We start from the raw sequence: 72,089 nt of genomic DNA, 5'->3' as shown, positions 1-72,089 counted from the left end.
AAGGTAAATTCATCCAGTGGCTTGGTAAAGATATCTGCAAGCTGCTTCTCACTTGGAAAAAATGTAGTTCTACAATACCATTCATTACATGTTCCCTTATGAAGTGGTACTTGATATCATGTGCTTTGTCCTTGAATGTGGTACCGGATTTTCAGTGATGGTAATTGCACTTGTGTTATCACAGAAAATAGGAATCCTCTCAACTTGCAAACCATAGTCTAGCAATTGATTTTTCATCCATAAAATCTGTGCACAGCAACTGCCAGCAGCAATATATTCAGCTTCAGCTGTAGAAGTAGAAACTGAATTTTGCTTTTTACTGAACCAGGACACAAGCTTGTTTCCTAGAAATTGACAAGTTCCTGTTGTACTTTTTCTATCAATTCTACAACCTGCATAATCTGCATCTTAATAACCAGTTAGATTAAAACCAGAATCTCTAGGGTACCAAATGCCAAGTTTTAGTGTTCCCTTGAGATATATGAAAATTCTCTTAATAGCTATTAGGTGAGATTCTCTAGGATCAGCCTGAAATCTAGCACATAAACATGTAGCAAACATTATATCTGGCCTACTAGCTGTTAAGTACAAAAGTGAGCCAATCATGCCCCTATAACTTGAAATATCCACAGACTTTTCAATAGTGTTTAATTCAAGCTTAGTTGCAGTAGCCATGGGAGTTTTTGTAGATGTGCAATCCATTATATCAAACTTTTTTAAAAGATCAAAAATATATTTGGTTTGACTAATGAATATTCCATCACTAACTTGCTTAACTTGCAAACCAAGAAATTAAGTTAGTTCTCCCATCATACTCATTTCATACTTACTTTGCATCAATTTGGCAAACTTTTTGCAAAGTTTCTCATCTGTAGAGTCAAAAATAATGTCATCTACATAAATTTGAACAAGTATACTAGAGCCATTTACATTTCTAAAGAATAAAGTTTTATCTACAGTACTTCTTGTGAAGTGATTTTCCAAAAGAAACTTTGATAAAGTGTCAGACCAGGCTCTAGGTGTTTGCTTCAATCCATAAAATGCTTTCAAAAGATAATAGACATGTTCTGGAAAATTTGGATCTTCAAAACCAGGAGGTTGACTGACATAGACTTCCTCCTCCAAATCTCCATTCATAAAAGCACTTTTGACATCCATTTGATAAACCTTGAAATTGGCATGGGCTGCATAGGCTAAGAAAACTCTGATAGCTTCAAGTCTAGCAACAGGAGCAAATGTTTCATCAAAATCTATTCCTTCTTGTTGACAATAGCCCTTTGCAACCAATCTAGCTTTGTTCCTGACTATTATGCCATTTTCATCCATCTTGTTTCTGAATACCCATTTGGTGTCTATTGGATTCTTTCCTTTAGGCTTGGGCACCAGCTTTCATACATTATTCCTTTCAAATTGGTTTAGTTCCTCTTGCATAGCTAAAATCCAATCAGGATCCAATAAAGCTTCTTCTACCTTCTTTGGTTCTTCTTTGGAAAGAAAGCTGTTATATAGACATTCTTCTTGATTTGCTCTCCTGGTTTGAACTCTAGAAGAAACATCACCAATTATGAGCTCAAATGGGTGATCTTTTGTCCATTTTCTTTGTTGAGGTAGATTGGATCTAGATGAAGAGGCCTCATTGATGTCTTTATGTGTGATTGAGTTTTGATTGTTAGAAACTCCCCCTGAGTTTGTGGATCTTTGATTTGAGAAAGGGGAACTTTCTACAGGTGATCTATCTTGACTTCCTACTCCTCTTGATAACCCGACGGATGGTGAATTTTGAGTACCGATGGATGAAGCAGGTTGCCTTCCGACGGATAAGGCAGATTGTCTTCCGACGGATGAAGCATTTTGAAATTCGACATATGTTGAATTTTGTGCTTCATTGGTAGTAGATTTTTCTGCATTATCCTTTGATATTGTTTCTTGATCACTGTCTTCACTAACCATCTCCATATTGTCGAATTTGAGGCTCTCATGATAATCTCCATCATGAAGTCCTTCAATCTTTTTATAATCAAACACCAAATGTATTGATTCCACAACAATGTTGGTTTTTAGATTGTAGACTCTATATGCTTTACCAACAACATATCCAACAAAAATTCCTTCATCTGCTTTAGCATCAAACTTCCCATTTTGATCAGTTTGATTTCTCAGAATATAGCATTTGCAGCCAAAGACATGAAGAAAATTTAGAGTTGGCTTCTTGTTCTTGAACAATTGATAGGGATTCATGCATCTTGATTGATTAACCAGAGAAATATTCTGAGTGCAGCATGCAATGTTTACAGCTTCAGCCCAGAAATATGTTAGTAGTTTAGATTCTTCAAGCATTGTCCTGGCAACTTCAATAAGTGATTTGTTCCACCTTTCCACTACTCCATTCTGTTGTGGAGTTCTTGCTGCTGAAAACTCATGCAGGATACCATTTTCCTCACAAAATGCTCTCATGACAGAATTCTTGAACTCAGTTCCATTGTCACTCCTGATTCTTCTAACCTTGAAATCAGGATGATTATTGACTTGCCTTATGTGATTGATGATGATTTCACTAGCCTCATCGTTAGACATTAGGAAATATATCCAAGAGAACTTTGAGAAATCATCTACAATTACTAGGCAAAATCTTTTCCTTGAGATGGACAACACATTGACTAGTCCAAACAAATCCATGTGTAGCAGTTGCAAAGGTCCTTCAATTGTTGAATCAAGTTTCTTCCTGAATGATGCTTTTATCTTCTTCCCCTTTTGGCAGGCATCACACAGTCCATCCTTAGAAAACTCCACTAGAGGAATGCCTCTAACCAGTTCTTTCTTTACCAGCTCATTCATGGTCTTGAAGTTTAAATGGGATAGCTTCTTGTGCCATAGCCAACTTTCATCCTGACTTGCTTTACTGAGAAGACAAGTAACAGATTCTGCATTAGATGAGTTAAAATCAGCTAGGTACACATTTCCTTTTCTCACACCAGTGAGAACCACTTTGTTGCTTCTTTTGTTAGTCACAACACGGGCTTCTGAGTTGAAAGTTACTGAGTTGCCTTTATCACAAAGCTGGCTGATACTCAACAAATTGTGTTTGAGACCATCCACTAAGGCAACCTCCTCAATGATGACATTTTCCTTTGAAATCAAGCCATATTCCACAGTATAACCCTTGTTGTCATCTCCAAAAGTAATACTTGGGTCAGCTCTCTCCTTGAACTCTGTGAGCAGGGTAGAATCACCAGTCATGTGTCTTGAACAACCACTATCCAAGTACCAAAGATTATTTCTGTTTCCCTGCACACATCAAAATCAAATCAAGTTGATTTTGGTACCCAAGTTTTCTTGAGTCCTGCCTTGTTAGCTTTCTTTTTCTGTTTTTTAGGCTTTATCTCATTTGACTTGGGGATATCAGATTCATCCTTAGTCATTTAAGTTGGGCCTTTGAAACCATTCATTAGAACAGAATTATCATGCATATTATAATCAACAGGGAATTGCATGTTATTAGTCAACATATTATTCCAGTAAGGCATGCTAAATGGAATTTGTGCATACTAAATGTAGCATAATAAGGATTAGGTGCAAATAGCATATTAGAAAACTATGCATTCATATTCTGTGTAGACATAGCATTCATAGGCATGGGAGGCATGGCATTCATGTTGGGAAAGTGAGGTGGCACAGACATGGAAGTAGACATGGCAGATTTGCAATTAACAGACAAATGATTTACACTACCACACTTGACACAGATTTTTCTAGGAGCATATTTATCAGGTGTGTAGTTATTGTGTTTGTTAATCCCTACTTTACCATTTCTATTATTTTTCTTTTTAGCATCTGTTTTTACCTCAATCTTTTCAAGTCTGTCACTTGACTGTTTGACAGTCATGTGACCAACATTAGCCTTTTTCCCTTTCTTAACTTGACTCGATTCTCCTGGAACAAAGTTTTTGGAAACAGATCCATACTTTTCATTCAGCTTAACAAGTTTGGCATTACCGATAGACTTTCTTACAGTCTACGGATGAGGATTTGCATCAGTCGATGGATAACCCTTTTTGTTATCCGATAGATGACCCTCATCATCTGTCGAGTCTACATCTGTTAGCAGTCCATCCACCAAATTTGGTTCTAGTTTCTCCTTGTTCCTTTTCCAGGCTTCATCACAGAAGGACTCGATTCCTTGAACTTTGGTGATTTGAGCATGGACATCTCTAGATGTTTTCCATGCCTTAATCACCTCATGTTCACGCTCGAGCTGCTTCTTCAAAATTTCTTCTTTCTTCAAGGACTGAGTTAATTCTTCCTTGGCAATCTTACACTCAATTCTTAATTTTTTAAAATCAATGAACTGAGACTCTAGCACATTATTTCTCTCACTCAAAAACAAATTGTTTTCTTTAATTTTAGCATTTTCTTTAGTAAGAGACTTAAGTGTAACACGCAAATGATATAACCTGTAGACATATCATTTATAGCATCATTACACTCAGCTTTAGATAAATGTGCAAGGTTTGTAGTAATTACCTGATTACTTGAAGAACTTGTTTCTGTTTCATCAGACTTGGCCATTAGGGCTAGATTGACATAGCTGATATCTTCATCTTCATCCAGACCATCTGCTACCCAGTCATTTTCTTGTGTAATAAAAGCCCTTTCCTTTTGTTTGAGCAGCTCAAAGTATTTTTGCTTATAATCCACAGGCTCAAACTTTTTCTTACTGGAATCTGGCTTCCTACACTCACTAGCAAAGTGCCCTGCCAAGCCACATTTGAAACATTTGAATTTTGATTTATCCTCCCTATTTCTATTTGGCTTGGCTGCTCCAAAGTTCTTTTTGAACTTGAGCTTGGAAAATCTTCTGGAAAGAAATGCTAAATGTTCATCAATGTCTTCCATGTCATCTTGGCTCAAAGAATCTTCACTTTCTACTGCAAGACCCTTGCCCTTGCTTTCACATACTCTTAAAGTTGACTCAACAGCTTCCATCTTCATCTCCTTCTCCTTCTCTAACTCAGCAACTAGTGCAATGGACCCTCCTTTCTTCTTTCCTCTCTCCATCCTCTCATCTTGCTCTATTTCAAGCTCATATGTTTTCAGGATGCCATACAGTCTTTCCAAAGTAAACTCCTTATAATCTTGTGAGTTTCTCAATGAGACTGTCATTGGTTTCCATTCCTTTGGAAGAGATCAAAGGAATTTCAGATTGGAGTCTTTTATCTGATAGACCCTTCCATGCAACTTTAGAGCATTTCGCAGTTTTTGAAACCTACTAAAAATGTCAATGAGTGACTCACTTTCTTCATTATGAAAATGCTCATATTGCTGAATCAGTAGCTGCATCTTGTTTTCTCTAACTTGCTAAGTGCCATCACAGATGATCTGTATTGTATCCCAAACATCCTTGGCAGCTTTTGCAGTTGATAATTTTGTCAAACATATCACCATCAACTCCATTAAACAGGATATTCATGGCCTTTTTATCCTTTCTGACTTGTTCAATGTCAGGATCAGACCATTCATGCCTTGGCTTGGGGACAGATGGCTCATTACCAGTTGCAGCTCTCATTGGTACATGAGGGCCTCTTTCTATGCAGTCCACATAGGCCTCATCTTGAGAAAGCAAATGAAGATGCATCTTTACCTTCCAATGATGGTAATTATCTTTATCCAAAAAAGGAATCTTGACTCCAACATCCTTCTTGTTCATCTTGCTGTGTTATTTTTGTAACACCCCCAAATCCGGGGTCGGGGATCCGGGTTGTCACGAGTTCCATTTCCCTTAAAAACACCCAATCTTAATAATTAATCAACTACTCTGTACTGTGACCCCACAATAAACACACACACCACACGTTATAGTCTCAGAGATGAACATCCAAAAAAAATAATCACAAGTCATTTTATTCCACAATTATCTGCCAATACACCTTATAAGGTTTTCTGAATACATTTACATTTTCTTTGCCATTATTACAATTCATAAATATACATAAATCTGGTACATCAAAAGTTGAAAGCCTAGCCTATTGGTAGTCCCTACCTCACCTACAGCAGCATCAACGCTTCCAGAAGATTGCCGAACATTTTCTAACCTCTTGCGAATCGGGAGCTTGTTCCCGTTCATCTTGTCTATCTGATGTTGTGTGATGAAAGAAGAAAGCAAGGGTGAGCAGCAAGCCCACCAAAATAATATGTATAATGATTTACAATATATATGAGCATTCTTATAGTACTCATGAAAGTCTTGGCCAAAATAAATGAACCAAGTTGATATCTTAATGCGATGAAGTCGCAAAATATTCAGTATATATACATATATACTTTTCAAAATCTTGGAAGTCCTCTTTCATGCATAATATACACAGAGTTCCAGTTTATAACTGTATAAAACTATCGTTACAAGGTGATCTCATAAATCTAACCTTGTCTCAACGTTTTTCTGAAAATCTTTGACATGCATAAGATAATCATTTACTAGATATAAGTTTAAAAGATGAAGTTACAAGATACTCCAATATACTTATATCTTTTCCAAATACTACTTGAACTACCACCGTTCAAGTTATAATTAGTTTCAAAAGTTCATCACATAGATGAGACTACAAGACAAGATTTGAATAGATTAAATCTTTGAAATATTATTAAAGGAAATGAAGTTATGATATACTTCATTAAGTTCTAATATATATATATCCACATATACATCTTCTTTATACATTTCCTGAAAACCTCTGTCATGTAAAGTATGAACAGAGTTTGAAACATCCAATGAATTTTGGAAAGGAAAAGAATTTTGGCATAAACCAGATATCTTGCTGATCAGGCAAAGATACCAATAAGTAACCTTTTCTACTAGTAGATGGACGAATTCCCCACTGGTCATCACCCTGGTCGCAATAGAACCTTATGCTGGACTGCCACTCAGCCACTTATGCATTTAATGGACTCCCACTGAGCCACTTACACTATCATGGACGCCCACTGAGCCCATGTTGCTTATGCCGACTCGATAGATGGACTTACTTCCCGAATGTTGGGTAAGTAATCAATTCATTTACCAAAACTGCAACCTTGTTGCGAATATAAAATACACCATAGAGCCGGATCCCTCAGGTTTTGAGCGAGTATTTAAATCCCCTTTTTAAAAGGAAGATCTTAAATATAAAAATGAGTTTTGGGATCCGCTCTAACTTTTAAAAATCATTTTGAAGACTCGAAAACACTTTAAAGAGTGTTTGGAGTCAAGCTTATTTAATGAAGTAAATCAGTCCCAATATTTTAGAAAATATCTGAATATTATTATTTAAATAATATTCTCATAAGATAATCCTTATAAAAATAATCGAAGTAGAAGTATTAAAACTTATACTTGAAATGGATATTAAATAACCAAAGACATACTTATTCGAAAGTACTATCTTTATTTGAATAATCGAAAATAAGTTTGATTATTGACACCTTATTCTTTAATAAAATAAAGAATATATTTCAGTAATAAGCGGAGTCATAATACCTCGAATGAATATTATAAATAATATTCATGAAATAAAGGAGTCATACATCCTCAAATGAATATCCAAGTAATATTCAATAATAATATAAAGGAGTCATAAGCCCTCGAATAAATATTCGAAATAATATTCAATAAATAATATAAAGTTATCGAATAACCCTTATTCGATTAATAGTTTTAAAAACTATAACCATATATATATATATATATATACAAAATCTACTCGGGATCCTCGACTCCCGGTTTTAGAAAGTGTTTTCATCTTTTGGGTCCCTATAATAAGGGTATATGCAAATTACCGCTATCCTCTAGCATAGGTATTATCAACTGAACCAACAGATATATATATGGCAAGAATACGAAACAGGAATGCATATGTACCATATAACATGCTACAATATATCGCAACATTTGCTAATTAACCAACATGCATCTACTGCAAGATAATGCATATACATATATACATCACAACAACAGTATAACGGATAGAAAACTTGCCTGAGCGACTGGGGGTAACGAATAGCTCGGGACGAGTCTGGTAACCTATAAACAACAAGTAAGTTGGAATTAAACCAAAGTCACTTGTAAATCTATACTCTAACCAACTCAGACTCTAACGCTCGTTTTGCGCTTACTGATTCTCTTAAGTCACTCGAGTACCCTTGGCTCCACCATTTTTAATAAATTAACCATTACGAGTTTTAAAGCGATTCCTTCGCGAGTGTCTTACCAACTGCCTAACACTCTTACCATAATTGTTTCATACATTAATTAACCCTTTTTGGTCTTTAACCTATGTTTCAAATTAAGGCGAGGGGAAAAGTTTCGTTCGCGAAACGCCGTTACTTGAAACGGTCGTTTCTCCTAAACCGTGCATCAGAATCGAACGAACTATATATCAAAACGAAGCTCGTAACACGAGCTATCTAGACATGGCAATGGTCATAATCTAGCAGGGGGTTCTCGGGTCCTAATGTTATGCACAAAAACAGTCTAAAGAAAATCGGACGTTACGACGGCTATGTTTACGTGATTTCCCAAATTTAAATCATTCAAAACCAACCACAATTCAACCCCAAATCAATCATACAACCAACATCCATCCAAACCATATCATAACAGCCCCAACAAATCCACATTAACCATTTATACTTATTCCCCACATGAACTAAAAGCTTTACTTAGGTTCTTTAACTAATCATCAAGATTTACAACTCCACCAATACCACAAAACCAACTAATCTCTACAAACTCAACCAAACTTCAAACAATCAAGCATCATGCTTCACATATACTATATCAATCATATTCAATCCTAATTACTCAAAACTAAAGCTAGGGTTTGTAGTTTATACCTTCCTTGGAGAGTGGAGAATCAAGAGAATGGCTTGGAATCACCCTTAAAGTCCTTATCCAAGCTTAATCTAAACAAAACTTCAAGAACACAAATTTTAGTTCTTGAAAAACACTATTCACCATCTTCTTTCATGATTTATAGAAAAAGATTGGCTTGGAATTAGAAGCTTAAACTTATAGGAAGTATGTAACTATCCATGGGGAAGCTTAGATAATTACCTTGCTAAATAGTAAGTGGTGGAGCTTGGATCTTCATTTTTTAAGAAAGAAGCCGAGAGCATGAAGAAGAAAGAGAGATTTTTTTGTGTTTTGATGAAAATGATTTGCTTGGCTTGGTTGATTTGGTTTTGTTTTTGTTTTAGTTAATTACCTAATTAACCTTGGACTTTGTGGGGTTCTCATTCAACCACACCTCCTTCCTTCCCATGTCATGCTTGTGTCATCCTCATGATGTCATCCTCCCCTCTTTGTCCTCTTCTCATTGGTTGGGTGACATCATCCTCTCTAATCCCTTTGATTAACTTCCTAATTGTTTGCCTAATGACCACTGATTTGTTATACGGTTCGCTTAACTTTCATTTTCGTTTATCGTTTGAGGGATCATACCCGGGATCTTATTACTTAGGTTCCCTTAACCTTTCTCAATACATTATATTCCTTTATATGATCCTCTATTATAATCCTTTAATTTAAATCCTTTTTATCCCGTTACCTTATACTCAATTCTTTCTGTATCTATTGGATTTCCGGGAAAAATCAAAGTGTTCGGAATTGGATTCTGACGATCTTTGCATACACTTATATACCATATAGAGTACTAATAAAATCTCAGAATATCCATATCAGAACCCCTACATAGTGTGGCATGAAAAATTTTCTCATTCAGCAAAAACACTATTCATAAGGGTTTCAAAAATTTCCAAAAATTTGGGGTTATTACAGTCTCCCCTCCTTAAAAGGATTCCGTCCCGGAATCAGATAGAAAATGAATAAGGATACTCTCTTAGCATTGCGCTTTCTAACTCTCGAGTAAATTTTCCTACATTGTGGTCCTACCACCAAACTCTGCCTAGTTTGATAACCCTTCTCCTAGCACTTGTTCCTTTTCACTCTATAACCCTTCCTGGTTGCTCCATATAGGTTACGTCGGGTTGCATGTCTATGCGCTCATATGCCCCTATTTATCTGGCATCAGAATTACACTTTCTTAACATTGATACGTGGAACACGTTATGAACTTGCTACAGGTTCGGGGGTAGGGCTAGCTCGTATGCTAACTTCCCAATATGTTTTAGTATAACCAAGGGTCCGCCAAATTGTGGACTTAGCTTTCCTTTCTTTCCGAATTTCATCAATCCTTTCCAAGGGAATACCTATAACAACACTAGGTCCCCTACATCCCATTCCTTGTCCTTTCGTGTCAAATCAACATACTTCGTGTTCCCATCTTGGGCTACTACCAGCCGTCCTCTGATTAAAATCTATTATATCCTTGATCCTTTGGACTACTGCGGGTCCGAGCATCTTGCGCTCTACAACTTCATCCTAACGGAGATCGACATTATCTTCCCTCAAGGATCTCATAAGGCGATACCTCAATACTGACATATGATCTATTGTCGTAAGAAAACTCAACCCGTGTTAAGTGATCATTCCAATTTCTTTCAAGTCTATTGCACAGACTCTCATTATAGCTTTTAGCATTAGAGTTTTTGCTTCTCAATACCCATTCTTTTCCAGTTCGTAATCGCTATCACCTTCCGTTCCTAATATTATACTGGTTATACCTTTGCTCGTTAGCATTCTATAACCTTTTAATACACGCGTCAACCTTGGTATCACGAATGTGTTTCCATTCCGAATACCACCATAACTTTACTACTCCTTTTTCAGTTGTTTCTATTTTCCAAAGTTTGATCCATCATGTAGAAGTAAAAGAATTTATTGAGAGATCACTATGATCATGAACACTTGTTATATCGCATAGTTAGTACAGAAATTGGCCAGCCTTTAGTACTTGACAAGCAATTAAACAATAGATGGTAACCTACTAGGCTTCTATCACACAGATAGATAGTCATTCGGCAATACCTCCCCTTCTGGAAGGGTTGTTCTTCTCAGTTTATATGAAATGAAAAGAAGAGAAAAGAACGAACTGAAGAGAATTGTATATATGAAAAAAATATACTGCCACAAAATATCTGGCTTGGAACCTACCTCTGAACTATAGAGGTTTGTCATAGGAGAACAAAACATATATGTATTTATATCAACATCAAGTATTATAGCATCGTATTTCACATGCCCAAATATTTATTATTCCACCCATCATTCTACGGACCCATGCTCTTCCTCGAGCTTATACACAATCACCTTTGAAACTTCCTCGATATCGAAAATCGAATCTGGGATCTCATTCGAGATATCATCGTCACTAGAATTCTATGCTTGCACCGCAACCTTCCTCGTATAATAATACGACTCTCTTTTCATAAGAGGGAAATAAATATTCAATAGGTAGATACTCTACTTAATTAGTCTATCAATGATAACTTATACACTACCATGACCCGATTAGTGGTACTCAATCTCAATATCCATTCCAATACAACTCTCACGGTTGTAATCAGCTCATTACTCGCAGAATCATTGCTGCATTACTATGGTCCACCACTGACCTATTGTCATCATTCACTTTCCATGAAATCTTAATATCTAACCATACGGAGTCCATACATCTCGTATCTAATTCTCCTAAGGAGGTAACATGATCACCGTTCATGATTCATGAAGAACACTCCTGAATTTGACGTACTTTCATGACATGAAGTAGATAAAATTGCAGAAGAGCTTCAATCAAAGTAACGATAGCAGGTTAATACCATTCTTAATCGTATGCCTTAAATAGAAGACTTAACTCAAAGGTTCGTTTAGTCCTTTTTGAAACATGGTCCTGGATTATTCTCAAGATAGTACCTTATGAGATAGATAGCCCGCTCCTGGCGATTACACGAATTAAACCTTTACCGAACTACTATTACGGTTGGGTATTGCACAGTCATCAGAAGGAATGTCAATCTTCCAAACCATAATACAACTTCTTAGCTTTAACCATCATCACTGTATTTCTTTGGCACAAGCGCCTATAATTATCCTCTTACCTTTAAAGTGTCGGCCACCTCTTTGGCCTTTCCTGATAGTAAAATTTCCTTACAGTCAATGTCATTTTAACCACCTCCAAATAAATTTTCTACCTCATTTCAATCACAGCTTATGCGAAGATGTTTTCCTTAAAATCTGATGAGTAAAAAAAACATCACTATTTTCCATAAGTTATTGCCTCAGTCTTGAGAGGTTAATCACTATCGCGACTGACTCTCGATCGTACTTAGAACATCTTTTATCTTAGGTCCTAATTGCCCTGAACAATTTCGACCATTACTGGTTCGATCCATACCTTCTCGTGGTTTAACACGTGCCTCACTTGGCATCAATATAATTACGTCATATTTCCTTTATCAACATTTCTATTCTTGAAAATTTTGAATTTTACCTTTCTCCTTGTAAAACCTCTAAGGTTATCCTTGAATCGTTCCTCATGTATTCCCTAAATACAGGGCATATCAAAATACCATTTACTAATACTAAAACCATTGTCTATATACTTCTGAAAAATTTCTCCACTGATTCTTAAAGGTTGTTGTTACTTTAACCCTTTCCAAATCATACTGTCAAAACTCATACTGTCCCTATTAAGGGTGGAATGCCAACCTTTATGCATTCCCCTAGGATTCATTTTAAGTTACCGATGTTCTATCCTTAATTCCACCTTTAAAAGGTACCTGCATCCATCCATGGATAAATCAAGTCATATATCCTTGACAGATTATCTTATTCATCATTCCCACCTCGATAGTCTATACCTAATTTCATAATAGCATCCTTATTCAAATTGAGGTCAATCCATATGGCCTCCAAAAGATAACAATGGTCATCCGCTTTTCTTGCCTAATTTGGTAATGATAACAAGGATGACCTGGAAGATATTGGTCATGTTCAACGTGAACTTCTTCTTAATAATTCCTTATTTACTTTTTTTGTTTATCTCAACAGTCATCTCAATGTTGGGATATCTTTCATACCTGGCGTCTCCCTTTCTGGGTAACAAGCCACCGGTCTTACACTTCACATTCTTGAAGGTCACTTCCTTCATTCAATTTTCCTAATTTCTTACTTCCTTGTCTCCTCAGTCTATCCGTGTCTCATTATTTATCCTTCGAACTATCTCAAGGTTTTCCTCGAATCCTCCCAACTTAAAGGGGATAAAATATACATAACTCTTATGCCTTCAACCATCAATTTAACTCATGGTGAATCACCCTCATCCTGACGATTACATACTTTTCTATTTCTATTGCTACGAGTCTTTAGGGTTTCCTCATACCCAACTCCCTTATCATTCCTCAAACTCTATTGCCTTTATTTCATTATTTCATGAACCCACTAATCATTGACTTCAAACATCACATCATTCTGGGATTCTTGTCATCAGAACGAATCTTGACAATTTTTACAACTTAGCTTCATATTTTATCATACTCGTCCGCCTTTGTTCTGGCTCTAAAGCTTTTACACTCTCTCCATAACCTTGGGAATTACTTTCCTGAAAACAATTGACTGCACTTAAATCAGTTTATTATAATCTCTTGCTCCGTGCCTTCCTTGGCCTTTCACCAGCGGGTGGCCTCCCTCTTAAGAGGGTAAGTGACAAAAACAGTCTTTTGTGATTCGTCAATCATTTAGAATCTCAAATGATTCCTATATTTCCTTTAGCCAGGCTCTTGCCTCGACTGGGTCAGCTTGTTCCTTGGAACTCTGAGAGCTTAGCGACTTAAAGGTCCTGAAAGAATTTCATACCACATTGTTTCCTCAAGGTGGTGGTTAGGGGTAAAAGTATAAGTTCTGTTTAGACAGGTCCATGAATTTCCGTATAGGAGTACCATCTCGGGTCTCCTTTCCTTACTTGACTTTTGTTTTCTTAGTCTAAATATTTCTTCCTACTACCCATAAATGGGGGTCATCTTTTAATTTAAAATCCTCATTTTCCACTTTATTATATTCTGGGTTCCTTATATCTTAATTGCGACCTCCTTGATTATCACATTCAAGGTTTGCCCCTAATCTTATTCCTTGTGGGGGGCGTATTACTTTAGAAAATTTTGAGAATCTCTGGATATATGTCTTACTTACTTTACTTAAGTCTTTCCCTCGTTCTGTCCTTGCATGATTGCAACTTATGAATTCTTAAGTTCGATAAACTTCATGACACTCTCTTAAGTGTTAACAGAGCAATTAACAATGTGATCTTATCACAACAAAATGATCTGAACTGAAATCAACGAATATATACATAACCATTGGTTCGAGGGTATAACAACTGAACATATTAAAGAGAATTACATTATGTGATCTGATCGCTTCTATCCCAAAAGTACTACCATAGATAATCATCTAGTCATTAAAACTAATCATTCATAACTTAGGCTAACCCTTCCAAAAGCGGTGCTACATGAAATTCTTGTCAGATTGTTCAGACTCTGCACACTATTATGGATCAAGAAATGCGGGCACGCATGACATCCCTAACCTGCTCCATTAAAGCGGTGATGAGGTCTAGGATAGTTGCAAGTAGAGCTGGATCAATCTGACCCTCAAGATGGCCTCTAGCTATAACACGGGTGGTAGCCTCAATCCTTTCCATGCTATGAGCTAATCCCGCCGGAAGTATCCCGCCCTCAATCCTTGGTGCAGTAAGTCGATCCAACAGATCACTCCTAACATTACGGGCCTCGGACAGGCCACCCAGGGTCATCTGATAATCAGCGATAAGAGAAGCCTGAGTGGTAGCATCTAGCAGTCCATGGGGTGCAGGTGGCGCAGACCCAGGAGATCCAAATGGATAACCAAGAACGGTATCAGGGGACAATGGTGCAGGAGATAAAGGTGGCATTTCCTCAGTAGGTGCTGGGCTCTGTACCGGGGATGGGACAGGAATTGGTGGGACCTCATGGATGTCTACAGGAACCTCTGGAAGAGGGTCTGATACTGGTATAATTGGTGTCGTGGAAGGCCCCACTCCTTCTGCCCTCATTAACCTTTGTGCCCTTGGTAACTCTTCATCCTCTAGTGCCACCCTCGCGGCCATTCTTGCTCTGGTAGTCGCCCTGACTACGGTCATCAATTCCTCAGCGGTCTTCTCTTCATTCTTATCAGGATCCTCCATGAGATCCTCCTCAACCACAATCCTTTCCGGAATGACCTCCTTAACCACAATATTCTCAATCTGAACCTCATCCGGTCCCTCATTGGGGTACTCTATCAGATTCACAATTTGATCACCAACTTGTAATAAAACATCCTCATGTTGATGCTCCTGAACCTCAGGGTTCGGTGCCTCGCTGCCCTATACGAGAACGAACTATGTTACTATCACGATACTTATAAGGGTTCCCGTAAGGGTTTTAACTGTCAGTACTACGTTAGGTAGCCCGACTATGAACTTGGCAAGAGTTCTTATTATCTTAGTGAACTTATTATCTTAACGTCGCATCATCTCTGAGGTTTATAACGCTTGGCTCTGATACCACTTCTGTAACACCCCCAAATCCGGGGTCGGGGATCCGGGTTGTCACGAGTTCCATTTCCCTTAAAAATACCCAATCTTAATAATTAATCAACTACTCTGTACTATGACCCCACAATAAACACACACACCACACGTTATAGTCTCAGAGATGAACATCCAAAAAAAATAATCACAAGTCATTTTATTCCACAATTATCTACCAATACACCTTAAAAGGTTTTCTGAATAAATTTACATTTTCTTTGCCATTATTACAATTCATAAATATACATAAATCTGGTACATCAAAAGTTGAAAGCCTAGCCTATTTGTAGTCCCTACCTCACCTACAGCAGCATCAACGCTTCCAGAAGACTGCCGAACGTTTTCTAACCTCTTGCGAATCGGGAGCTTGTTCCGGTTCATCTTGTCTATCTGATGTTGTGTGATGAAAGAAGAAAGCAAGGGTGAGCAGCAAGCCCACCAAAATAATATGTATAATGATTTACAATATATATGAGCATTCTCATAGTACTCATGAAAGTCTTGGCCAAAGGAAATGAACCAAGTTGATATCTTAATGCGATGAAGTCGCAAAATATTCAGTATATATACATATATACTTTTCAAAATCTTGGAAGTCCTCTTCCATGCATAATATACACAGAGTTCCAGTTTATAACTGTATAAAACTATCGTTGCAAGGTGATCTCATATATCTAACCTTGTCTCAACATTTTTCTGAAAATCTTTGACATGCATAAGATAATCATTTACTAGATATAAGTTTAAAAGATGAAGTTACAAGATACTCCAATATACTTATATCTTTTCCAAATACTACTTGAACTACCACCGTTCAAGTTATAATTAGTTTCAAAAGTTCATCACATAGATGAGACTACAAGACAAGATTTGAATAGATTAAATCTTTGAAATATAACTTACAAACTAATCATCAAGATTTACAACTCCACCAATACCACAAAACCAACTAATCTCTACAAACTCAACCAAACTTCAAACAATCAAGCATCATGCTTCACATATACTATATCAATCATATTCAATCCTAATTACTCAAAACTAAAGCTAGGGTTTGTAGTTTATACCTTCCTTGGAGAGTGGAGAATCAAGAGAATGGCTTGAAATCACCCTTAAAGTCCTTATCCAAGCTTAATCTAAACAAAACTTCAAGAACACAAATTTTAGTTCTTGAAAAACACTATTCACCATCTTTTTTCATGATTTATAGAAAAATATTGGCTTGGAATTAGAAGATTAAACTTATAGGAAGTATGTAACTATCCATGGGGAAGCTTAGATAATTACCTTGCTAAATAGTAAGTGGTGGAGCTTGGATCTTCATTTTTTAAGAAAGAAGCCGAGATCATGAAGAAGAAAGAGAGATTTTTTTGTGTTTTGATGAAAATGATTTGCTTGGCTTGGTTGATTTGGCTTTGTTTTTGTTTTAGTTAATTACCTAATTAACCTTGGACTTTGTGTGGTTCTCATTCAACCACACCTCCTTCCTTCCCATGTCATGCTTGTGTCATCCTCATGATGTCATCCTCCCATCCTTGTCCTCTTCTCATTGGTTGGGTGACATCATCCTCTCTAATCCCTTTGATTAACTTCCTAATTGTTTGCCTAATGACCGCTGATCTGTTATACGGTTCGCTTAACTTTCGTTTTCGTTTATCGTTTGAGGGATCATACCCGGGATCTTATTACTTAGGTTCCCTTAACATTTCTCAATACATTATATTCCTTTTTATGATCCTCTATTATAATCCTTTAATTTAAATCATTTTTATCCTGTTACCTTATACTCAATTCTTTCCGTATCTATTAGATTTCTGGGAAAAATCAAAGTGTTCGGAATTGGATTCTGACGATCTTTGCATACACTTATATACCATATAGAGTACTAATAAAATCTCAGAATATCCATATCAGAACCCCTACATAGTGTGGCATGAAAAATTTTCTCATTCAGCAAAAACACTATTCATAAGGGTTTCAAAAATTTCCAAAAATTTGGGGTTATTACAATTTTGATCTTTAAACTCTTTGTTCTTCAAGAGCTTGCTCTAATACCAATTGTTAGTCCCTTAACAATATAACAAGAATTACAGAAGGGGGGTTGAATGGAATTCTTGAAACTTTTTCTTGAATAAAAATTGTTCTAACTCAATTATATATATATATATGTGAATTGATTAGCAGAATGCGGAATAGTTACTTGAAATGAATCAAAACACAAGTAATTAAAAACAAGAGTCTTTAAAAATATTCTGGTGGATTTGAATGATTCCACCAGAGATATATAATATATATCGAGAGAACTCTGTGTGCAAAAAGCTTACAGCTACTTACAAAATGATAACAACTAAGAACGAGAGAAATGCCGAGAATACTGTTGTGGATAAAAAACTAAGGTTATTACTTGCTGTATTTAATACTAAGATTCGGGAGCTCAAGGCCTTTAATGGCTGCTCTCGTGCTTCATGACTCAATCTGCCTTTACGAGATGCCTACGTATCTCTGTAAATTAGAGAATCAAGCCAAAAAACGTAGTTCTGATTTGTGGGGTGAGGCCCCTTATATAGATGTGGGAGTCCTTGAATTGGACTTGGTATAGGAGACTTGGTGGACAAGCCTCTGAATTAGGATAGACTTAGGAGTCCTAGGAAGTAGGAAGTTGATTCCTTATCCTTTTAGGTCCCCTTGAGCCTAATCTATAAGGATTTATATCCTTATCGGGACTCTTCTCAATAGCTGATTTTTCCCTTATTAATTAATTACGAAGTTAATTAATAATTAGGGCTTTTGGGCCTTTTTTATTCCATCAGGCCTGATCTGGTCCATCAGGCTTAACCTTTCTGGTCTGAGTGTCATATATCTTTTTATTGGGCCTAGCAGCCCACAGCTTGTACAATTAATGCAGTATTTAATTATACAATCATAATTTATTTATCCCTATCATTTGCCCCCCAACTTTTGGGAAACATTGATTAGGTTTCGCAGAAGTTAAGTCTGTTTATTCCCTTACAGGGTTTCATTTTTGCATAAAGTGTGGAGCGACCTACACATTTACAATGAATCTTCCTTTTATTCAGGAATTATCTTAATTCCAGGAATTTTTCCCTTATTTCCGGGATTTTCCCTAATTTTCTGGGATTTTTCCTTTAATTTCTGGATTTTTCCCTAATTTTCTGGGATTTATCCTTAATTTTATGGATTTTTCCCTAATTTCCCGGGACTTATCCTTAATTTTCTGGATTTTTCCCTAATTTCCCGGGACTTATCCTTAATTTTCTGGATTTTTCCCTAATTTCCCGGGACTTATCCTTAATTTTCTGGATTTTTCCCTAATTTCCCGGGACTTATCCTTAATTTTCTGGATTTTTCCCTAATTTCCCGGGACTTATCCTTAATTTTCTGGATTTTTCCCTAATTTCCCGGGACTTATCCTTAATTTTCTGGATTTTTCCCTAATTTCCCGGGACTTATCCTTAATTTTCTGGATTTTCCCCTAATTTCCCGGGACTTATCCTTAATTTTCTGGATTTTTCCCTAATTTCCCGGGACTTATCCTTAATTTTCTGGCTTAAAATCGATCAGAATGCTTTCAAAATCGATCAGGATGCAGCCAAAATCGATCAGGATCCTGATCGAATTAGCTCAGGATCTTACACTCTGGTCGACAGGATTCCTGATCGATTTCGATCAGGATTCTGACCGAATTGGCCTTCAAAGTGACACCCTAGTCGATTGTTACACGGGCTTAATCGACCAGGATTCCTGATCGATTTCGATCAGGACTCTGATCGAATTAAATGGCTCTCGACCATTCTGATCGAATGGAATATCGATCAGGACTCTCTTTTCTGTCGATCAGGACTCTGATCGATCTTAGGGGATTTCTTCCCTCCTGTTCGAATAAGATATCGATCAAGACTCTCTTCTGTGTCGATCAGGACTCTGATCGATCTTAGGGGATTTCTTCCCTCCTGTTCGAATAAGATATCGATCAGGACTCTCTTCTGTGTCGATCAGGACTCTGATCGATCTTAGGGGATTTCTTCCCTCCTGTTCGAATAAGATATCGATCAGGACTCTCTTCTGTGTCGATCAGGACTCTGATCGATCTTAGGGGATTTCTTCCCTCCTGTTCGAATAAGATATTGATCAGGATCCTCTTTTGCATCGATCAGGACTCTGATCGAACCATATTAAGGTTCTGGTCGATTTTTGACCTTTTAAATTCCACAGAAGCTTCTAGATTGTTCCTGATACTTCTTGTAGATGGGCCTCTAGGTTGGGCCTGGCTAAATGGGCCTAAAAATGCCTCGTATTCCGAGCTTTTCGCCTATATAAGTGTAGTGTGGAGTGAGAACCCTCACTTCACTTCCCACTTCTCATTTTCTCTCACAATTTTCTCTAGAGTTCTCCCTTTGAGAAGGCGATTTCCGGCTACCAAAGCCACCGCAGCTCCACCATTTTCAAGTATTTCTGGGTTTCAAGCCTTCAACCGAAGCATATCAATGGCGGACCGTGACCTGGCTCGTTTGCAGAAGATGAATGTCTCTAAAAGAGGTACAAAAATTCAAATTCAATCTCCATATACTTCCCTCATTGATATGATTAACTCGAGAGGTGATGAATATCGTTCTCTATCTGAGTTAGATTCGTATAATCATGGTAACACTTTTCATGAGTTAGATGGTAGGATAGAGTCTATAAACACCTTGTACAGACTTCCACCCCACCTTAGGATCACTCCAGCCGCCCCTGGGGATAGGACTTGTAATTGGGAGGGGGATACCCTGTTCATTTATCGAGGAGCCCTGACCGCAGGTCTTAGGTTCCCATTCCATGAATTTATTCCTCGTTTACTAGCCGATGTACGAATCAACCCTTGTCAACTCCCTCCTAACGCCTGGAGGAACATTATCTGTTTTATGGTCCTTTGTCTCAGGAATAGCTTCCTTCTTTCCGTAGCTGTCTTTAGGAAAGTTTTCCAATTCTATAATAGTTCCATGAGTCAGCCAGGCTGGGTTTTAATTCGCCAACGGCCCAAAATTCCCCATATCTTTGATAGTAACTCTATAGTCGAGAACAACCCTAAATGGAGGGATGAGTTTGTCAGGCTGACCTGGGCTGGGGGTGATTGGGCCACACTCTTCCGTAGGCCATTTTGCAAAGTATCAGATGGTAGTCCTGGTAGCATCAGATTAACTGATGAGGAGGAGGTGGCCTACCAAGCCTTAATTTCAGATGATGGGAAAACAGACACCTGGACCCTTTTAGAGGAGTTTTCCTTGAAAAAAGTTGGTCTCTCCCAGGCCAGTGATAAGGGTAAATTTATACCTGCGTAATTATTTTTCCTTCTATTTAATCGCACTTTTTCTTTTTTCTGGATTTTAATATTCCTTCTACTTTTCCTTTCAGCTTGTGAGGCTATTAATAATGTCAATAGGCCCAAGGAGGGGGAATCTGGCCGCCAGAAGAGGGCCAAGTTAAACAGGGACCCCAGGAGCAAACCTGACGGTCCTTCTTTCCTTAAGCCCCACGTCCCGGTGGTTGAGCTGGGGGACGATGTGGATCCTCCACTTAAGGCACATTCCTTCAGGCCTAACTGGGGCTTCAGGAGGAGCGATACGGTGGTTGGATCCACCAAACATGCCAAGGATTGGTCGTACCATTCCATCACTCCCCACGATTTCACTGACATTGTTACGGGGAGTGATATCGAGACTATTGAGCTTCTGGGTTCTCAAGCCCAAGCTGCGGTAATTTTCTTTTTTCTTCTCTTCCTTTTGTGAATTTCAACTTTTCTTGTATCCCAATGAATTTGTGCTAACTCATACATATTTCTTTGCAGAGTAATACCTATTTCCAGGCGGCCCTACATCAGGCTAGATCCTGGAAGGGTAACTCTGATGATTTTGAGAAGGAGATGAAGAAGTGGGAGGAGAGAGCCAAGGTCCTGGAGAAGAAGCTGGACACGAAGAAGGAGGAACTGGCTAAGGCTCATTCCGAGCTGGTGAAACTTAGGAGCGATAAGGATAAGCTCATTGATGACTACATGGATTCTGACAAGTTTAAGAATCTCATGGAGATTCATGATGATGGTCTTTATTCCCTACAGTTTACTCAGGGATGGGATGCGGCCGTAAAGGCGGTTTCTGAGAAGCACCCGGGCTTAGTCGACCCTAAGGACTTTATAAGTCCCGAGCAGGCTGAGTCAGAGGACAGCATAGACGCCCTCTTCAACTCCCCTCAGCCAGATGATCGCATCTTGGATCCTAACACTGCTTCTCCTCCCGCTTCTCCTGCGAAGGACGCTGAAGGCGCTGATAAGGAGAAAGAGAATGAAGGCTCCCGCATGGAGGAGTAGTTTTTCTATTCTGTAATTTTATCCTTAACTTATGTCTGGACTTTTGTTTGTATTAAAACTTATTACCCTCCGGGGCTATTTTATATGCTACTTTCCTTATTTGCATTCTCTCCTTCATTTTTCCGATACTTTAATATTCAAACTTGGCTTAATGGGCCACACAAGTATTATCACAACTCAAACATCCATAGGTTGAAATAATTTCGAACTCTTCAATTTCAAGTCTGGTTTTCCAAAACCTTACATAATATGGGTTTGACCCTGATCTATAATAGCTAAAAAATAAAAATACTATGCAAACAAAGCTTCAAGGTGCTTTTAAACCTACTTGTCATAATGACAAGTGAGAATCGTACTTCGACCATCTTACACGTAGTAAACCTTCAGGTTTTGTGCGTGCCAGGTTCTCGGGACTTCAAAACCATCCATAGTCTCCAGCTTGTAGGTTCCTCTACCCTGAACGCTCTTGACTCTATACGGCCCTTCCCAATTTGGGGCAAGCTTTCCTTTCTGTCCGACACCAGAAGCCTCTATTTTTCTCAAGACTAGGTCACCTTGTTTGAAAAACCTCTCTTTAACCCTTAGGTTGTAGTAGATTGAAGCCTTTTTCTGATATTCTACTATCTTTGCATGTGCTTTATCTCGCACTTCATCGATCAGATCCAGGGCTAACCTCTGCCCTTCCTCATTTTCTTCTGCGTTGAAAGCCTGAATCCTTGGAGAGGAATGTGATATCTCCACGGGAACTACTGCTTCTACCCCATATGCCAACATGAAAGGAGTTGCTCCTGTCGTGACTCTACAGGTAGTCCTATAGGCCCATAATATGGGAAGTATCTCATCCACCCAATTATTTCTTGACTTCTCGATCCTCTTCTTTAGTCCATCCAGGATTATCCGATTTGCTACCTCTGCTTGCCCATTGGCTTGCGGGTGAGCCACAGAGGTGAATCGTAATTCAATTTCATTTTCTTCACAATACTTCTTGAATTCCTCATTGTTGAATTGTGCTCCATTGTTAGTGACGAGGATACGGGGAATTCCATATCGGCATATAATGTTTTCCCACAGGAATTGTGCAACCTGCTTAGTTGTGATTTTGGCCAAGGGTTTGGCTTCGATCCACTTGGTGAAATAATCAATGGCTACAATCAGAAATTTCCTTTGTGCCGTGGCCATAGGAAAAGGCCCTAGAATATCCATCCCCCACATGGCAAAGGGAATAGGTGAGTTGATAGAGGTCAGCATCTCGGGGGTTGTCTAACAACTGGTGCATGCTTCTGACAGCGATCACACTTCTTCACATATTCTTTGGCATCAGCCATCATTTCTGGCCAATAGAAGCCTAAACGGGTTATCTTATGAGCCAAGGCCCTGCCCCCCAAGTGCTGCCCACAAATACCTTCATGCACTTCCTCAAGAGCCAAGCGTGCCTCGTCGGGCCTGAGACACCTCAAGTAAGGAACCACGAAAGATCTCTTATACAGAATTCCATCTATCAAGGAGTACCTTAGTGCTCGAATAGTTAACTTTCGTGCCTCAGTTGCATCACTTGGCAACCAACCGGTCTGAATGTGAGCCTTGATGGGATCAATCCATGACGTCCCCAAGCCTATGGGAGCCACAAGCTTAACATCTATGCTTCGTGTCTTCAAAACACGGAAGTACACACTTCCTGAACTTTCTTCAATCTCAGATGAAGCAAACTTTGATAGTGCATCTGCTTTAGCATTTTCTTCCCTTGGAATGTGTTCAATATGGCATTCATTAAATTGGGTCATCACAGCCCTTACTAGGTGAACATACTTAGCCATCGTATCATCCCTTGCCTCAAATTCTCCCTTTACCTGGGATATGATCAGCTTCGAGTCTCCACGGACCTTTAAGTTTTTGACTCTAAGTGTCCCAGCTAGACCAAGGCCAGCAATCAGGGCTTCATACTCTGCCTCATTGTTTGTGGTTGGGAAGTCTAGCTTCATAGCATACTCAATTAAGAATCTATCAGGGCTTTGCAAAATCAACCCTGCTCCACTGGAATTTGTTTTTGATGCTCCATCAAAATAGAGAACCCAATATTCTTTCTCATTGTCCCCATTGTTGACTCCCTTGTCTTGAGGTATGGTATCTTCCTGCCCCCCGACTTCTTGGTTGGGTATGGTATATTCCACCACGAAGTCAGCTAGTGCCTGGGCTTTTATGGCCGTACGTGGCTTATACTTGAGGTCGAACTCTTTCAACTCTATTGCCCACTTAATCAGTCTCCCACTTGCCTTGGGACTGTGAATGATGTTTCTCAGTGGCTGATTTGTTAGCACTTCAATCTAGTGAGCTTGAAAATAAGGACGCAGCTTTCTTGAAGCCATTACCAAGGCTAAAGCGAATTTCTCAATAGTTGAATAATTCAACTCAGCACCATGCAAGATTTTGCTGACATAGTATACGGGTTTCTGGACTTTCAGTTCCTCCTTAACCAACACCGCGCTCAAGGCGCTCTCTGAAACAACCAAGTACAAGAATAAAACTTCACTCAGAACTGGCTTGGCCAACAACGGGGCCTGGCCCATATACTTCTTTAACTCTTCAAATGCCTTCTGATTTTCCTCACTCCATACAAAGTCTTTGATGTTCTTTAGTGACTTGAAAAATGACAAGCACTTGTCTCCTGACTTGGAGATGAATCGTCCTAACGCAGCAACCCTTCCTGTGAGCTTCTGAACATCCTTGACAGTTTTGGGGCATTCCATGTCCAGGATTGCCTTTATTTTATCGGGATTTGCCTCAATTCCCCTCTTCGAGACCATCAATCCCAAGAATTTTCCAGATCCTACTCCGAAAGCACACTTCGTCGGATTCAACATCATCTTGTGGTACCTCAGGACCTCAAAAGCTTCCCTTAAATGGGCTATATGATCAGTCTTTACTAGACTCTTGACTAACATGTCATCAACATAGACTTCCATAGTCTTACCAATAAGATCCTTAAAAATTCTATTCACCAACCTTTGATAGGTGGCTCCTGCATTCTTGAGACCAAACGCCATAACAAGATAACAATAAACACCAAAGTCAGTGATAAATGATACCTTTGGAATGTCATCCTTATGCATTTTGATCTGGTTGTATCCGCTAAACCCATCCATGAAACTCAGCATCTCATGTCCAGCGGTGGCATCAATCAAAGTATCAATTCTAGGCAGTGGAAAACAGTCTTTGGGGCATGCATCATTTAGATCGGTGAAGTCTATACACATCCTCCACTTTCCATTAGCCTTCTTCACCATTACAGGGTTTGCTAACCACTCCGGAAATTGAATCTCCTCAATGAAACCAGCTTCTAAGAGCTTTTCCACTTCCTGCTTTATAGCCTCTTGTCTTTCCGGGGCAAAAATTCTTTTCTTTTGTTTCACTGTCTTCCGGCTTGGATCTACGTTTAGCTTGTGAGTAATTAACTCCGGGTCTATGCCTGGCATATCAGCTGCTGACCATGCAAACACATCACTATTTTCTTGCAAAAATTTCACTAACTTCCCTCTAAGGGGCTCCTCTAATGTGGCTCCAATGAAAGTCGTCCTCTCAGGATTCTCGGGGTCTAAAGGAACCGAGACCAATTCTTCTGCTGGCCTTCCTCTATTCTCATCATTTTCTCGAACATCCATATCTTCAATAGGAAGAACCTGCCCCCCGACTCCATCTGCCCTCAAAGAGGCCACATAACAGCTTCTAGCCATTTTTTGATCTCCTCTTTCTTCTCCAATCCCGTTTCGGGTGGGAAACTTCATGACTGAATGGTAGGAAGAGGGGACTGCCTTGAAGGCATGTATCCCTGTTCTCCCCATGATAGCATTATAAGTTGAACTAGCCTTTACCACCACGAAATCCAGCATCTGCGTTGCTTGCCTCGGCTCCGTACCTATGGTGGTTGGCAATTTGATTATCCCTTCCACAGGACATTCTACTCCAGCAAATCCATATATCGGCATGTCGGTTGGTGTTAACTGGGAGTCGTTATACCCCATCCTTAGAAAGGTGTCGTGGAGCAAGATATCCACAGAAGCACCATTATCCACAAGGACCCTCTTAACCGGGCTATTTCCTATTATTGGTGTTATGACCAGCGGGTCGTCATGGGGAAACTTCACACCCTCTAGGTCGGAATCATCAAAAGCCAATGTTACTTCTGTCCTGGCCCTCTTCGGGGCTTCTCCAACAATATGCATAACCTCTCTAGTATATGCCTTTCTGGAATTTTTGGACAATCCAGCAGCAGTTGGACCTCCAAAGATCGTGTTTATCACAGGCCCTCGAGGTCTCGGCCCTCCATAAATGGTGTTTATAACTGGTCCTCTAGGCTGGGGGTTTCGCCCCTGATCGTCTTGGTCCCTCCTACGATCTTCAAAGTTCTTCCTTCCATTATTATTTCTGTCCCCTCCATCTCCAGTATACTTGTTCAATCTTCCTTTTCGAATCAAAAACTCAATTTCATCTTTCAATTGCCTACACTCATCGGTGTCATGGCCAACATCTTTGTGAAACCTGCAATACTTGCCCTTATCTAGCTTGGCGGGATCAGCCTTCAAGGGCTTAGGCCAGCGAATATCTCTGTCTTTCTCAATCTCCATCAAAATCTGACTTCTGGGAGCATTCAGCTTAGCGTATTCAGTGAACTTTTGCCCAGGTCCTCCCTTCTTGGGGGTTGAATCAGGGTTTTGTTCGGTTCTAGGATATTTGTCCTTAGCGATATACTCCAAATCAGTTTTTCGTTTCTTGCCTCCAGTGGGCTCATTACTTACTACGGTCTTCCTCATACTTTCTTCAACTTTGATATACTTCCCTGCCCTCTCTTGGAGCTGCAACATGCTCTCAGGGGGTCGTTTGGCCAAAGACATCTTGAAAAACTCATCCCTAGTTCCTTGTTGCAATGCTATCATGGCTACCTTATCATCAAGGTCTGGGACTTTTAAAGCCTCCTTTGTAAAACGATTCAGGTAATCTCTTAAGGATTCCTTAGCTCCCTGCACAAGACTCATAAGAGATGCTGAACTTTTCTCATGGACTCTTCCACTGATGAATTGCTTAATAAAAGCCTGACTTAGTTCTCTGAATGATCCAATAGAATTTGGGGGTAGGCGACTGTACCATCTTTGAGCCATACCCGACAGGGTTTGAGGGAAGGCCTGACATTTTATAGCATCATTCACGGGTTGCAGCAGCAGTGCATTAGAGAATGTCCTAACATGATTAGCGGGGTCTCCCGTGCCATCATAGGCTTTGATAGTGGGCATCTTGAATTTCCTTGAGATATGGGCATTCATTATCTCTTCTGTGAAGGGTGGAGTTGGATCATCAGGATCTCCAAGGGGAAGGAGATTGCTTGGATCAGTTCTTGGGACAGCAGCCCTTCTTCTTACCGGACCATCCAGGTCTATGATAGGAGGAGGATTTCTCCCCCTAGGAGGCATGTGGGGTCTGGTGGCTTGGTGAGCCTCCAAATCACGCCTCAGCCTTTGGATTTCAGCCTCATGAGCCCTGATCTTTTCCTGCACTTCTTGGGGATTCGCCCCTGGGGTGCTTTGGGGGCGTTGCCTTCCATCGGCCATTGGCTCTTTTCCAGGACGCCTCCTTCTCGGGGCCACTTCATCATCCGAAGATTCGGAGTCTCTCTCAGTGTATGGACCAGAAAATTCCCGATCCTCAGGGATAGGATCCAAACCTCGTATATAGGGGGGCGACCGCCCTCGTGCTTCGCTTCGCCCAGCATATCTGCTTCCTCCAACCTCAGGGTGAAGGGGCATCCCATAAGGGGGGTTAGTAGTAACAATAGTTGAATATTCATACCCGACGGGTCGAGAATTCACAGGTATATGTATTTGTTGAACTTGAGGATTCGTACCTTGAATCGGGGGAGTTGTCCCTTGTAGCTGGGGTTGAGTTGCCCCTGTATGGGCTTCCTCCTGAGTAGATGCATAAGTTGAATGGGGAGGAACCTCCACGGTTGATGAAATCACCTGGGTTGTCCCTGATGGTGTTCCCTCCTTCAGAGTACTGGTTGTTCTCCGTGTTCTCGCCATGGTTGTTGTTCCGTTTCCCACAGACGGCGCCAAATGTTGTGGATAAAAAACTAAGGTTATTACTTGCTGTATTTAATACTAAGATTCGGGAGCTCAAGGCCTTTAATGGCTGCTCTCGTGCTTCATGACTCAATCTGCCTTTACGAGATGCCTACGTATCTCTGTGAATTAGAGAATCAAGCCAAAAAACGTAGTTCTGATTTGTGGGGTGAGGCCCCTTATATAGATGTGGGAGTCCTTGAATTGGACTTGGTATAGGAGACTTGGTGGACAAGCCTCTGAATTAGGATAGACTTAGGAGTCCTAGGAAGTAGGAAGCTGATTCCTTATCCTTTTAGGTCCCCTTGAGCCTAATCTATAAGGATTTATATCCTTATCGGGACTCTTCTCAATAGCTGATTTTCCCTTATTAATTAATTACGAAGTTAATTAATAATTAGGGCTTTTGGGCCTTTTTTATTCCATCAGGCCTGATCTGGTCCATCAGGCTTAACCTTTCTGGTCTGAGTGTCATATATCTTTTTATTGGGCCTAGCAGCCTACAGCTTGTACAATTAATGCAGTATTTAATTATACAATCATAATTTATTTATCCCTATCAAATACTGCTTACAAATGTTTCTCTCTTTGTTGCTTGGTCTCTTAGTTACTACTCTATTTGCTGCTTCTTGGTTTATATATCACCAAGATTACAAAGTAATAAGACAGGATAATAAAAACAAAAACTATCAAGTCTAATACAATGCTGCTTCATTACTCTATTCCAGCATCTTTGAATATCTTCATAATAGCATGGAAATAGCAATGCTTCTTTGTTCTCGAAAACCCAGTTGAATAGGCTACCACATTCCATTTGCATACACTCAACGCATGTGACTGTGTTGTCACTGTCAACAGATATTTGAATTCTTTATCCGTTGGGTTTATGATCATCCGTCGAGTTAATGATCATCCGTCGGATTGTTGATCATCCGTAGAATCCATTGTTGTTCATCCGTCGGGTAGCAATCAGGCACTTGACTCCATTTAATTTATGCAGAATTACAAGACATCATCTATGTACAATTAATCAACCTATTCTGCATATCTAGTTACAGTCAACATGACTTAATTACTACTAAAGATTCTAAACACTGTGTATGCAGAAATGTGCTATAGACTTATTGTTACATAAGCTACTCACTCGATGGATAATAAGTCATCATCCGTCGGGACTATATGGAGTCATCCGTCGGGACTATAATCCTTATCCGTCGAGTGCTACAAAATTCACAAAGTAAAATCTACCAAGGTGTTTTGTTAATGAAATCATCAAGTTCACAACATATACACAACAGTAAGGAATATCATAGTTTGTACTGTGATTATTATCAAATAAAACCTTCTTTGAAAAAGTTACATTAATTCCTTCTAGTGTAAAGTCTGATGCAGAGTCTGATATAAGTTCTAATAAACAGCATGTTAGCATAAACTTTGAAACTGAATCCGCTGCAAATGCTAACAAACTTAAAAAGGCCAAAGGATCCAAGCAATTTTGGGTCCTTAAAACTAACCATTAGTGGTCTTTGTGATTGCAGGGCAACAGGAAAGATATCCTAGTACTGGACAGTGGATGTTCAGGACATATGACTGGAAATAAAGCCCTGCTATCAGACTTTGTGGAGAAAGCTGGCCTAGGAGTTTCTTATGGAGATGGCAACATGGAAAAAACTCTGGGATATGGCAATATCAATCTTGGGAATGTCAACATTGAAACAATAGCTCTTGTCCCAGGACTTAAACACAATCTGCTAAGTGTGAGTCAAATCTGTGACAGAGGTTATCATGTGGATTTCTTTGAAGAACACTGTGAAGTTGTAAGCAATTCAACAGGCAAAGTGGTTCTGAAAGGTTACAGGCATGGTAACATTTATGAAGCCAAAATTTCAACAAGTACTGATGGTTCTGCAATTTGTTTGTTGAGTAGAGCATCAATTGAAGAAAGCTGGAATTGGCATAAAAGACTCTCTTATTTAAATTTCAATAACATAAATGAGCTTGTAAAGAAAGATCTTGTAAGAGGATTGCCAAAATCAGTATTTGCTCCTGATGGCCTTTGTGATTCATTTCAAAAGGCAAAACAAAGAAAATCTTCTTTCAAGAGCAAAACTGAATCCTCAATTCTTGAGCCTTATCACCTACTGCATATTGATCTATTTGGTCCAGTCAATGTCATGTCTATTGCAAAGAAGAAATATGCTATGGTTATAGTGGATGAGTTCACAAGGTACACTTGGGTGTATTTCCTGCACAAGAAGAATGAAACCGCATCTACTCTAACTGATCATGTCAGATAGCTGGATAAGTTGGTCAAAGATTCTGTTAAAATTATAAGAAGTAATAATGGAACTGAGTTCAAGAATTCAATCATGGAAGAGTTTTGCAAAGAGCAAGGAATCAAAGAGGAATTTTTTGTACCTAGAACTCCACAGCAAAATGGAGTTGTAGAAAGAAAGAACAGGACTCTCATTGAAGTTGCACGAACTATGCTTGATGAAGCAAAGCTACCTACCTACTTTTGGGTTGAAGCTGTGCAGACTGCTTGTTTTTCACAGAATGTTACACTCATAAATAAGCATGGAAAAATACCATATGAGATAATGAAGAAAAAGAAGCCAGATCTGAAATACTTTCATGTATTTGGATGTAAGTGTTTTGTTCTTAAGACTCATCCTGAACAACTGTCAAAATTTGATCTAAAAGCTGATGAAGGAATTTTTGTTGGATATCCACTTTCCATAAAAGCCTTCAAAGTCTACAATTTAAGAACAAGGATTGTCATGGAATCTATCAATGTATCTTTTGATGATAAGAAGATGACTAGACTTGAAGATTTCAATGATCAGGATCAGCTGAGATTTGAAAATAAAGATTTAAATACTGATTCTGCAAATTCTGATAACTTAAACTCTGATCTTGTAAGTTTTGACGGGTTAAGTTCTGATATCATTGATACTATGGTAACAACTCCAAAGGAAAATGCACCTGTCCAAGGGGAGCAAGCTGAAGATCCTACCACAACTCAATACTCTCAAGTAGCATCAGAACCTGTCACTGGCTCTTCAAGTTCTGATTCATCAGATTCTGATGAGCCAAAATTTTGATAATTCTGGAAACTCTGATTCTTCAAATCCTGAAGGAACCAACTCAAAGTCTGAAATTTCAGAGAGCACAACTACAAGGGGAGCATCAGAAAATGCTGATGGAGATAGTATGGATCATGGGGGAGGATCCAGTTCTAGAAATCAACTTCCATCTGCAAGGAAGTGGACCAAATCAGATACACCTGACTTAATTATTGGAGATCCTGAAGCAGGTGTCAGAACTAGAACTGCAACATCAAATGAATGTCTCTATCATTCTTTTCTATCTCAGACTGAACCAAAAAAAGTGGAAGAAGCTCTTCAAGATGCTGACTGGGTACAAGCAATGCAGGAAGAGTTAAATGAATTTGAAAGAACTAAAGTCTGGACCCTAGTGCCAAGACCAAAGGCCAGATCATTTGTTGGCATAAAATGGGTGTTCAGAAACAAAACTGACAGTGATGGCATAATTATAAGGAACAAAGCAAGGCTGGTTGCTAAAGGCTACTCTCAATAGGAGGGTATTGATTATGATGAAACATTTGCACCGGTTGCTAGATTGGAAGCCATAAGAATCTTTTTGGATTATGCTACTCACAAAAAGTTTAAAGTCTTTCAAATGGATGTGAAAAGTGCTTTTCTCAATGGAGAATTGGAATAAGAGGTATATGTTGAACAACCTCCAGGCTTTGTAGATTTAAAATTTCGAAATCATGTCTACAGGCTTGACAAAGCACTTTATGGCCTTAAGCAAGCTCCAAGAGCATGGTATGAGACTCTAGCTCAATTTCTTCTGGAAAGTGGATTTCACAGAGACATAATTGATAAAACACTGTTCTACCTCAACCATGGAAAGGACTTACTTTTGGTACAGATATATGTTGATGATATCATATTTGGTTCTACAAATGTCAAACTCTGTGAAAGGTTTGCAAAACTAATGCAGTCAAGATATCAAATGAGTATGATGGGAGAACTTAGTTATTTTCCGGGACTTTAAGTCAAGAAAAATGAAGAAGGTACTTTCATCTGTTAATCCAAGTACACCAGAAATTTACTCAAGAAATTTGAAATGCAAGACTGTTCAACTGCATCCACTCCCATGGCCACTGCAACCAAGTTAGATAAAGATACTGGTTCATCAGTAGATATTACTAACTACAGAGGTATGATTGGCTCTTTACTCTATTTAACTGCAAGTAGACCTGATATCATGTATGTTCCCTGTCTTTGTGCAAGATTTCAGGCTAATCCAAGAGAACCACATCTAATAGTTATGAAAAGAATTTTTAAGTACCTCAATGGTACAGCTGATCTAGGATTGTGGTATCCTAGGGAATCAGACTTTAAGCTAATAGGTTACTCGGATGCAGATTTTGCAGGGTGCAAAATAGACAGGAAAAGCACTAGTGGAAGCTGCCAATTTCTTGGAGGCAGATTAGTTTCTTGGTTTAGCAAGAAACAGAAATCAATTTCCACATCAACTGTAGAAGCAGAATATATTACTACAGGAAGTTGTTGTGCACAAATTCTTTGGATGAAGAATCAGTTATTGGATTATGGGTTAGAATTTACTAAAATACCTATTTACTGTGATAATCAAAGTGCTATTGCTATGACAGGTAATCCGGTTCAACACTCAATGACAAAGCACATCAACATAAGGTACCATTTGATAAGGGAACATGTGATGGAAGGTACAGTGGAATTGCATTTTGTTCCAACAGATCAACAACTGGCAGATATCTTCACAAAACCACTATGTGAAGCTACTTTTACAACACTAGTAAATGAACTTGGAATGGTTTCAGGTTCTTTCTCTAAATCTGCTTAGTTTTTATTCTCATGCATCAGACTTTATGATCAACGTTTACAGATTGTCTTATCTTCATGTAATCTGTGCTTAAATTGAAATACATTAAATGCTGATTATTATCCGATGTGGATCTTTATACTCTGATAGTGATTTGACTGTTCTATGACTATTCAATCCAATGAGGATACTGTGCTAGATGCTGACCTAGTAGTCTTTAACATACTAGAAATTCCATGTTTGAATTAGTTGTTTATGTGGAAATTCATTAACACAAGCAAATTCTGATTTTGAGCTTAGTCAAATTTACTTTGTGTATCTTATTATTAAGTCATAAACTAGATTCTTGCTTCTTATCTGTCAAATTCTGATGTCAGTAAATCTTAAGGTTGAACTAAATGCTGATAAGCCTCACTTATCAAAAGAAAAGAAAAGAAAAATAAAGTCAGGTACTCCTTTGAGATCTAGAGTAACTATGTGGAAGGGAAGACCCAAGTGCATTGCTGGTATTAAGTAATATGCATTAGAAAAGCAAATAAATTTTTTCTTGGTGACTTTTCACATTCTCTGATTATTGGAGAAATACTCTGATAATAGCATAAATTCTGATAAGCAGTTGTGACTCACTTACACTGAGAAGCCACTGTAAAAAAGAATTTCAAAAGATGCATAAAATAAGCACAAACAGTTGAGATGAACTCATGCACAAATTTATCCTATAGTAGGCTTCATTATTAATCACAGATTTTAAGCACTTTTCTTAGTTATGCCTTATTTCTATGATGTATTGAAGTATATCAGACTTTAATCTTTATCTAATATTTTGCTAAATGCACACATTATCACTCCATATGAATGATGAAAATTACTGTGGTGATTAAGTTGTTGTTGGCAAACAGTTAAGTGTCATATACATAAATTATGAGGACAAGTTCTGATGGAAGTTCTGATGATTAAACTCTGAAGAATCAAGTCAGTGTTTGTATGAAGAATCACAGAAAAAGATATTCACTTTTTGAGTTGATAAGCCATGTTCTGATGACTGTTAAAATCTGATAATAGTCAAGTTCTGATATTAAATCCTGATGGAAACTCTGATGCTTACGTGACATTATTCTTTATTTGACTTACTTGTGGTAATACTGAAAAGGTCATATTTAATCAGAATATATTTAGGTGAGAGAAAAATAGTCATAATCATTTGGGTTAGTGGTAAATGTGTTTGTCTTGAAAAACTGCATACGCATAGTAATTATTACTTATTTTCCGTGCCCATTAACTCATGCTTTAATTATTGACTGTTCACATATTGCCTAAATTAATACAAATTGGTCTAGGGAGACGTTCATTAAGTTAACTCTACACTTCATCATTAATTAGTCCTCTCGTCCCTTGATATTCCATTGGCTATTTAACCAATATTTCATCTCAGACAACTCAACTTCTATTCTCACACAAAATCATTCTCTCTCTTTTACTTCTCACCATTTTCTTCTTTCATAAAAATGGTTCTTATAAACATGTTTATGAATTATGAAACCTTCAATGTTGAGTTCAGTTGTGGTGAATGGGAACATGAATTGCACATCATTGCCATTCCTGCTGGGATATGGAACATGGTTCCACAAGAGGTTTAGACAAATCTCTTGTTCTTTCAGATGGACTATCAACTTCATCTTAATCGCTTGGAAGAAGAACGGAGAGAGGCTCTTCTTCAGCAAGAATGAATCATCCGTCTTGCAGTGCTTTTTGTCAGCAGCAGGAAGAACTAATTGATAGATTTCCTTTTGAGACCTAGGTTGTTAATGTTCACTATCTTAGACTAGGATTATCTTGTAATCTTTTGCATGTAATCTATAAATTTCATGAAATGTACTCTTTGGATATTTTAATGAAATTTCTTTTGATTGCAAGATTTAGTCTCTGTTTATCTCGTATTATGTGAATGTGAATGTTCTCATTGAAACCTATTAATTTTTACTTCATCCACTTGAACTGTAATTCTTGATGAATGTTTTGATTAAAATTATGGTTACAAATAATTTGTGCTGATTTGGCAAACAAATATTGAATTTGAATCGATATATTCTAAGTTACATAGTGAAAAGGAAGCACAGGTTCATGCATCAGAACCTGTGACATTTGAAGCTGAGAATGTTACTTCTCAGAAAGAAACTGCAGCTCAAAGTTCTGATACTTTAAAGAGAACTAGATCAGTAAATTCTGTTGCTAAAGCAACTCCCTCATTGGCAAGGAGATTAAAGAAAATGAGGGCAAAAAGGTATAATGCTAAGCCTACATCTGAGGATACAACTGAAGCTGAGGAAGAAGATCAGGAATCTCTGATCTCACAAGAGCCAATTATCATTGAATCTCTACCACCTACAACCACAGACCAAGACACTGTTCTTAATACAGTGGTAGCACCTCATGTCTCTCCTATTGAAGCTACATATGATGCTGAAGAACAAGCTACAAATTCTGAGATAGATATTCACATTCTGAATTTACCCAATGTTCTTTATCTGGAAGCTCCACCAACAGCAACTCAGCAATCTCCAACTCATTCTCCTATCTTAAATGCTGATGCTGAGATACCATCTACACCAAACCTGGAGATAAATTTTGATGCTCAGAATTTAGATGAAGTTGTTGCTGAATCTCCAGTTGCATCACACACTGTAGTGTTGTCAGAACATAATGAATCTTCTTCAAGTTCTGAAGACAGTGTTTCTGTTGATACTCCAGCTCCCATTCTGGGAAAGGAAACATTGGTTAAGAAGTTTGTTGAGCAAGCTACACCTGTTCCTTGGGAGGATACTCATAGGGGTGTAGAGTGGACCAAGAAGTGGAATGAAACTGATTTCATTCCAAGCTCTAAAGTTCTGATAGAGCACATTGCTAAAGCTGATGAGCTTGTGATAAATTCTGATGTCAAGACACAGCTCAAGATCACTGCTCTATCTACCAAGAATCTTCAAGGTCTACACTGTGAAACTCAAGAAAAGGTTGATAAGCTTCTAGAAAAAGCTGATAAGCTAGAAATAGAGACCAAGCTTGACACAAAGAGGTTTATCAGACCTATTTCTGAAAAGGTTGAAGCAATTGAGAAAACTCAAGAGAAGCAACATGCCCAAATTTCTGAGGTTCTGGAAAATCAAGCTTCTCAACAAGCTTAATTGAATGATATTCAATCTTCAGTAGAACTTCTTCTCTCACTCCTACTATCATATGATGCCAAAAAGAGGGAGAAGATAGTTAAGTCTAAATGCTCAAATGATCAATTACTGAAGAAGAAAGGTGATGAAGCTGATGATCAGGGAAACCCTAGCAAGGGTGGAGGTCAAGTTCAAAGTAAAGGGCAGAGCAGCAAGATTTCTTCAAGGAAACTAAGTACCGATGCAAGCAAATATTCTACTCAAAAGAAGACAAGTTCTGAAGCTGCTCAAACTCACAATCTAATAGCAAGTACTGAAACTCAAAATCTGATATCAAGTTCTGATGAGCAAAGTCTGACAAAACCTGATGTTCTGATACAAGGTGGAAGTCAATATTCTCAAAAGTTCATGTAAACTCTGAAGCTCAAGGGAAAGCAGACTACTGTCTACTACAAGGATCCCAAGATTCAGACACTTGATGAGGAAATTGCTAGAAGATTATTTCTGAAGCATAATCCACGAATGGATTTAGAAAATTCCAAGGAGGAAGAAGCTAGATTCAAAGCTGAAAAGACAAATCTAAAGCCAAAAGCTTCTGTTGCAAACAAACCTCCAAGGCCTAAGGAAAAAGGCATTCTGATCAAGGAGAAGTCACAATCTGAGGCATCTAAAGCCAAGACTAGATCACAATCTGAGATTGATCCCAAAGACAAAGGAAAAGGAAAAGTTGATGAACCAACCAAGCCACTGGAGATGAAAATTTCTCAAATTCTGATAAAGCTAGTGTGCAAAATGATTCAAAGTACTGATGATATTCTTGCTGAAGATGAAGATGTTCAAACTCTGAAAAGAAAGAAGATTTCTGAAGAATTAAAGACAACCTATGACAAGGCTCAAGTTGTTCAGAGTGAAGAACAGCAAGAAATAACAAGTTCTGATAAAGTCATCAAGTCAGCCTCTGAGAGTGCTCAAGTTAATTTAGACAAAATGGAAGTAGCTGATAAAAAGAAACTTCTGTGGAAAAATGTCAAACCATCAGATCCAAAGAAAATCCAATTGTTGTCTACATTCATGACTATTGGGTTAAATGCTAGGGAACCAAGAGACAGGGCCGGACTAGGTTCTGATGAAGCAAAGATTAAAACAAGAGTTGAAGTTGCTACTAGAGATCCATTTTTATTGACTGACAGACCTCTTGAAGATGTTACACAGAAGCATCTTGATAAAGTTATATCTGTTCAAGTGGTACTGGATGTTCATAACAAGCACAATGTGAAAGAAAATCTGATTCTATTTCTTGAAGATGGAAGGACATATCAAATGACAGAATCAGATGTGCTAAACAAATCACTGAAAGAACTTCAATTATTCATTACCTTTTAGAGGTAAAGTCTGATATTACCAGGAGATTGTCAAATTTCATATTGAAGACCATCAGAGATAAAGCAAGAATTTCTGGTTCAAGAGTTACAGAATTTGTTCCTAATATTGTTGAAGATGATGGAAGTGAAATTCCAATAAAGAAGAATTTTGCTAAGCTTGAAGAGATACTGAAAGGGAAATGTCTGTGCTACAATGAAGATTCTTCTAATCCTAGGGTAAATAAGGCTGAATGATGGTTTAGAAAGAAACCATATCTCTGCTTTAAGGACTGCAATCTACCAGATTGGAAGTCAGAATGAAGAGATGAAGCAAGTCAAGACTACACTCTCTCAAGTCCTGAGGATTAAAGAAGAAAAGCTGATATCACACTTTGTCAAGAATCATCATGGATTCACATACTCAGTGAGATTGGTAAAAACTACAAGGACTGTAAGTTGTAGTTAGTTATCTAGTTAAACTCTCATTGCATTTGTACTTAAATGTTTTTGACATCATCAAATCTATTAACTTGTATATTTTACATAATTTATAAGTTGGAGGAGATTGTTAGATATATTTGAGATGTCATGTCTAATATGATTTGTGTTTAGTTTTCAGAACTTAACAACAGGATAAATCAGGACTTACTGGAAGTCAGAACTTCATATCAGAACTTAAGGTCATATCAGAACTTAAGTGCGGGAGGACTTATAGTTAAGGAAGGAAGTTGATTAACAGTAGAAGATCGATACTAAAACAAAAGAAGATATGCATGGAAAGAGTTAGAAGACTGGAAGACTTGTAGAAGATATCTGATTGATATATTTTAGGAGACATAATTATATTTCATATCAATTAGAAGTTATCTTGTAACTGTGTACTTTATAAACACAGACTTCAGGTTTACACTATATGTGTTATCATTATCGAGAAGATTATACATTGTAACCTAGCAGCTCTTAGTGATATTTGTTCATCACTGAGAGAGGACAGTTCCATTGTAAGAGTTTATTATATTACATATATCTGTTTACTGTTACTTGTGTTTAAGATCGATTTGATTGTAGTAACACTGTATTCAACCCCCTTCTACAATGTTGTATGACCTAACAAAGAGCATTAGGTTCAAACAACAAAAAAACAAGCATCCAACGTTATAACTTAAGCAAAGAATCACAAGTAAAAATAAGAGTTGTATTGTGCTATTAGGTCTTCTTGATGCTATCTCCTTCCTCTTCTATCTGAAAAACATCTTTTAAAAGTCTTTAAATACCAGCCCAACAGATCAGAAGTTCAACAAATCAAACTTATAATAGAATCAGGATTCCTGAAATTCGATATAGCGCGACCGCCCTCAAATCCAGCGCGACCACCCTGAGTTTCTGACAAATGGGCGCGACCGCTTCCAAGACTAGTGCAGCCGCCCTGACCTTCTGGAAATTCTAATTTTTCTTGTTTCCTTGACTTCAATTGCTGGTTTCTTTCGTGCTAACTCCCGAGGCTCCATCCTAAAACCCTTTTAGCATAGAAATAATGTAAAATCTATTCCTCCTTACAAATATACCCTTAAATGTAAAACACTATAAAAATACATCAAAACACAAATAACTTGAGTACAAATCACCAATTCGAGCCTTTACGAAGTGTTCTAAGTGGATATAAATTCCACTTATCAGTGGGTTTGGATCATCAGGATCTCCTAGGGGCATAAGATCACTTGGATCGGCCTTTGGGGCAACAACCCTTCTTGGTATTGGACTATCGAGGTCTTTGATTGGAGTAGGATCTCTCCGCCTTGGAGCAAGTGGGGGTCTTGGAGTCAGATTCGTCTCCAGGTCGCGCTTTAGCCTTTGGATCTCGGCTTCATGAGCCCTGATCCTCTCCTGAACATCTTGGGGATTCGTTCCTTGAGTGCTCTTGGGCGCTGGTCAGTACTAGTCATCGACTTTTTTCCAGCATGCCTCTTTCTCGGAGCAATATCATCATCCGATGATTCGGAGTTTCTATCAGTATAAGGTCTAAAAAATTCTTGATCCTCCGGAATAGGAGTCAAGCCACGTATGTATTGGGGTGTCTGCCCTTGTGCTTCACTCTTATTAGAGTGTCCACTCCCTCCAGCTTCGGGGTATAGAGACATCCCGTAAGTGGGGGGTTAGTAGTCACAATCGTCGAGTACTCATACCCAATGGGTTGAGAGTTCACAGGTGCATGTAGCTGCTGAAATTGGGGATTCGTCCCTTGAAGAGGCGGTGGATTCGTCCCTTGTGGCTGAGCCTTAGTTGCCCCTACCAGGATTCCTGCTTGGGTGGAGGCATATGTTAATTGTGGTGGTACTTCCACCACTAATGCGATCGTTCACGATGACACGAGAGTGTCTGTTCCACTATTATTTCTGCTCCATGTATTCACCATGATTGTTGTAGTCTTCCTACAGATGGCGCCAAATATTGTAGAATAAAAACTAGAGTGTGTTAGTATTTAGTACTAGGGTTTGTGAGCTTCGAGTTTTAATGGTTGCTCTGGCGTTCGGGACTATCGGGCCTTGCAAGATGCCTATGTATCTCTATGTGGTAGGGAATCAAGCCAAAAACGTAGTTCTAGGTTGAGAGGTAAAGCCCTTTATATAGAGGCGAGTCTAGGGTTAGACTTGTGTTGGGGGACTTGGTGGACAAGTCTCCAACTTAGATGTGATGAGGAGTCCTATAAGGGAAGGAACTCCAGAACATTCTGTGTAGGACTTTGAGTCCGTTTAGGACACATGTCTATGTTCTTCCAATCGTATTAAGCCTAATCCGTGAACATCTTGTGTTCGTGGACCTTGACGACCTCAGCTGGCGGACCTTGTCTACATGGGTCGTCTTGAGTCTGCTACGAGCTCGAACCAGACAGCTCCGTACCGGACTTTAGACAAGAAGCCCAAATGTAATTAATGTGGCATTTAATGTGTCTTTAGGATGTATTTTATATCCATATCACTAATATTTCATGATATAATAATTTGATAACATTGTATACTATGCCTATAAAATTAAAAAAAATTAATTAGATAAAATTTTAAAAATATCAGTTGAACTGGTTAATTTTTTCAGATTATTCAACAATATATATTTTTTCTTTAAATAGTATAAATGCATTGAATCAAATGCTAGAATATAGTATAAATATAATTTTTATTTGAATAATTCAAAATATTAAAATAATTTTAAATATTTGTACAATTTTTATTTTGATAAATGAATATTACTTATCTAAAAGAATTCTTTTTAAAAAGCTATTTTTTTAAATGAAAACTGAAAAATAAATCGATTTAATATATCATCGTAGTTTTAACAATTCTCATGAGATCTCATATTAAATTTTGAATATTTTTAAAATCGGGACAAGTCCCAAAAACAATATTACGCTATCAGGGAAGTTAGTAATGTTAATACAAATAATCAATTGACTTGATTCTATAAACACATCACACACATTAATTTATATTAACATAAGATATTAAAAAATTTATATTATTGGTAAGATATTCTCGCCGATCTTGTAATTTAAATTTACTAAACGTAGAATGTGACGATATTTTTTCGGCGGGGTTATGTAGTCAAATTTCGAGTATTTTTTGAATAATGGGTCAAGTTCCGATTTCAAATTCGGAATAAACTAAAATGCACTACTCATTATAATTCGAACTTATCTAAACATGTAATATCAATATAGAGTATTTATATATAAGCGATTATGTTTTCAATATTTTCTTTAAAAATTATATATGTACATTTTAATTACTTTTTATAATAAAAAAAATTTGTTAAAAATATATGAGATATATTTTCTAACTAAAAAAGATTAATAATTAAGATAGTAATCCATTTATGTACTATGCCTAATTTTATATCTGGAATTCAATTTTTTAAAATTAATTGTACAAATATTCAAGTAACTATTTTTTTTACGGAATTCAAGTAACTATCTTTAAAGTTAAATAAAATATTCATTTAGCACACTTATATATTATGTGTATGATAAAAGTGCATGTGACAATATGAAGCAATGGTATGAAGTTGTATATGTGAATGAAATATCTTGAGTTCTATTCTCACAGACCACATTTTTTATATAAATATTAAAAATAAGAATAGTTTAGTCTTTTAAATGAGACTTTTTAATCTTACTAATATTATCCCCTTATTCTCATATTATATATAGAGGAGAAGAGATATTTTTTATAAAAATAATTTTTCTTGTTTGAAAGATCAAATCAAAATTATAAGGACTCCTTTTACATGAAATTAGAATTATTATAAACACTTCTTATCATGTGCTCTGCACACCGAGCACAGGTTAGCTAGACCGGTGGTTAATTAAAATAATATGTAAAATAAGAAAAGTAGAATAATTTGATTGTTTAGAAAATTAATTAAGATTTTGAATGAGTTATAGTTTTCCTAAATAAAGATTTTTTAAATTTAAAAATGATTGCAAATTAGTTAGATAATAACGAAACAACGGCTTTGGTATTGATTTATGGGATGATTGTGCGATTGTAAACAACAGGTCATAGAAATTTGGGTGTAAAACGTAAATGATGATACTTAACGTAGGTCACAACCAATTCTTTAAGTTTGGTTTGGTCACGGATGTTAAGAAATATATATAAAGTATTGAAAAAGAGAAAAAGAGAAAAAAAAGTGGGTAAAGTATTGGGATCATTGATTTTTAATATATAAAAGGGAGATATTAGAGTAAAAATAGTGTGAAAAAGGTGAAAATGGAGGGATCCATTAACTATTTTTGATAAGTTTTAAAATATAAAAAATTAGATGAGACACCAAAAAAGAAAAATGTAAAGAAATGATTGGGACAGAGGGAGTAATAAATAAAACATGTGGGAGGTAATTAGACTAAAAAAGAGGAATTTTAAACAATACTCCATTTTTAATTTAATTTGATTGGAAGAAAAGGGGGAGGAATTTAAACCTGTCGTACTATAAATACATACATAAAGTGTCACACATTCTGTACGCCGGGGTTTGTTTTTTTGCTAGGGTTTAAGCCATGGCATTTTGGGGTCCCTCTCTCTCTCCCCACATCTCTCTCCAATACACATATATCTCTTCATACTTATTTTTAGTATAGTGTTAATTGTACATTGGTTTTTCAGGAATCCAAGTGAAGCCCGGATATCCATTTTCTCTAAAATTCGATGATGGGATTTCAAGAAGGCTTCGTATTTCTCAGGTACCATCTCCTCTTCTCTTTTTATTATTATTATATTCAAGATTTGATTTTTTGGTGAAAATATTCTGTGGTTTTTTTTTTGTCTTTACTTCAAATGTATCTCTAGGATTATGATATTCAAGACTCTTTTTTTTTTATCAACTTTTGTTTGTGTAAATAGGCAACATTGGCTATCGGTTCTTCAAAAAAAACTAGTTTAGTTCAATGTAATGTTGGAAACAAGAGTCCTGTTCTTCTCTGTGCATTACTGCCAGATAAGGCTGAGTCGTTGCAGCTCAATTTGGAATTTGATGAACATGAAGAAGTTCTTTTTTCTGTTATTGGTCCTCGAGCGGTTCACCTTACAGGCTTCTATGCTGGGAATCCTTGTGATGATAATTCGTATCCTTTCTTGTTTGTTAATATCTAATCTAATCTACTTCACAATTACATATATCATCTTACTAAACATTTTCCTTGTTAGGCTGTTATGTACACAATTTATAACAATTGTTCATCACCTTTTATCCAGTTTTCCTCGATAATTTTGCATTACTTGTACAGATTGTTTTGATATATGCATACTAATTATTACCAACTTGTTTTACTATGACTAAAGAATTGTTGGGGCAAAGGGAGTTTAACATTGAATGAATACATCACTCAAAATTGTTTTTGGTAATCTGTTAACAATAGCAATCATGTCTCAGTCTTATAAATCAGATAAAGGAGTATGAATTACAATATTATCATGTTCTGAAATATTTTGATTTCCTTAATCTGATGGCAAAAGAGAATCATATGGGGTGGATATTGCAAACTCTGAAAATGAGGAATCTGTTGCACAAACTGATGAAGACGAGTATGAAGATAGTTTTATCAATGACGATGATGACCTGGAAGTTTTACCACCTTCCCCTGTTTCAAATGATGGAGGTCTTTGTCAAGGGCATAACCTTTTACTTTCCAGCCTATGATCCATATTATGTTTTTCTTTTTCCCATGGAACTCTGACATCAAAGCAATGTGGTGTTTTATGTTTAAAATAGTTCAAAATTATATCTTTTAAGCATTTTTTAAAGTAATTTGAACTTTTGAAGCAAGATCTTTACGATGTTTTACTTATTGACACATGTTTTATCGTTATAGCAGTGGATATTGTTAAAAAGAGAAGTAAGAAGAAAAATGCTAGGAAAAGACTCAAGAAAAAGTCCCAGGTCGTTGAATCTGATGATAAGTCTCTTACCTGGGAAATACTCCCTGAGTGCATTAGAAGTGGTGTTGTGAGTGATGACAAACGGATCAGGAAAAGGTCCCAGGTTGTTGAATCTGATGATGAGTCTAATTCGGGGAAGCTAAATGATGGAAGTTGCATTAAAAGTTCTGTTTTCGTGAGTGATAGTGAGGATGGCATACCAATTTTATCTGTAAGAAAGAGCAAAAAAGCTGCAAACAATATAGTATCTGAATCTATTGCATGCGGTATTGCGTCCAATCCTAAGGCTGATGGTTCAATAAGAAATGACGATCCAAAAAGGTGAGCTTTAAGTATATAATATCAACTTAATATACTTCAGAGTAACTGTTGGTTGTGCTTGCAAATAATTGACCTTTAATTTGTCTTTTTTAATGATATGTCATTACGTATACCTCCCAGTTTTTTGTGAGATCTCAAATAGCATTTTATGTCTGTAGTATTTTGTCCAAGAAATTGTTGTGATTTCAACTGTAAAATTAGTAACTATAAAAGGAAAAGATTTAAGAAGGGCTTGGACTTTCGAAAGGTCATATATTGAGAACCTTTTTAGTAGTGCGGTCTATAATTACATTTAATGATTTTTTTTTACAATTCAATCGTATGGATGTGAAAATTAGGTCAAAATGTTGTTGAACAATTGTATATTACATGTTTGGAAACAGTAATTTGGTATGATAGTAATCAAGTGATGTTGGGCAAATCCGTTTTTGCTTGATTTTCTTGTCATTATCATGTTTTATGTAGTTTACGAGTTTATTTTATTTTCTCTCTGCCTGTGAGTGTACAGGAGGCTCAGTGTTGCAGGGCACTGGGCCTGCTATTTATGCCTTTTATTCTCTAATAAAGTCACCCTTGGAAACAGGACTATGCCGAAGAAAAAAAGCAAGGATGCTGCTAATGAAAGGAAAAATTTTGAAGCTGATTCTGCTAACATCATTAATGAAGGAGATGAAGTAAAAGAAAGTGAAGAGAAAACCAGCCACATTGCTTTTGGTCAGGATCTCATTGTAATTGATGATATTGATGATGATCCAGGAATGAATACGTGAGTAACCAATAGTCATATGTTCGTAAATGCATGCAATAAATTTCTATACACGTTTTCCATTTTTTGCCACTGATTTCTGTGGACTGTTGTTTCCAAGGTTTTTTAGAAAATAAATGGATGGAAGTCTTTCAGTTTATATTAACTGCCTTCTGCTTTCTGACAAAGCCACCTTTTTTAATCAGGACTGTGCCAAAGAACAAAGTTAAGGGAACTTCTAATGAAGAGAAACTTTTTGAAGCTGATGCTGCTGACCACAGTAATCCACATGATAAAGCCAAGACAAGAAATTTAAAGACTAGAGACATAGTTGTCTATCGGGATCCAATTGTTGGTAATAAGTGAGTGACTTATTTTTTATTATAAATTGTTAGATACATGTAGTGAAGTGTATGTGGCTAATATCTAGCGTGAGTGTTGACGAGATTAGGTACTGCAGGTCTATATTATTTGCTTTCTACTTCTGATAAAGGCCATCTAATAAGACGTGAGACCGTTTTTCGTTTTCTTTTGAAATCTAATCCATGCATATGTTCTTAAGAGTTTGATCATGAAATCTTCAGCATAAATTGATAGTAAATGATAGGGCTTATGATATTTCAGTTATTCATTTGAATTAATACTTGTCTATAATTATTTTATATATTTTGTTGAAGCAGTGAAACTCGATTCTTACCTGGTAGCTTACTCCCTACTGTGGTAGAAGGCTCTGATAAACCAAAAAAGAAGAGGAAAAGAGAACAAGAAGAGAAAACGCCTGCTGAGAAGTGAGTTCAATAATTTATGCTGAGATAATTTTTTTACTATTTGTCTCTGGTGATGTGAAACCTTCCTTCTGCGTGTAATTTACTTTTCATGTAAGCATAGTGCAGATCTACGTTTTTCAAGCCACAGCTTCTGTAAATTTCTCTTTGTAGGGGACTTGTATATTTTTCGTGCAAAGCATCTGTAGTTTTTTAAATTTAAGGTTGTTCATTCAGTTTCTTGATGCACATTTTAACTGGGGCTCTATGTACTTCATTTCTAACCATGCGTTAATTTTATTCTTAATTTGTGTCCAAAATATTTTCTGTGGGCAGCGATCTTGTTGTTCCTGAAAGAAAAGCTGATGAAAATACATCTAAGAAGGCAGCAAGAAAGAAAAAACAAAAGAGTAAAGTTAAAGATGAAAATTTGGATGTAGCTGTCTTGTTGAATGGGGGAAAGGAGAATTTTAAAAATGAAGTTCTGGAGGAGAATGTTTTTTCTGGGTCATCTCAAGTAAGGGCGTTGTCAAATGGACTGGTTATTGAAGAATTGGAAGCAAGTAAATCTGAAGGAAAAGCAGCTGCACCAAGGAGAAAGGCAAGTAGTGTTAAGTTCCTTTTTTTAAGTTATATTGACCGTACTGTTGACGAAACTCCCATTTGTAAATACACAGCTCAAGGTGCAGTATTTAGCCAAGTTAAAGGAGAATGGAGAAATAATTGGCTCGAACGGAAAAGCTCCTTACCGATTTCGCCTAGGTAAAGCTAAGGCCAAAAAAATTATGACTTAAATGAAACACTTGAGTACAGGCAATTTGGATTTTGATGTTCACAGAATGAGTACGTTTAATCCCTCTGTGTAAACATCAAAGTCCAACTTGTCATTAAGCTTAGATTTATCTTGTACATTTTAACCCTTTAATTATAATATATTATATTTCTTCTTTGCACAGGTGATGAAGATGTTATGGAGGGCTGGAATATTGGTCTTGATGGTAAATTTGACTTCTAATAACTTAGTGCTTCCGAGAGCATCGTTCTCCTAGATTTCTCTTGTATCAGTTATACATTGACATGATTTTTTGACTTAACAGGCATGCATGCTGGTGACAAGAGAAGGCTCACTGTCCCACCATCGTTAGGGTATTATATGAAACTTTGGCGATATGAAACTTAAATTGAAAGTTTATTAACCTCTGTTTCTCTTTTGGGTTTTGTGATGCAGTAATTGGAGCGGGGGAAGTGTGGAAAATATACCTCCGGACTCCTGGGTGATATACGATGTTGAACTACTGAGTGTCCGTTGAAGAAAACATTCTTCCATTTTCTTCCATTTTAAGTTTTGTTTACTTAAAACTTAGTAGTGTGTGAATTTTTGTCAAGTTGGAAGACGTGGGTTTGTAATGTATGCAAGTAAATTTGAAGTAATGAGCTACAATTTTGGGTGATGCAATTTGCAGTGTTGCTGTATTTGCAAGTGAATATTTGGTCTTATTATAATAATTATTATTTATTGAAAGTAAAATGCAATCAGAAGGTATTGGATGTAGCGATACAAGGTTACGTATGAGGAACCAAAGCTTTGCCATTGTTTTAAAGATTGTCAATGGCATTTGCTTAATAATGTTTGGCGAACCGAACCGAGGAACATGCAGTGCAAGGAGACTGAATTGGGTCAAGGAACAAGTAAAACACTGAAGCTCAGACTTGAGGATTTGGCTTATTTGTTAGAGGAGGAAGAGTAGTAGTAGTAGTGTATCCTACAAATTTTTGTAAACAGAGTGTTTTTATTATTAATATTATTTTGAAAAATAGAGGAGAAAAAAACGGAGAGCGAGGGGCTGACTAATTCATCAAAAAAGAAAAGAAAAGGAAAGACTTGTATGATCATCCACCATATACGGAAAGCCCCATAAAATCCCTGATTTAATAATTGTTTTCCTTGTTCTCAACACATTAATAATAAGCATTGCATTTCCATGGAGAAGAAATATGGGCAATCTGTCATACCAAGCTTTTTGTACTCTTGTGATATTCATCCATCCTTGATCAATCATCCAAGCCCTATTACTTTTTCGTCTCCTTGTTCTTCTGTACCTTCTCATCACAATAATGGAGAAACTACCAACGAGAGGACGAGGAGGAGGAGCAGCAGCAGCAGCTTCATTGTACAAGCTCCCCGAGAGCCTGCTAAGAAAATTGACATGTTCTCACCCGCTTATTATGCTGCTTGTACTGCAGGTGGTATTTTAAGCTGCGGTCTTACTCACACCGGTGTTACTCCTCTTGATCTAGTCAAGTGTAACATGCAGGTAACTTTTCAGATGTAAAATTGGATGAACTCTTGGTTCCGGATTCTCAGATGTAAAATGAGTATAGTATATATTGAAAAATTTGGTCATTTTAATGTTGTCCTGTCTCTCAGATCAACCCTGAAAAGTACAAGAACATCTCCTCAGGCTTTGGAGTTTTGTTCAAGGAGCAAGGAGCCAAAGGTTTATTCAAGGGTTGGGTGCCAACTCTGCTAGGTTACAGTGCACAGGGTGCTTGCAAGTTTGGGTTTTATGAATTTTTCAAGAAATACTACTCAGACATTGCCGGTCCAGAGTATGCTGCCAAGTACAAAACACTCATCTACCTTGCTGGCTCTGCATCTGCTGAATTTTTTGCTGATATTGCTCTTTGTCCTTTTGAGGCCGTCAAGGTTCGTGTTCAAACTCAGCCTGGGTTTGCCAATGGTTTTTCAGATGGTTTCCCAAAGTTTGTCAAGACTCAAGGTGCCTCTGGGTATGATATTAATAATTAGTATTATGAAATAATTGATTAGACTCAGTTGTAATCTACAGATTTTATCTTATCTAATCCCCTTACTAATGTGTACTTACAATATGATGAATTTGTTTTGCAGACTTTACAAGGGCCTTGCTCCTCTGTGGGGACGACAAATTCCATGTAAGTTACCATGAATAAGTGTAGTAAATCGGTTGAAACAACATTTGAACCTTGTGGAAACTGGTAAAAATTGCAGATACAATGATGAAATTTGCGTCATTTGAGAAAATAGTGGAGGTGCTATACAAGTACGGGATCCCGACCCCAAAGGAGGAATGTAGCAAAACATTGCAGCTTGGTGTAAGCTTTGCGGGAGGTTATGTAGCTGGTATATTCTGTGCGGTGGTATCACACCCTGCTGATAACCTGGTATCATTTCTGAATAATGCTCAAGGGGCAACAGCTGGTGATGTGAGTAAACCACAAATATTTATATTTATTTATTTATGAATAGATAGATAAAAATGTTAAGGCAATGGTTGAACAGGCAGTGAAGAGGCTTGGCTTATGGGGTTTGTTTACCAGAGGTCTTCCTATACGTATAGTCATGGTTGGAACCCTTACAGGAGCACAGTGGGGTATATATGATGCTTTCAAAGTTTTTGTTGGCCTGTAAGTTGAACCCAACAGTTAGGACATTTTAACCTTGCTTTCTTTTTGTTGATAATGGCTACTACTACATTCACTATTACTTTATTTGATTTTGCAGACCCACTACTGGTGGCGCCGCTCCTCCTCCTGCTGCTGCTGCTGCACCGGCCACGCCATAAATATTTGTTGTTGTATGTTGTTAGCTGCTAATTCATCCTCACCTGTAAAAATCTCTCAAAATTGAGATATTCATTGATTAGTGATGGCAATATTCTATGATACCACACATTTCATATCATATCCTATGTATGTTAATAAAGTGTTGCATTTTGTTAATGAATTCATTTTTGGGAATTATATTACTGCCCCCCCCCTCTGTCAATTGGTCCGATTGGAATCGTATCACCCTAAATTTTCAGTCAGAGATGAGAATTGTTGTTTGCAGCAAATTTACAGCCATTCTTTCATCCATTTCAAATTCTAATTTTTCTCATATTTGGCATTGTTGTTTCAAACATAATTTCTCACTGAAAAGTACTTATATAAATTAAAAATATTACCAAATAATAATCTAATTTTTTCATTAACACTTCTTCATCAACACTTTTTCTAATGGCACATCTTTTAAAAACAATCCAAACAAGAGCCTAAATTTCTACTGCTAATGAATCACAAGCCCATTTCAGCATGCTGCCTACTCAAACTTTAACCAACCTCACTTCACTTCACTTCACTTCACTTCTTCTTCTTCTTCTTCTTCTTCTTCTTCTTCTTCTTCTTCTTCTCATTTTTATTTATTTATTTATTTAATCTTCCATTCCATACCATTAGGTCATGCTTTTTTAATTCTATTTTTCTATTTTTACTTTTTATTATTCAATATTTTACATATTTCTTTACTTTACAATTCATACTTTTACATTACTAATAAAGTTAACCAATTTTACTCTAAATTATTACTACTTCCCGTTTTCAAATATTTTGACATGTGCCAAGATTATCTATATTAAACTTTAGTAATTATAATGGGATATAATTTGCTACCAATTTTTTATTTGGTTTGGTTTGTTTAAGATTTCTTAATCAAATTATAAGTGTAGTTGGATCTACATACTAAAATACTACATTATACAAACTGCAAGGTTCAAATTTTGCCAACAAATATTTGTATTATTATTTATACCTTACCAAAATTTAGGGATACAAATAAGTTCCCAAATTTGAATCCATATGAGTCTTTTCATGAAAAGTCTTATTTAATTTTGTTTAATTCTTATTTGACTCTTTACTACAAGCTATTATTGTTGTATATTATGATACATTATGTTTTTAAAATATTTCATCATATATTTATGTCATGTATTTTACACAAAAATCTTAATAAACATCAAAATATATATCATGATATACACAATGCGTCATCTATTGGGATATGAATAGGGTATTCAATGTTCAAGAACAATCGGAAGTAAGATAAAAGTATGATTCAAGAATAGTAATTATGTTTTAGTGAATTTGAATAAAGTTATCAATGTTCAGTGTATCAAAAATTTGAATCCGATATAGAATTACGCATAGCAATTCACTATTCTGAATTTAGAATAGGGAAAAAACTTGCTTGTTATGCAATCTATTCCAAATCTATCACTACTATTTATCACTGGCTTGGACTGTCTCGCTGAATTCGTATCTAAAAAGAAAAGATATCAGTTTATCAATATGAATCCATGCAACCCTTAATATCTTCCCGTACGATAATAATTGACTCGTATAATAATTAACTAGCATTTAGGACTCTATTAACCACATAAATCACATAGCACATAAGTCAGATAGTCATCCTAGTCTTTAAAAAAAAATTAAAATTGAAAGCGAGTCATTATTCACATTATTGAACAAAATCTGACTCGTTTCCTAATTTTTAGAATTTATTAGACACGTATTCCTAATTAATCGGGTCTATAAATAAATAAATATCGAACTCCGACTCACTTCAGAAAGAAATTAATATTTAAAACTTTTTTTATCAGTTGCAAATCATTTTTATGAATTTAGGAGCATTCGTTTCATTCGAAACGGATAAACGGTTCAATTAATATCCAATTAATAATAATAATTCAATTATTAATCAAAATAATCAATTATTTAAATTAATTATATTTTTAAATAATTATTTAGGAAAATCTGAACTAAAAATGATTTTTTCATAATTTTTGGAATTAAAATAAAGATAATACAAATTATTTAAATAAACTAATTAATTATCGAAATAATTAATCGATTTAAATAAATAATAAATAAATAAAGTTTTGGATTTTTGAAAATATTTAAAATAGTTCAGATATATTTATAAAATAAATCAATTAATTAATTAAATTAATTATCAATGTATTTAAATAAATAAAACTGATTTTTAGATTTTTTAAAAATAAAAGTAAATATAAAATCAAAAACAGTTTTTGAAAATAGTAATTGGGGAAAAACGGATCAACACTGGGTTTTAAACCTGGTTGATTTCGGGTTGCCAAGAAACAACCGGGTCGCCGGCCGGTTTGATAATCCGGCGACGAACCCAGATTCCGGCCACCCTATTCTGATCAAAACGAATCGATTTAAGTAGATTCGTACACCGTTTTCACTCCCCAGAACCACAGCAACACAACAACTAGTTCTCAATCTTCAAATGATGGGTTTGTCGTCTTCTCCGACGAAAAGTCGCCTAACTGCGACGAACTTCCCCTGATTCCGTCGAACTCAAATTCTGATCAATTCGTGTATCGTGTGGATCGATTTTGACATGGTTTCGATTGCAAACATCATTCTAAACTCAACTCAATCATCACCTAAGTCTAATAATCCCCTACATCAATTTCTCCGGTCAAATCAAAACTAATTCCGGTCAACTATCAATTCTTTTTCTTATTTGTACATGAAATTACAAGTTTAATATGTCAAAACAAAGCTTGTAATCTGTATAATAAAACCCCTAACAACAACTTCTTCTAAATCCAAAAATGATTAAACAAAAAAAATCACATAAACCCTAGAAATCGAATTCAACTATCGAGGAATCGTTTGAAGCAATTGATACCATAAATCGACTGTAAATCATTATATAAAGCTATACCAACAATCAAATCAATCAAATAACCCTAGAAGCAAAAGCCCTAAACTCAGTCAAGAACCCTAAAATTTAAAATAAAAAATCTAAGCATCAAAACATGAAATTGATTGTATAAACATGTAGAACATATCAAGAGCATCAATTTGGATACTTACATGATATGATTTGATGCTCAGAATCACCAGAAATCAATGATTGATTCTTGACCCGAAATTACAAACCCTAACCCGAATTGAGAGAATTTTTGCTAATTTTCTGATTTTTTTTGTTTTTTATAATTAATTAATAAAATTACAAAATAATACCCCTAATTAAAATTTAGCCCCTAATTATATCTCTTAATAAAATTAATTGGCCCTCAATTAATAATTTATGGGGATTAATTTTTAAATTTTTAATATTAAATAATTACAAAATATATGCCAAAATTTTCCAAAAATTGTGAATAATTCAAAAATGCAAAGATATGAAATATTTGAAAGTCCCATGATATTACAAAAATAAAAAAAAATGATTTTTGTGGGGTTTTGAGCACCCGTAGGGGCTCAGACAAATCATTTTTCATGAAACGAGATATTTTCTAAATTAACTGGATGTTCGGAAAATCAATATGGTAGACGTCATATTAGGCAAAATAAGGCCAATTATTTTATATGAAATATTAGCTATTAAAACAAAGTCTGGGCCATATAACTTTTGATATAAAAGCATTTAACACGTAATATGTTAGGAGCAATTAATGATATCAAGCAGAAACTATCAGAAGTTCACTTTAAAACTTATATCAATGAATGATGATGATGTCAACGGATGATGATATCGACGGATGATGATATCAACGGATGATGATGTCAACGGATAATGAAATCAGTTTATTACATCAGTTGATCTTCGATAAGGAAAAGGAAACATGAACTCAAGGCGGTGAAAGACTTTATCTCAGAAGCAATTATATAGGTTTCCTTATTTTTGATAGAATATGATTCCTTATACATTGTGTAGCCGTGCTCTATATAAAGCACATATTAGGTTCATGCTATATACATTGCGACGGTTCATGCTATATACATTGTGACATTGTTATATCTTTCGCATAACCTAGCAGCTCTCAAGGATAATTGTTCATCCTTTCGAGAGAGTACGTGTAATAACCCCAAAATTTTCAACTTTTTGTAACCCTTGTGAATAGTGTTTTAGCTGAATGAAGAAACTTTTCATGCCACACTATGTAGGGGTTCTGTTATGGATATTCTGGGATATTATTAGTACTCTATGAAGTATATAAGTGTATGTAAAGATCGTCAGAATCCAATTCCGAACACTTTGGTTTTTCCCGGAAATCCACAAGATACGGAGAGAATTGAGTATAAGGTAACAGGATAAAAAGGATTTAAATTAAAGGATTATAATAGAGGATCATAAAAAGGAATATAATGTATTGAGAAAGGTTAAGGGAACCTAAGTAATAAGATCCCGGGTATGATCCTTCAAACGATAAACGAGAACGAAAGTTAAGCAAACCGTATAACAGATCAGCGGTCATTAGGCAAACGATTAGGAAGTTAATCAAAGGGATTAGGGGGAATGATGTCATCCAACCAATAGAAAGAGGACAAGGAAGGGAGGATGACATCATGAGGATGACATAAGCATGACATGGGAAGGAAGGAGGTGTGGTAGCTTTGTAACCACACAATTTCAAGGGCAAGAAAGTAATTGACTAAATCAAATACAAAACAAGTCAACCAAGCCAAGTAAAAATCATTCTCATCAAAAATCAAAAGCAACCAAGGCCTTTGTTCTTCATTGCTCACGGCTTTTCACTATTCAAAAGGCAAGAGAAATTCAAAATCCAAGATCCAAGCTTCCTAAATTGGTAAGATAATTCCCTAATCATCTTCATGCTTAGTTAGGACTATATCATGAGTTTAAGCCATTAATTCTTTCTCTATCTTCTTCATTTAATCAAAGAAGAAGACAATGAATAGTGTTTTCAAGTTTTTAACTTGAACTTTTTCTTGTTTTTCTTGAAGATCCAAGCATTCTTAAGACTTCTCAAAGCTTCTTAAGGCTTCCTAGCTCCACCCACCACTTCAAGGAAGGTATACCATCTCCAAACCCTAGATTCCTATATATTATAAGATGATTTTGATTAGTGGGTTGATATTGTAGTTTGTTGTTATGATTTAGAGTTTGGGATTTGGAATGGTAGTGAAATGGAGTGGTAATTGTTGTGGTTTTGATTTAAAGGAACTTAAGTATGATTAAAGTTAAGTTTAAGCATAAGTATGAATGATTAAATTGAATTGGTTGGGGTTGTTATGATGTGATAAGGATGGATGTTTGTTGTGTGTTGGATTTGAGGTTGGTTTGTGGTTGGTTTTGTATGGTTTAAAATTGGGAAATCGCGTAAACATAGCCGTCGTAACGTCCGATTTTCTTTGGACTGTTTTTGTGCATAGCATTAGGACCCGAGAACCCCCTGCTAGAATATGACCACTGCCATGTTTAGATAGCTCATGTTACGAGCTTCGTTTTGATATGTAGTTCGTTCGATTCCGATTCACGGTTTAGGAGAAACGACCGTTTCAAGTAACGGCGTTTCGCGAACGAAACTTTTTCCCTCGCCTTACTTTGAAATGTAGGTTAAAGACCAAAAAGGGTTAATTAATGTATGAAACATTTATGGTAAGTGTGTTAGGCAGTTGGTAAGACATTCGCGAAGGAATCGCTTTAAAACTCGTAAAGGTTAAATTATTAAAAATGGTGGAGCCGAAGGCACCCGAGTGACTTAAGCAAATCGGTGAGCGCAAAACAAGCGTTAGAGTCTAAGTTAGTTAAAGTATAGATTTACAAGTGATTTTAGTTTAATTCCAACTTACTTGTTGTTTATAGGTTATCAGACTCGTCCCGAGCCTTTCTCACCCCCAAGTCGCTCAGGCAAGTATTCTATCCGTTATACTGTTGTTGTGATGAATACACTTGTATATGCATTATCTTGCGATAGATGCATGTTGGTTATTTAGCAAATTCTTGCGATATATTGTAGCATGTGATATGGTATATATGCATGCCTGTTTCATATTCTTGGAATATATATCTGTTGGTTCAGTTGATAATACCTATGCTAGAGGATAGCGGTAACTTGCATATACCCTTAGTATAGGGACCCAAAGGTGAAAATATTTTCTAAAACCGGGAGTCGAGGATCCCGAGTAATTTTGTATATATGGATATGGATATATATATATATATATATATATGGTTATAGTTTCCAAACTATTAATCGAATAAGGTTTATTCGATAACTTTATTTTATTAATGAATATTATCTTGAATATTCATTCGAGGACTTATGACTCCTTTATATTATTTATTGAATATTACTTGGATATTCATTTGAGGATGTATGACTCCTTTATTTTATTTAATGAATATTATTTATAATATTCATTCGAGGTATTATGACTCGGCTTATTATTTAATGAATATTATTTGAATATTCATTCGAGGGCTTATGACTCAGTTTATATTATTTATTGAATATTTTTGAATATTCATTTGAGGATCTATGACTCCGATTATTTGCTGAGATATATTCTTTATTTTATTAAAGAATAAGGTGTAAATAATCAAACTTATTTTCGATTATTCAAATAAAGATAATACTTTCATATAAGTATATCTTTGGTTATTTAATACTCGTTTCAAGTATAAGTTTTAATACTTCTACTTCAATTATTTTTATAAAGATTATTCTTTATGGGAATATTATTTAAATAATAATATTCAGTCATTTTCTAAATATTCTGGGGACTGATTTACTTCATTAAATCAGTTTTACTCCAAACACTCTTTAAAGTGTTTTCGAGTCTTTAAAATGATTTTCAAAAGTGAGAGCGGATCCCAAAACTATTTTTATATTTAAGATCTTCCTTTTAAAAAGGGGATTTAAATACTCGCTCAAAACATGGGGGATCCGGCTCGGTGGTGTGTTTTATATTCGCAACAAGGTTGCTGTCTTGGTAAAAGAGTTTTTGATTACTTACCCAATATTCGGGAAGTAAAATTCTTGGAACAAGTTAATCCATTAACAGGCATCGCCTGGGAAATATCGGTGAGTTTTCCTTTCCAACTAGATACGACTTCTTGGTGGAGCCGTATCAACAAGTTTCTACTTGGGGAAAGGGGGAAACGAGCTTTACGTTTCAGAGTCATGGATTTCATCTGAACTAGGAGTGGCGTAAGTGGTCGAGTAGCGCCGGCCCAGCCTTATTATATTGGCCCAAATGGCCTGGAAGTTCCGCTATGGCGGTCCATTCCTTAGGAGTTCAGTGTTCGGTTGACAAGTAAATCCGACAGGTTCTCCTCTACATGTAGAAAATGGTGGGGTTGTACTACTACGACTGATCATCGTAAGTGGTCTTCCTGGCGCGGTAAACTCCCGTAATGAGTTCATCATCCATTTGGATAATTCTGCAACACTACCCGTAGCATTTCGATCGAAAGGCTACTAATGGGTGGTTGCCGAAGCATTGACAGGGTCAAACATTTTTATTGGTGTATCCATTGAATGAAGTATCTCGTAACTTCATCTCTTTTCAAAATATTTCAAAGATCAAATATTTTCAAGTTTTATTTGTGGTCTCATCTATGGGATGACCTCGTGAATCTTATAATACTTTGAACGGTGATAGTTCAAGTAGCTTTATAAATGATATAAGTGTGGGGAAGTATTGGTAACTTCATTCCTTGTTTTTACTTATATCTAGTAAGTAATTATCTTACACCGATAAATAAAGATTCTAGTAAGTATCCATTTAGATACTTGTATTATTGTTATCACTACATATTATCTTGCGAGCTGTAAGGCTCACTCTTGCTTTATTTCTTCATCACACAACAACAGTTAGGAGAGATGGCCAGACTCCAGCAGACCCAGCGCAAGCGCGTGGGAAGCGTCCCGCGTCTTCCCGATGATGTTGTAGCTGCTATAGCTGCAGAGGTAGATCCATTGTAGTTCAGACCATCTACTTTTGAGAATCAAATTATGTATAATTATAACTTGTGGCAGATAATGGCAATTAACTGTAAATTATCAAGTAATCATTTTGGGTTGTAATAATTTTAAATTGTGGATTCAAAGACTTGTACTTATTTGAATTTCATCTCTGAGACTATAACGGGTTGTGGTGTGTGTTAGTGTGGGGTCACAGCATGAGGTTATTTATTATTAATTAAGTGAAGTAATATTGTGGAAAGAAAGACCGTGACAACCCGGATCCCCGACCCCGGATCTGGGGGTGTTACAGAAATGGTATCAGAGCTAAGCGTTATAAACCTCAGAGATGATGCGACGATATAATAATAAACTCACAAAGATAATAAGAACTCTTGCCAAGTTCATGGTCGGACTACTTAAAGTAGTGCTGACAGTTAAAACCCTTACGGGAACCCTTATAAGTATCATGATAGTAACTTAGCTCGTTTAATGTGTAGGCGCCTGAGATAGAGGACCCAGAGATGTTCGAGCGTGAGCATGATGAGGCATTGCTAGATGTTGAGGATCAGGAGGAGCCTGAGATGGAGGAGGATGAGGAGGACCCCTCAGAGGAGCCTGAGACGGAGGTCATTGCTGTTTCAGATGAGGAGGACCCCTCAGAGGAGTCAGAGACAGAGGTTATTGCTATTCCAGATGAGGAGGACCCGGATGAGGTCCCAGTAGCTGAGGAGCGTGTTGGATCTGTGGTAGTGTATGCTGGTATCCCTTTACCCACACTTCCGGTGGTCAGAGCCCCTACCCCTCCACCACTATCTTGGATTCCTGATGATGACAGCTCAGAGACCCATACTTCCGAGCCTAGGCAGACCGAGGAGGCACCCTCAGCGGCTCCGGATTCACCACCTCTTGACCCTGCCCACAGGCAGTCTTCGTTAGCTCATGGATATGTTCAGGATGTATTGAGGACCCGAGTGGCTGTTGCCGAGGGCCGACTAGATGAGGCCAGGAGGGAGTTGGATGCAGAGAGGGCGGGTAGGCGTACCCGAGCTTATGAGACCAGGGCTTCTATACCCCGATCCTTGAGGAGGGAGCTTACGGGGATAGAGCTCACATCCCGAGCGAGGCTCAGAGCGCTCCAGGGGGACAGGCATGGTAGGATCTCCAGGCGGCAGGCCGACTATATCTTCCGTCGTGCGATGTAAAGGGTTTGGGAGCTGACCCGCTCCGGTGTGTGATTCAGGATTGATGATGGAATAGTCTAGTTGTCTAGTTAGCCGAGGCCTTAGTAAGAGCCAATTTTCCGGGATAGTTGACTTGTATATAGCATCCCTTTTTCTGACTAGACAGATAGACTCTTGTGTATCACTTTTGGGACAGATGACTGTAGCAAAGTTGTACTTTTGACCAGATCAAACTATGTATTCTCGCATTATGTATATATTTGTTTTCTTTCGGCTCAGTTCCATAGTGACGGGATCACTGTTTTTATCATTATTATTACTGCACTTCGTATTAGAACTTTCTTAAAAATAATAGAATTGCGATAAACGTTCTCCCCATTATAAGAGCTGTGCAAGGCACAATGTTGTATATGATTGTGACCTAACGTTGAATTTTCCCAATGATTGTTTTTATTATTATCAGAATCATGCCGCCAAGAAAGATTGGAACTAGGGCGAACCCTGGATCTGAGGACCAGGGAAGCCATAATCAGGACAATAGAAACCAAGAACACAGTGAAGAGGAAGATGAGGATTATGTGGAACAGGATGACTCCCTGTATGAAGAGGAAGAGGAAACATATGATGTTGAGGGATTTGAGATAGAGGCTGAAGAAGGAGAAACCGAGGTTGAGCAACCAGTACCAAACCCAGGCATGGATCCCATGAGCCAGTTCATGCAACTCCTAAGGCAGAATTTGGAACATCAACCCAACCCACCCCCTCAAGGAAGTAACAATGCTGTGGCAAACTCTTTCAGGGCTTTTAAGTCCCTTAAGCCCCCTGAGTTCCACGGATCAGCCGACCCAGTTGAGGCAAGGGCATGGTTAAAGGAGATGGAGAAATCTTTTGAGATTTTGAGTATCGATGAGGCACAGAAAACTGTATTTGCTACCTACCTTCTGAAAGGAGAAGCTAACTACTGGTGGGAGGCCAAGAAAAACATGGAGACAGATGCTATTATAACCTGGGAGAGATTTAGTCAGTTGTTTCTGGGAAAGTATTTCCCGAGGTTTATGGAAAACCAGATGGAGCTCAAGTTCTTGGAGCTAAAGCAGAATAACTTGTCTGTAGCAGAGTACGAAGCGAAATTTACTGAGTTATCAAGGTTTGTGCCGGAGTTTGTGAGCACCGAGGAAAAGAAAGCTAGGAGGTTTCAGCAGGGACTGAAACCATGGATTCAGAATAGGGTGGCAATCCTTGAGCTTACGGACTATGCCACTCTGGTGCAAAAGGCAACGATTATAGAAGCCGGAAGTGAACAGATGCAGAAGGAAAGAGAGAAGAAGGGAATAAAGAGGAAAAGTATGAGCATGGGTGGGGGTTCAGCAGGAAGGAGCTTCCCAACTAGATTTAATCGAGGAGCAGTGTCCCTACCGGGAAAGAACACTGGGTTTAAGCGGCCAATGAGCATGAATGTGAGCCAGAGCAGCCAGAAGTCAAGAATGTCTTATTCCAACCAGTCTCGACCCCCATTGCCAACCTGTAACACTTGTGGAAGGAATCACACTGGGGAGTGTAAAGGAAAGCCAGTAACCTGCTTTAAGTGTGGGCAAGTGGGCCACTATTCTCACAAATGCCCTTCGTCAGCCCCTGCCGTCATTCCAACCACCACTTGTCATCAGTGCGGACGCCCAGGTCATTGGAAGAGAGAATGCCCAATGAACAAACCAGCAGCTTCGGGAGCAAGCAGGGCTGCTTCTAATAAGCCACCTACTGCGAGGACTTTCAACATGACAGTCCAGGATGCTATGAAAGATTCAGATGTGATAGCAGGTACCCTTTCTCTAAATTCAGTCAGTGCAAATGTTTTATTTGATTCGGGAGCAACTAAATCTTTTATATCAAGGACTTTGCGCGTAAGTTAAGACTTAAGGCTAAACCCTTGATAGAACCCTTACAAGTAGAAATAGCCAATCATGAAATTATTCCTGTTAACCAGATTCACCCCGCCTGTGAGATAGGCATAGGGGAGCAATCTTTCAGTGTTGATCTGATTCCTTTTAAATTAGGGGAGTTTGATGTGATTTTGGGAATGGACTGGCTATCTAGCAACGATGCTCAGATAGACTGTAAAGGGAAGAAAGTTAAGTTAAATGTCCCAGGGAAGAAAGAAGTTATATTTAGAGGAAAGAGGCAGACACAGAAATTTTTGACTATGGCCCAGGCCAAATGGATGCTACGAAAAGGAAGTGAGGCTTACCTAGCCTATGTGGTGGACACGCAGAAGGAGGTGCCCAACTTACAAGATATTCCAGTAGTCAACGAATTTGAAGATGTATTCCCCCAAGACCTTCCGGGATTACCACCCGATAGAGTGATTGAATTTGCTATTGAGTTGGCCCCAGGGACGGCGCCAGTTTCAAAAGCACCTTACCGGTTAGCCCCGTTAGAAATGAAGGAATTAGCTATCCAATTGCAGGAACTCTTGGATAAGGGTATGATAAGACCCAGTGTGTCTCCGTGGGGAGCACCAGTTTTATTTGTTAAGAAGAAAGATGGGAGCATGAGGTTGTGCATCGACTATAGAGAGTTGAACAAGCTAACCATAAAGAACAGGTACCCATTACCTAGAATAGATGATCTGTTCGACCAGCTAAAGGATGCTGTTTATTTTTCCAAGATCGACCTGAGAACTTGATATCACCAACTAAAGATTAAACCCGAAGATATTTCCAAGACAGCGTTCCGTACCAGGTATGGGCATTATGAGTTCTTGGTAATGTCCTTTGGATTAACCAACGCCCCAGCGGCTTTCATGGATTTAATGAATAGAGTATTTAAGAAGTACTTGGACAAGTGTGTGATAGTTTTTATCGATGATATTTTGATCTACTCAAGGACTGAGGCAGAACATGCAGAGCATTTGAGGATAGCTCTAGGAATATTCAGAGAGGAGCAGTTATATGCCAAATTCTCGAAGTGTGAATTCTGGCGGAATGAAGTACAGTTTTTAGGACATGTGATCAATAAAGAAGGAGTATTGGTCGACCCCTCCAAGATAGAGGCGGTCTCAAATTGGGAAAGGCCAACCACACCCACAGAGGTAAGGAGTTTCATAGGATTGGCCGGCTACTATCGTAGATTTGTACAGGACTTTGCGAAGATCGCAGCCCCTTTGACACGACTTACTCGTAAGACAGAGAAGTTTGAATGGACGGAGAAATGCGAGAACAGTTTTCAGGAATTAAAGAAAAGGTTGATAACGGCTCCGGTATTGGCATTGCCGGACGGAAAAGGAGATTTTGTGATATATAGTGACGCGTCGCACAAAGGATTAGGATGTGTGCTTATGCAGCACGGTAAAGTTATTGCGTATGCGTCGAGACAACTGAAGGAATACGAGGTTAGATATCCTACTCATGACCTTGAGCTCGCGGCAATAGTATTTGCTTTAAAAATTTGGAGGCACTACTTGTATGGAGAGAAGTGCGAGATTTTCACAGACCATAAGAGCCTCAAGTACATATTTACGCAGAAAGAGCTCAACATGCGCCAGAGGAGATGGTTAGAACTAATCAAGGACTATGATTGTGAGATTCTCTATCATCCAGGGAAAGCCAATATGGTGGCTGATGCCCTTAGTAGAAAGGAAAGACTCAGAATGATAACGACTTCGGAAGAGTTGATAAGGGATTTTGAGAAAATGGAAATAGAAGTAAAGGTAACCGGACCCGGAACTGAAAAGCTTTTTGAGATCTCAATGCAGCCAGAGTTATTGGAAAAGATCAGATTGTGCCAGGAGAAAATAATGAATGAAGGCAGAGAGTCAATGACTGGAGAGGAGATCCATACTGAGAAAGATGATAAAGGGATAATGAGGTACTCCTACCGAATTTGGGTTCCGAATGTTCAAGAACTTAAAGATGAGATTTTGGATGAAAGCCATAGTTCAAGGTATTCCATTCACCCGGGAAGTACCAAGATGTATAGGGATTTGAAGGAATATTACTGGTGGCCCAACATGAAGAGGGACGTAGCAGAATGGGTAAACAAGTGTTTGACTTGCCAAAGAGTAAAGGCAGAGCACCAGAGACCCAGTGGACTTTTGCGACCCCTGGAGATTCCCGAATGGAAATGGGAACATATAGCGATGGATTTTGTTGTAGGCTTGCCAAGGACGAAAGCCAATCACGACGCCATTTGGGTAATTATAGACCGACTGACAAAGTCAGCTCATTTCATTCCTATCAATGAGAGATACACAGTCGATAGACTGGTGGACATTTACCTTAAGGAAATAGTGACGCGACATGGAGTCCCAGCGTCCATTGTCTCAGACCGAGACCCTAGGTTCAACTCCAGATTTTGGAGGAGCTTTCAGGAATGTGCGGGGACCAAGTTAAATATGAGTACCGCGTACCATCCCCAGACGGATGGACAGAGTGAAAGGACCATCCAGACACTAGAGGATATGTTGAGAGTCTGTGCAATAGACCTTAAAGGAAGTTGGGATGATCACTTGCCATTGATCGAGTTTTCTTATAACAATAGCTTTCATGCTAGCATCGAAATGCCGCCTTGTGAGGCCCTGTACGGAAGAAGGTGTCGATCTCCCTTATACTGGGATGAAGTAGGAGAGCGGAAGATGCTCGGACCCGAAGTGGTCCAAAGGACCAAAGATATAGTGGATCTTATCAGAGGGCGACTTGTAGCAGCCCAAGACAGACAAAAGAAATATGCAGACCTAGCCCGAAAGGACAAGGAATATGAAGTAGGGGACTTAGTACTGCTGAAAGTATCCCCTTGGAAGGGATTAATGAGGTTCGGAAAGAAAGGAAAACTAAGCCCAAGATACATTGGACCTTTTGAGATATTAAGACGGATTGGAAAGTTAGCTTACGAGCTAGCCCTACCCCCTAATTTGCAACAAGTTCATAATGTGTTCCATGTGTCAATGCTAAGGAGGTATCATCGGGATGCCAGGCACATAGTGGAGTACTGATAGGGATAAATAAATCCTGATTTTATTAATAATGGGCTGCTGGACCCAATAAGAAGATGTATTCAGACCAGAAAGGTTAAGCCTGATGGACCAGATCAGGCCTGATGGAATAAAAAAGGCCCAAAAGCCCTGATTATTAATTAATTTCGTAATTAATTAATAAGGGAAAAATCAGCTGTTGAGAAGAGTCTTGATAAGGATATAAATCTTTATAGATAAGCCTCAAGGGGACCTAAAAGGATAAGGGATCAGTTTCCTACTATCTAGGACTCCAAAGTCCATTCTAACTATGAGACTTGCCCACCAAGTCTCCTATACCAAGTCCAATTCAAGGACCACCAACATCTATATAAGGGGTCTCACCCCACAAACCAAGAACTACGTTTTTTGACTTGATCCTTGGCAATCAGCAAGGTACGTAGGCATCTTGTTAAGGCAGATTGAGTCACGAAACACAAGAGCAGTCAAATCGAGCCTCGAAGCTCACGTTCCTTAGTATTAAATACAGCAATTATATATAGTAGTTTTAATCCATAACATTTGGCGCCGTCTGTGGGAATTACGCAACAACAACCATGGCGAGAACACGGAGAACAACCAGCACTCTGGAGGAGGGAACACCATCAGGGACAACCCAGGTGATTTCATCAACCGTGGAGGTTCCTCCCCATTCAACTTATGCATCTACTCAGGGGGAAGCCCAGACAGGGGCAACTCATCCTCAGCCACAAGGGACAACTCCCCCGACTGTTCAAGGTACGAATCCTCAAGTTCAACAAATACATATACCTGTGAATTCTCGACCCGTCGGGTATGAATACTCAACTATTGTTACTACTAACCCCCCTTATGGGATGCCCCTTCACCCTGAGGTTGGAGGAAGTGGATATGCTGGGCGAAGCGAAGCACGAGGGCGGTCGCCCCCCTATATACGAGGTTTGGATCCTATCCCTGAGGATCGGGAATTTTCTGGTCCATACACTGAGAGAGACTCCGAATCTTCGGATGATGAAGTGGCCCCGAGAAGGAGGCGTCCTGGAAAAGAGCCAATGGCCGATGGAAGGCAACGCCCCCAAAGCACCCCAGGGGCGAATCCCCAAGAAGTGCAGGAAAAGATCAGGGCTCATGAGGCTGAAATCCAAAGGCTGAGGCGTGATTTGGAGGCTTACCAAGCCACCAGACCCCACATACCTCCTAGGGGGAGAAATCCTCCTTCTGTCATAGACCTGGATGGTCCGGTAAGAAGAAGGGCTGCTGTCCCAAGAACTGATCCAAGCAATCTCCTTCCCCTTGGGGATCCTGATGATCCAACTCCACCCTTCACAGAAGAGATAATGAATGCCCATATCTCAAGAAAATTTAAGATGCCCACTATCAAAGCCTATGATGGCACGGGAGACCCCGCTAATCATGTTAGGACATTCTCTAATGCACTGCTGCTGCAACCCGTGAATGATGCTATAAAATGTCGGGCCTTCCCTCAAACCCTGTCGGGTATGGCTCAAAGATGGTACAGTCGCCTACCCCCAAATTCTATTGGATCATTCAGAGAATTAAGTCAAGCTTTTATTAAGCAATTCATCAGTGGAAGAGTCCATGAGAAAAGTTCAGCATCTCTTATGAGTCTTGTGCAGGGAGCTAAAGAATCCTTAAGAGATTACCTAAATCGTTTTACAAAGGAGGCTTTAAAAGTCCCAGACCTTGATGATAAGGTAGCCATGATAGCGCTGCAACAAGGAACTAGGGATGAGTTTTTCAAGATGTCTTTGGCCAAACGGCCCCCTGAGAGCATGTTGCAGCTCCAAGAGAGGGCAGGGAAGTATATCAAGGTTGAAGAGAGTATGAGGAAGACCGTAGTAAGTAATGAGCCCACTGGAGGCAAGAAACGAAAAACTGATTTGGAGTACATCGCTAAGGATAAGTATCCTAGAACTGAACAAAACCCTGATTCAACCCCCAAGAAGGGAGGACCTGGGCAAAAGTTCACTGAATACGCTAAGCTGAATGCCCCCAGAAGTCAGATTTTGATGGAGATTGAGAAAGATAGAGATATTCGCTGGCCTAAGCCCTTGAAGGCTGATCCCGCCAAGCTAGATAAGGGCAAGTATTGCAGGTTTCACAAAGATGTTGGTCATGACACCGATGAGTGTAGGCAGTTGAAAGATGAAATTGAATTTTTGATTCGAAAAGGAAGGCTGAACAAGTATACTGGAGATGGAGGAGACAGAAACAATAATGGAAGGAAGAACTTTGAAGATCGTAGGAGGGACCAAGATGATCAGGGGCGGAATCCCCAACCTAGAGGACCAGTTATAAACACCATTTATGGAGGGCCGAGACCTCGAGGGCCTGTGATAAACACGATCTTTGGAGGTCCAACTGCTGCTGGATTGTCCAAAAATTCCAGAAAGGCATATACTAGAGAGGTTATGCATATTATTGGAGAAGCCCCGAAGAGGGCCAGGACAGAAGTGACATTGGCTTTTGATGATTCCGACCTAGAGGGTGTGAAGTTTCCCCATGACGACCCGCTGGTCATAACGCCGATAATAGGAAATAGCCCGGTTAAGAGGGTCCTTGTGGATAATGGTGCTTCTGTGGATATCTTGCTCCACGACACCTTTCTAAGGATGGGGTATAACGACTCCCAGTTGACACCAACCGACATGCCGATATATGGATTTGCTGGAGTAGAATGTCCTGTGGAAGGGATAATTAAATTGCCAACCACCATAGGTATGGAGCCAAGGCAAGCAACGCAGATGCTGGATTTTGTGGTGGTAAAGGCTAGTTCAACTTATAATGCTATCATGGGGAGAACAGGGATACATGCCTTCAAGGCAGTCCCCTCTTCCTACCATTCAGTCATGAAGTTTCCCACCCGAAACGGTATTGGAGAAGAGAGAGGAGATCAAAAAATGGCTAGAAGCTGTTATGTGGCCTCTTTGAGGGCAGATGGAGTCGGGGGGCAGGTTCTTCCTATTGAAGATATGGATGTTCGAGAAAATGATGAGAATAGAGGAAGGCCAGCAGAAGAATTGGTTTCGGTTCCTTTAGACCCCGAGAATCCTGAGAGGATGACTTTCATTGGAGCCACATTAGAGGAGCCTCTTAGAGGGAAGTTAGTGAAATTTTTACAAGAAAATAGTGATGTGTTTGCATGGTCAGCAGCTGATATGCCAGGTATAGACCCGGAGTTAATTACTCACAAGCTAAACGTGGATCCAAGCCGGAAGACAGTGAAACAAAAGAAAAGAAATTTTGCCCCGGAAAGACAAGAGGCTATAAAACAGGAAGTAGAAAAGCTCTTAGAGGCTGGTTTCATTGAGGAGATTCAATTTCCGGAGTGGTTAGCAAACCCTGTAATGGTGAAGAAGGCTAATGGAAAGTGGAGAATGTGTATAGACTTCACTGATCTGAATGATGCATGCCCCAAAGACTGTTTCCCGCTGCCTAGAATTGATACTTTGATTGATGCCACTGCTGGACATGAGATGCTGAGTTTCATGGATGGATTTAGCGGATATAATCAGATCAAAATGCATAAGGATGACATTCCAAAGGTATCATTTATCACTGACTTTGGTGTTTATTGTTATCTTGTTATGGCATTTGGTCTCAAGAATGCAGGAGCCACCTATCAGAGGTTGGTGAATAAAATTTTTAAGGATCTTATTGGTAAGACTATGGAAGTCTATGTTGATGACATGTTAGTCAAGAGTCTAGTAAAGACTGATCATATAGCCCATTTAAGGGAAGCTTTTGAGGTCCTGAGGTACCACAAGATGATGTTGAATCCGACGAAGTGTGCTTTCGGAGTAGGATCTGGAAAATTCTTGGGATTGATGGTCTCGAAGAGGGGAATTGAGGCAAACCCCGATAAAATAAAGGCAATCCTGGACATGGAACCCCCTAAAACTGTCAAGGATGTTCAGAAGCTCACAGGAAGGGTCGCTGCGTTAGGACGATTCATCTCCAAGTCAGGAGACAAGTGCTTGTCATTTTTCAAGTCACTAAAGAACATCAAAGACTTTGTATGGAGTGAGGAAAATCAGAAGGCATTTGAACAGTTAAAGAAGTATATGGGCCAGGCCCCGTTGTTGGCCAAGCCAGTTCTGAATGAAGTTTTATTCTTGTACTTAGCTATTTCGGAGAGCGCCTTGAGCGCCGTGTTGGTTAAGGAGGAACTGAAAGTCCAGAAACCCGTATACTATGTCAGCAAAATTTTGCATGGTGCTGAGTTGAATTATTCAGCCATTGAGAAATTCGCTTTAGCCTTGGTTATGGCTTCAAGAAAGCTGCGTCCTTATTTTCAAGCTCACCAAATTGAAGTGCTAACAAATCAGCCACTGAGAAATATCATTCACAGTCCCAAGGCAAGTGGGAGACTGATTAAGTGGGCAATAGAGTTGGGAGAATTCGATCTCAAGTATAAGCCACGTACGGCCATAAAAGCCCAGGCACTAGCTGACTTCGTGGTGGAATGTACCATACCCAACCAAGAAGTCGGGGGGCAGGAAGATACCATACCTCAAGACAAGGGAGTCGACAATGGGGACAAGGAAAAAGAATATTGGGTTCTCTATTTTGATGGAGCATCAAAAACAAATTCCAGTGGAGCAGGATTGGTTCTGCAAAGCCCTGATGGGTTCTTAATTGAGTATGCTATGAAGCTAGACTTCCCAACCACAAATAATGAGGCAGAATATGAAGCCCTGATAGCTGGCCTTGGTCTAGCTGGGACACTTAGAGTCAAAAACTTAAAGGTCCGTGGAGACTCAAAGCTGATCATATCCCAGGTAAAGGGAGAATTTGAGGCAAGGGATGATACAATGGCTAAATATGTCCGCCTAGTAAGGGCTGTGATGACCCAGTTTAATGAATGCCATGTTGAGCACATTCCAAGGGAAGAAAATGTTAAGGCAGATGCGCTATCAAAGTTTGCTTCATCTGAGATAGAAGAAAGTTCAGGGAGTGTATACTTTCGTGTTTTGAGGACACGAAGCATAGATGTTAAGCTCGTGGCTCCCATAGGCCTGGGGACGTCATGGATCGATCCCATCAAGGCTCACATTCAAACCAGTTGGTTGCCAAGCGATGCAACTGAAGCACGAAAATTAACTGTTCGAGCACTAAGGTACTCATTGATAGACGGGATTCTGTATAAAAGATCTTTCGTGGTTCCTTACTTGAGGTGTCTCAGGCCCGATGAGGCACGCTTAGCTCTTGAGGAAGTGCATGAAGGTATTTGTGGGCAACACTTGGGGGGCAGGGCCTTAGCTCATAAGATAACCCGTTTAGGCTTTTATTGGCCAGAAATGATGGCTGATGCCAAAGAATATGTAAAGAAGTGTGATCGCTGTCAGAAGCATGCACCGGTTGTTAGACAACCCCCCGAGATGCTGACCTCTATCAACTCGCCTATTCCCTTTGCAATGTGGGGAATGGATATTCTAGGTCCTTTTCCTATGGCCACGGCACAAAGGAAGTTTCTGATTGTAGCCATTGATTATTTCACCAAGTGGATCGAAGCCAAACCTTTGGCCAAAATCACAACTAAGCAAGTTGCACAATTCCTGTGGGAAAATATTATGTGCCGATATGGAATTCCCCGTATCCTCGTCACTGACAATGGAACGCAATTCAATAATGAGGAATTCAAGAAGTACTGTGAAGAAAATGAAATTGAGTTACGGTTCACCTCTGTCGCTCACCCACAAGCTAATGGGCAAGCAGAAGTTGCAAATCGAATAATTCTGGACGGATTAAAGAAGAGGATCGAGAAGTCAAGAAATAATTGGGTGGATGAGATACTTCCCATATTATGGGCCTATAGGACTACCTGTAGAGTCACGACAGGTGCGACCCCTTTCATGTTGGCATATGGGGCAGAAGCAGTAGTTCCCGTGGAGATATCACATTCTTCTCCAAGGATTCAGGCTTTTGATGAGAAAGAAAATGAGGAAGGGCAGAAGCTAGCCCTGGATTTAATCGATGAAGTGCGAGATAAAGCACATGCAAAGATAGTAGAATATCAGAAAAAAGCTTCATTCTACTACAACCTAAGGGTTAAAGAAAGGTTTTTTAAACAAGGCGATCTAGTCTTGAGGAAGATAGAAGCATCTGGTGTAGGACAAAAAGGGAAGCTTGCCCCAAATTGGGAAGGGCCATACAGAGTCAAGAGTGTTCAAGGTAGAGGAACCTACAAGCTCGAGACTGTGGATGGTTTTGAAGTCCCGAGGACCTGGCACGCACAAAACCTGAAGGTTTACTACGTGTAAGATAGGCGAAGTACGATTCTCACTTGTCATTATGGCAAGTAGGTTTAAAAGCACCTGGAAGCTTTGCTTGCGTAGGATTTTATATTCCAGTAGAATTTACATTGTCAAGTTATTATTGATTAGGGTCGAACCCATGCTATGTAAGGTTTTGAAAAACCAGACTTCATGTTAAAGAGTTTTTAAGTTATTTCTATCTAAAGGATGTTTAAACGCACATTAAGACTATAATGATAAGAGGCCGAAGGAGCAACATACAAAATTTAACCCCGAAGGGTAACAACTTCTGATAAAAATAAAGTTCATTAAGAAGATATACAAAAAAATTAGGCCTTGGAAGGTTGAGATTCTTCAGAACCACTATCCGACGACTCCTCGGAAGTTTCAGTCGTCTCTTCAGAAGTCTCAGTCGAACCCTCCGAAGTCCCTGTGGAAGTTCCCTCTGCAGGAGATGATGGCTGTTGAGGCACTACTTTTGAAGGTTCTTCCACCCTTGCCTTCTTAGTAGCAGGCTCGAGTTCCTCCTCAGAAGAATCTTCTTCTTCTCCATCCCTGATCATGCCAGCAAGCTTCTCAGTAACGCCTCCAAGCTCTGGAACCCGCACAGGGCAGGGAAAGGGCGACTGCTCAAGGATCTCGGGAAACTCATCCTGGATAGCCTCCACAGCAGCGTCCCAACCCTCCTTGTAGCTGACTGGGTGAAGAAGGGCGTCATGCTCCACCATCAGGTCTTTGAATTCTTGGGTATCCATCCAGCCGTCAAAGGCTTTGTCCTTCTGCGCCTTCAAGATTACGTTTTCAGCCCGGGCCGTCTCCAGGTCAGAAGTGGAAGAAGCCAATTGAGCTTCAAGGGCCTCAATTTTTTGGTTGGCCTCCTCCAACTTCTTGTTGGCATCTTCCAGGCCAACCTTCCAAGCCTTAGCTTGGTGAATTGCCCCTTGAAAATGGGCGTTAGCCTGCAAGAGAAATAGCAAAACTTTAGAAAAGAAGCATGAAAAGAAAAGTGTAAAAGGCATAAGTAAAGTGCGTACTGTCGCCAGGGCTTGGGCTCCAAAAAGCTCGTTCCCCTCTAAGTCCTGTTGGAGGACAAAGTCTTGATAGTCCACCGGAGAGATGGAATGTTTGGACCATTCCTTGGACAGGGCTGTGCTGCCCAATATTGAGTCCTTGCCCCGGATCCCCCAGGCAGGTTGAAAATAGGCCCCTGGCCTCTGCTTGGTGCGCAAAACCTGGCTGGGACCTTCCTCATTTGGCTCCATAGCCTGAAGGAGGAACTCAGGGAAGCGATCACCAAGCCTAGGATCTTTGAAAATCTTCCCAGCCCTCTTCATCCTGGTCGTTTCCAGGTCCTTTGGCTTCGTAGCCTCCTCAATCTTCTCAGCCACTGCGACAAGCAAAGTCAGTTGAAAACTAATGGAATAAAAATGCAGGAAATAAAGTAGATGAAGGTAGGAACTTACTTTTCTTATGAACGGGCGAGAGGCCGCGTTCTACCAGGACAGTCTCCCGGATAAGATCCCAAGAATGGGAGGTGCCGTTGTCTTGCGTCAGGAGGTTGAAACCTCTAGCCTCCTCCTCAGACAAAGCTATGTCATTTGGGCTCCCATCCACGGCAATCCCAAAAGAAGATCGAAATAGGGAACCCCAGTCTCCACCCTCCCAAACTATAAACAAAAAATCCTTCTTCCACCCCAAATTGTTGTCAGGGATGGATTTCCCATTCACAATATGGGGGATAGTGGGGCGTTGGTTGATAGAAACCCAACCCGGACTTTTATCGGGGCTGTTCTTGAACTGGAAAATCTTCCTGAAAACAGCAACAGATGTGGGGATGCTGTGCTTGGCGCATTGCGACAGATAGCATAGGATCAACCTCCAGGAATTGGGGGGAAGCTGGCAAGGGCTGATGCCTACATCAGCCAAAAGTAAAGGAATGAATGGATGAAAAGGGAGTCTAATACCTGCCCTTAGAGTATCCCTATAGACGCATAGCGCGTCCTTCTTCCACTGACAGGCCCTGTCGGCCGGACCTGCAAGAACCAGCTTAAAAGGTTCTTTGATTCTGAAGCAGCCGCTCAACTTTTCCAGCTCCTTGGGATCCCGTAAGGCGCTGATATGATCGTGTGCGTCCAGATGCGCATCAGACGGATACTCGTCCCCTCGAGTGTTGATCATGTCGATTAAGGAAGTATACCTCGATCGAATAGGAAAATCATTGGACTTTCTAGCCACGTTCATCTTGGCCAAACGAGTCATTCTTTTGTCAGCCATCTGAAAAAAGGTATGAGGCACGTAAATAGGCTGTCTTAAAATGGCACACAATGGAAAAATGAACACAAAAAACAAAGGGAGAAATCTTACCTGAAAAAGCACTCCTGAGAAAGGCTTTGAGCTCCGACTTGCTGTTATTGCTCTGA

At 38.5% G+C, this 72,089-nt stretch overlaps 2 protein-coding genes across 6 annotated transcripts; both read left to right on the top strand.

Annotated features, from left to right (window-relative positions):
• Positions 1 to 42,380: 42,380 nt before the first annotated feature.
• On the top strand, positions 42,381 to 47,205 carry LOC141688843 (peptidyl-prolyl cis-trans isomerase FKBP43-like). 5 transcript variants are annotated; one of them, XM_074492964.1, is made up of 13 exons: positions 42,381 to 42,482; positions 42,576 to 42,652; positions 42,813 to 43,033; positions 43,425 to 43,567; positions 43,781 to 44,168; positions 44,752 to 44,934; positions 45,120 to 45,275; positions 45,591 to 45,701; positions 46,035 to 46,278; positions 46,355 to 46,439; positions 46,634 to 46,675; positions 46,775 to 46,823; positions 46,906 to 47,205. In XM_074492964.1, exons 1-13 carry the CDS (start codon positions 42,470 to 42,472, stop codon positions 46,985 to 46,987), a joined length of 1,794 nt encoding a protein of 597 aa, XP_074349065.1. In that variant the 5' UTR covers positions 42,381 to 42,469; the 3' UTR covers positions 46,988 to 47,205. The 5 variants fall into 5 exon arrangements, with proteins under 5 accessions (XP_074349065.1, XP_074349064.1, XP_074349066.1 ...); XM_074492963.1 differs by having other exon boundaries at positions 42,404 to 42,482; positions 43,784 to 44,168; positions 46,014 to 46,278; XM_074492965.1 differs by having other exon boundaries at positions 42,404 to 42,482; positions 45,594 to 45,701.
• Positions 47,206 to 47,335: 130 nt separating this feature from the next.
• Positions 47,336 to 49,460, top strand: LOC141688845 (mitochondrial phosphate carrier protein 3, mitochondrial-like). The gene is made up of 6 exons (XM_074492966.1): positions 47,336 to 47,992; positions 48,106 to 48,467; positions 48,589 to 48,632; positions 48,709 to 48,923; positions 49,000 to 49,124; positions 49,222 to 49,460. Exons 1-6 carry the CDS (start codon positions 47,660 to 47,662, stop codon positions 49,280 to 49,282), a joined length of 1,140 nt encoding a protein of 379 aa, XP_074349067.1. The 5' UTR covers positions 47,336 to 47,659; the 3' UTR covers positions 49,283 to 49,460.
• Positions 49,461 to 72,089: the final 22,629 nt, after the last annotated feature.

Source organism: Apium graveolens, chromosome 10, assembly GCF_009905375.1.
Source record: "Apium graveolens cultivar Ventura chromosome 10, ASM990537v1, whole genome shotgun sequence".
Classification (NCBI taxonomy): Eukaryota; Viridiplantae; Streptophyta; class Magnoliopsida; order Apiales; family Apiaceae; genus Apium; species Apium graveolens.
The sequence above is the reverse complement of the archived record's forward strand: the minus strand, read 5'-3'. Positions and strand labels throughout refer to the sequence as shown.

Bases quoted from the DNA above. Each gene is read 5' to 3' on its own strand.
- LOC141688843 (XM_074492961.1), top strand. The intron at 46,440-46,633 runs GTAAAGCTAAGG...TTCTTTGCACAG, and splicing joins TCCTTACCGATTTCGCCTAG to GTGATGAAGATGTTATGGAG. The intron at 46,824-46,905 runs GTATTATATGAA...TTTGTGATGCAG, and splicing joins ACTGTCCCACCATCGTTAGG to TAATTGGAGCGGGGGAAGTG.
- LOC141688845 (XM_074492966.1), top strand. From the start codon at position 47,660: ATGGAGAAGAAATATGGGCAATCTGTCATACCAAGCTTTTTGTACTCT. The intron at 48,468-48,588 runs GTATGATATTAA...TTTGTTTTGCAG, and splicing joins AAGACTCAAGGTGCCTCTGG to ACTTTACAAGGGCCTTGCTC. The intron at 48,924-48,999 runs GTGAGTAAACCA...ATGGTTGAACAG, and splicing joins AAGGGGCAACAGCTGGTGAT to GCAGTGAAGAGGCTTGGCTT.